At 41.4% G+C, this 61,387-nt stretch overlaps 6 protein-coding genes across 8 annotated transcripts in view; 3 read left to right on the top strand and 3 right to left on the bottom strand.

Annotated features, from left to right (window-relative positions):
- Positions 1-1,689: 1,689 nt before the first annotated feature.
- Positions 1,690-12,200, bottom strand: slc2a3b (solute carrier family 2 member 3b). Of its 3 annotated transcripts, none has more exons than XM_062421807.1 (11): positions 12,117-12,200; positions 11,346-11,492; positions 7,936-8,040; positions 7,233-7,393; positions 6,781-7,021; positions 6,479-6,641; positions 6,080-6,267; positions 4,668-4,772; positions 4,472-4,573; positions 4,125-4,334; positions 1,690-4,034 (listed from the first exon to the last, which is right to left on the bottom strand). In XM_062421807.1, exons 2-11 carry the CDS (start codon positions 11,367-11,369, stop codon positions 3,783-3,785), a joined length of 1,551 nt encoding a protein of 516 aa, XP_062277791.1. In that variant the 5' UTR covers positions 11,370-11,492; positions 12,117-12,200; the 3' UTR covers positions 1,690-3,782. The 3 variants fall into 3 exon arrangements, with proteins under 3 accessions (XP_062277791.1, XP_062277792.1, XP_062277793.1); XM_062421808.1 differs by lacking the exon at positions 12,117-12,200 and adding an exon at positions 11,621-11,658; XM_062421809.1 differs by having other exon boundaries at positions 3,946-4,034; positions 4,125-4,294.
- Positions 12,201-17,446: 5,246 nt separating this feature from the next.
- On the bottom strand, positions 17,447-20,092 carry LOC133982998 (cytochrome c oxidase subunit 6B1). Its single transcript, XM_062421905.1, has 4 exons — positions 20,025-20,092; positions 19,061-19,189; positions 18,108-18,208; positions 17,447-17,757 (listed from the first exon to the last, which is right to left on the bottom strand). The coding sequence occupies exons 2-4, from the start codon at positions 19,164-19,166 to the stop codon at positions 17,704-17,706; spliced, it is 261 nt and encodes an 86-aa protein (XP_062277889.1). The 5' UTR covers positions 19,167-19,189; positions 20,025-20,092; the 3' UTR covers positions 17,447-17,703.
- Positions 20,093-21,082: 990 nt separating this feature from the next.
- Positions 21,083-21,502, bottom strand: LOC133982989 (late histone H2A.2.2-like). The gene has a single exon (XM_062421895.1). It carries the CDS (start codon positions 21,500-21,502, stop codon positions 21,083-21,085), a length of 420 nt encoding a protein of 139 aa, XP_062277879.1.
- A 1,698-nt stretch (positions 21,503-23,200) lies between these two features.
- rasip1 (Ras interacting protein 1) lies at positions 23,201-31,079 on the top strand. The gene is made up of 16 exons (XM_062421758.1): positions 23,201-23,455; positions 24,205-24,326; positions 24,638-25,089; positions 25,237-25,497; positions 25,598-25,836; positions 25,919-26,083; positions 26,654-26,858; positions 27,021-27,319; positions 27,426-27,587; positions 28,000-28,040; positions 28,344-28,498; positions 28,655-28,767; positions 28,884-29,178; positions 30,060-30,223; positions 30,302-30,443; positions 30,561-31,079. The coding sequence occupies exons 2-16, from the start codon at positions 24,205-24,207 to the stop codon at positions 30,737-30,739; spliced, it is 2,994 nt and encodes a 997-aa protein (XP_062277742.1). The 5' UTR covers positions 23,201-23,455; the 3' UTR covers positions 30,740-31,079.
- An 18,621-nt stretch (positions 31,080-49,700) lies between these two features.
- Positions 49,701-56,031, top strand: il11a (interleukin 11a). Its single transcript, XM_062421893.1, has 5 exons — positions 49,701-49,707; positions 50,487-50,644; positions 55,352-55,447; positions 55,579-55,740; positions 55,852-56,031. Exons 1-5 carry the CDS (start codon positions 49,701-49,703, stop codon positions 56,029-56,031), a joined length of 603 nt encoding a protein of 200 aa, XP_062277877.1.
- Positions 56,032-58,518: 2,487 nt separating this feature from the next.
- Positions 58,519-61,387, top strand: part of znf628 (zinc finger protein 628) — an 8,121-nt gene continuing 5,252 nt past the window's right edge. Inside the window, exons 1-4 of the mRNA XM_062421746.1 lie at positions 58,519-58,628; positions 59,182-59,760; positions 60,401-60,473; positions 60,591-61,387. The exon at positions 60,591-61,387 is cut by the window's right edge and continues 142 nt beyond it. Of these exons, the coding sequence (XP_062277730.1) occupies positions 59,372-59,760; positions 60,401-60,473; positions 60,591-61,387 (1,259 nt within the window). The 5' untranslated portion in view covers positions 58,519-58,628; positions 59,182-59,371. The remainder of the gene's footprint in view (positions 58,629-59,181; positions 59,761-60,400; positions 60,474-60,590) is intronic.

Below are 61,387 nucleotides of genomic sequence, written 5' to 3'. Positions count from 1 at the left end.
AAATAGTCAACAAGAGAAAGAATTGGCGGAGGAAAAATTATTAAACAAGTTTGTCTCGTCTCTAAAACTACTGTCTAGACATGCCTGACTACGTCCATTCCAGCTCTCCTCTAGTACACAGATTTGCACAAGGCCGCCTGGAAGACTGTGCCTCAAACTGTGGCATCCCTCACATGTCTGGACACACTGCTAACTTGCATTTTTCAAGCTGTGGCATGTGACGGTGCCCAACTTTTTTCCCTTTTTTCAGATCTCTCTCTCAGTTCTACCTTTTATGGAAAATGAATATTATTTAGTCACATTTTTGGATGCCCTCCATCCTTTATGTGGCTTCTTCATGCCTCCCCCCTCACTTCTCCCCCCCCCATCTCTCACACACTCATCGCCTCACAGTATTGCTCATCCAGACAGCATCTAGACACACACACACACGCAAACACACTGGAGTGCCCTTGCACACCACTCTCTGGTCAGACTGCAGTACTGCTGCTTGTTGATGGGCTTTCATGCCCCAGTTCACTGCAATGAGTAAGACTTGAGTAGACTCATGCAGGGAGATGTTGCCTATTGGCTTGACACAGTTAGATGGCCCCATTCCCAGCCAGCCGGGGGCCCTTTACCCAAGGCTCTGTGCTCCGAGGGGCTGAGGTACAGAAGGTAAGGTGGGGGAGGGGGGGGGGGGGGTCATGGATCATGGTGCTCTAGTCATTAAGACGGGATGTAAAACTTCTTAATCCATTTTTAGCTTGTTCTGCATGAACTTACTCCTCATACTAGTTTGGAGAAAAAAAACGAAAAAAAAAACATCTTCATCAGATGATTAATTGATAGTTAAATCGTTAGAGAATGAGTAGCCATTTTTTATAATTAATCATTTATTATTTAAGATTTCCTTAAGCCCCCTTTAACTAATGCTCAGCTTTTAGTCAGATACTTTTAAAATTATAGCATATATTTTTGTTTTTTTATTCTCTTAAACTGCATTTGTTTTCTACTTTTAATACATTCTGTTCTGCAGCTCTGTAGTTGCATCTTTAAATGACTTCAGGAGTTCTATAGTCCAAGTGATCAATTATTCAATCTTTGAAATAATCTGTAAACTGAGCAATAATGAAAATATATTGCAACCCTAATGTTTTTTATTCTTCTTCTCCCCTATTCTATTCTAGCTTAATTTTATTTGCAAATTCACACTTTTTAATTGTATTTTAATGTCTTATTTATTGCCATGTGTTGCTTTTATATCCTGTGTCGATCCCTTTTACGTTTTATGTAAAGCACATTGAATTTTCTCATTGTTGAAATGTGCTACACAAATAAACATGCCTTGCTGGCCTTGTCTAATAAATCAAATAAAATCAACAACCTCTGGAAATGCAACTCACTAAGGATTTGATTTCTCTCAAATGTGACAACAACTACACCCATAAAACAACAGTGAAGACCTGTAACTTTAATGTTCCCTTTTTCACAGCAGTGTTAAAAGTAAATTTCCGAGGAATTCCCCTTTTGACGTAAATATTCGCTTGCATCTCCACATAGTACATGTGGTCTGGTTTGGCATTTGAAGCTGTGTGACCTAAGAGGAAATCTGACCTCATAACTCCTCCTTATGCATGCCATCCTTAAAAAACATCGAGTCTGAACCATACAGCAACAACAGCAACAGAAGCCACAGAAAAACTGAAGTCTTGTTTTTCAATTTATGTCTTTATTTCAGTGTTTTAGAGAGTTGGTTAGCTCTACAGTGTGCAACTGCGCAGCTAACTGAAGTTTTGCCAAAGTGCAAAGAAGGAAATAGAGTTGCTGGTGCAGAAGTGGGTACCAGACAAAATACCAGACACACTTTCACTAGCACAGAGACTGCGGTTACATTAAATATTCATGGAAACAAATTTGCTTTGACTTATAGCATTATAGCAAGAAAAAAAAAAAACAGAAAGCTCTGTTTTATGCTCATAATTCAAGTCACACATTCCCTTAAAATATGGACAACTTTATTTCCTTTTAAGTTTCTCGGTGTCACTCATATTATTACAGCAGGACATTATAATAGAAAAACAGTAAAGGTAAACTCTTATCTGACTCTCACACACTTCTGTGTCACTTCTCACTTCTGTTTTCCCAAAAATTGCAGCGCAACATCGTGGTATTCACCATAGTAACATTGTTTCCAGAGTGCAACAGAAATCGGAGTGGATGTAACACAGATTCAACTGGATTATGAACAACAACCAAAAGCATACACATTCTAGGAGAGAGCCACACATAATATACACAATCATTAAAAAAAGTAGTCTGACTGCCAGAGTGGAAATGAAACACTGTTGAGCTCAAACGTTGAGAAGGGCTTTCTTACCAGTGATGCAACTGTGCAAACATTGACACACTCATTTGTAAGCATGAATAACAGCTTATCATGATGCACTTAATGAATATTTGACAAGACATATACATGATTTCAGACTATTAAAGACAATTACAGACAAAAAGACATTTTCTGTGCATTAACAAGTGAAATAAATACAATTCATTAGTGTTTTTACTCAACCTCGCCTCACCATATGTGGAATATCTTGCTTTGACTGAGATATGTGTGTGCTGTTATTTAATCATCAGTAGACTTGAATGTGTTGTGATACATCCCTCAAAATGATGAAATACTGTTCAGCCCTGACAAGAACTTTTGATTTGATGACCTTTGATGCAATAGCTGCTGCTAGTAGTTACGTACAGATGTCCAAGAGTTTCAAGTACAGTGATGGATAAGTGCATTTCTAAACTATAGCACTTAGAAGCCCTGTAACACAATTATCCACCTGAGTTATGGAGCATCAAAATGCTTCATTGCATTTCATAGCTAACTGTTGTAATGCATACTGTAAACAATTCTCATTCTTTCTGTACGCTACAGTGAAATAATAATAAAAACACGAGGTTAGGTTGTGGTTTTATGAGCAGAAAGCCTGTAAAGAGACTTTGTTACGGCTTGGCAGTGTTAGACTACATCTCATTGTCATACAAATAATATTGTTCTTAGTGGCAGTACGAGTTAACATAACTGTCCTTGTGTTATTTTTTATCAGCACAAGCGTGGCTGAGTTCAAACACATAAATACAAACATCCTCTACTCTCAGAATGCTTAAATAAACTTATAAGTCTATAGTCAGTGCTTTTTTGTGCACCTGAAGGGGAGAAATACTGCTACTGTACAGCACCCCCTCCATGTTTACTCAGGACAACATGACTCCCTTCCTCTGGCAGTGAGGCACATCAAGCAGGCAGACAGGACAACAAGTCAGTCTTTTTGGGTCAAACTACTGGGCTCCAACAGCAGCTTTCCAAGCTTGACCTCAATACATAAAACCCCAAATCCTACAACCTTTTAACACTGGGGGTAGCTGAGGGCGTGGGGTCTTAACACTGAACATATGTTGATCCTCTTACATGGGAATATGTGTGGAGCTGGCACTGGGAATGTCAACAAAAATTAAGTACTGGTAATTCAGTTAAGTTTGGCCTGTGTTTACAGCAGGCTTACAGGGACCTCTCTCAATTATTTTAGCATTTGTAACTAGGGAATCTATAAAAAAACACAATGTAATTTTAAACAAGGCACACTCATCGCTATCTTATATCTGCATTAATACACTGAGTTGGTTTTTCTAAACACATTCCGTGGCACTAAGCTGCTCTTTTGTCATTTGCGAGTCCTTACAATATCTATGTGCGTGAAAACTGTTTTCTTTGTTGTACCCTAAGTTTTCCTTCTTTTTCATGTTCATGGTTTATCTGCAGGAAGATCCACCATGGGAACCTTTTCTGTCGGGGACATAGGTGCAGGGTCTTTGCTATCTGGAAGGCCCACGACCACCGCCTCAGGCACTGGGGTTTTCCCTGCACTGGCAGCAAATCCCTGGGCGATGTCATCAAAGGTCCTTCCTTTGGTCTCAGGTACCCGCAGGAAGGTGAAGATGAAGAATACGATGAGGAAGTTCATGAAGATGATGAAGACATAAGGACCACAAACCTCCTGAGAGATGAAGAGAGAGAGAGATGTTTGTAACAAACTGTAACAAAGTCGAACTGCTTATAGATCAACGTGCAGTAAATGTATCTGTACCGCTAGTTTCGGAAAAGTTATCCCAACCAGGAAGTTGGCAGTCCAGTTAGACAAACCAGAGATGGCCATGGCAGCAGGTCGAGGACCCTGGGAGAAGAGCTCCGCCACGATGAACCAGGGGATGGGACCTGGACCCATTTCAAAACTGGCAACAAAGCCAAATACGGCCACTATGGCCAGGTAACTTAATAGAGTGTTGCTGCCCTCTCTCTTCAGAGATAAAAACAGTGAAACAGTCAGAAAAGAAAAGACAAAAAAACACAATGATAGAAGTAAAGCGCATTGAGATTTTATTTTTGTAAGCAAAAAGTTAACTCAATTTGACATTTCTTGCAAGGGTCACTCACCACCAAAGAGAGGGAGATAGTCATGAGGAGGGCACTGACAGCCATTCCAGCGAGTCCAATCAGGTGTAAGGTCCTTCTCCCTGCCCTTTCAACCAGGAAGAGCTAGGGTCCAAAAGAAAAAAGTTGATTAAATAAATACTCTAATAAATAGATACGAAACTGTAGGAGTGTAAACAAAATGTAGTCAGACACTTACAGAGACAACAGTAAACACAGTGTTGACAACTCCAGCTCCAATGGTGGCATAGATGGGCTCTTTTACACCAGCCGTTTCAAAAATGCCTGTGGAGTAGTAAAACACCTGAAAGGAGAGAAAGAGTTATTGTTATTATGTCTAATGCAGTCTTTATCCACTTAAGCCTTAAGGGCAGTGCATTAAGCTGAGTATGAACACATCCAGCAGAAATGGAGCTACATTAGCATCTGTCTTGACCTTTCTGGCCACCTGGTGTATCTAATACAACATTTAGTCTCTTTTACTTCTGGTTTGGTCTCCAACAACTCCTGAGTGAACTAACAAGCTCTTTAGCTGCTATATGCTCCACTATGCTTACCTGCTAACTTTGCCTGTCTGCTATTTGGTGCCTGGCAGGTAGCATGTTTATGAAAAGTTTTTGCAAAATATGAGGAGACAAGGTTGATGACAGAAGAGAGAACCAAAACAGTAAAATTGTGGACCATAAAACCAAAACAATGAGCTGAAAGATGCTATATCAGACATATCATGCTTTTTTGTGATTTGATGTTATTGTTATACTGTTATGATGTCAAATGTCTAAACAAAGTCAAAGCTCCATAACTGAGGTAACCGTAAATGTAAAATGCTCCCTGCAAGTGAAAAGCCAGGGCTGCATTTGAAATGATAGGTCTAGTAGTTGTGGTTTCTCCCTGGGCTGTTCATTTTCGTCACTTGCATATTTCAGATCAGATTTTGGCTTGAACATGTTGACCACTGGCCGATCAGAATGGAGTTGGCTTATCTAGAAAGGGGCCTTAAAGAGACAGAAGCCAAAACCTCCTGTTTCAGACAGCGTAAAGAGCCAGTATAAAATACATTAAGACTTTTCTGAACTGTAAAGCCAGAATATAGATATAGATCAGGTATGTATGACAATATGTCCCTTCTAAAATACAAATATTGATTAGTCAAGCTTTAACCTTTTGAATATTTACTCTACTAGCTGCTCTGCTAGTGAGTGATATAGGTCATCAGTGTTAATGTGTCTGTAAGAGTTGAATCAATGTCGCTCGCCCTAGCCACAGGCTGCAGCAGTTCCACTGTGATTGTCAGGCCAGATCCAGTAACCGCTAAAACATTTAGTCAACCCTGTTATATGACCTTTTTAACAAATACCCCTGTGTTTCTCTGTATCTATTGACTCTCAGAGGCCTACATTATTCCACTCAATCTAACATTGCCTTGAGCCACAAAGCATCCTCTGTCATGGGCTTGTCAAAAACATTTGTATCATTTCAGTGAATGCTCCTTTAAATATTCATGTTTAAGATAAGGTATTTAAAGACTGCCCTTACAGTTCATTTAGACTGACATTTGATCATTATATCTCGATCACAGTGCTCCATTAATAGGATATGACGTCTACTCACAGCGTTGATGCCAGACAGCTGCTGAGAGAGCTGGAGGATGATAGCGATAATGATTGGTTGACGGTAGTTTGGGGAGCGGAAAAGTTCAAGTATAGTCACTTTCTTTTCCAGGGCCATCTTCATCGCTTCCTCCTTCATCTCCTGAATATCTTCGCTAACATCTTCACGGCCGCGCAGACAAACCAGTGCTACAAGGAGAAGAAAGGATATGAATAGAGAGGAAGTAAGTATGCAAATATAATGCCACGTTTGACTGATAACATTTTAATAAAACACACCTCATCTATATGACATGCTTCAATCCACAGATCATTAAGAATATATGAGACATTAGACAGTATATTCAGTCTGATAGTCGCCATCTTGTTGGTAGTGTGTAAACTCAGTCTCAAGACTGACCTTTTTGTGCATCCTCCTCCTGATTGAGGTTGATGAGCAGGTAGCGAGGACTCTCAGGGCAGAAGAGCAGCATGATGCTCTGTGCTACAGCGGGCAGGGCAGTCAGGGCCAGCAGTAGAGGCCACAGAGTGTCTGAGCCCAAAAGAAACTCCAGACCAAAGATCTAAAATACACAGGCGATGAATCATTTGAGTCAGATTAAACACACTCAATTAATTTCTGCCACACTAAATTCTACTTCAGTGTGTGTAACCTAGTATGAACATCACCGATAATATAATCACCATATCACATCCTCATACCTGTGCTACCAGAATGCCAATAACTACACCCAGTTGGTGCAGTGTGCCAAAGGCTCCTCGGAGAGCCGTAGGAGAGATCTCGCCCACATACATGGGTGTCAGTCCTGTGCACAGACCACAGAACACGCCGATGACAAACCGGCCGACAATGACCATCTCAAAAGATCGACTCACGGTCGACAGTCCCATCAAAGTGCCGCCCAGTACAGCCACGGTGTTTGCTAGAAGCATGGACTTGCGCCTGGTGATGAGACACACAAGAAATATGAACAAGGTTAGTAAGAGTAAGAGAAAAAAACTGAAAAAATCAAACAACTACAAAAATGTGTGATGAGTGCTCACACTGTAAGTGCAACATTTCAGTAAAGCCTACTAATAACACTGAAAAAGACTTGATTGATTTTACTGTCTGCTATCTTTTATTATATCTGATGTATACGTGATGTTCTCACCTGCCAAACTTGTTGACCATGGCTCCGACAGAGAAAGACCCTATCATGCCTCCCACACTGAAAATGGCCACAGAAACACTCCACACCACGGTAATGGTTTCGTCACTGAAAGGCTCCCCATAACGATCCATAGACACATTGCGGAAGAAGCTCCTCAGTTTCTGTCAAGCCCACAGAAAAAAGTGCTGTGTTTTTTATTTTATTTTAAAAGCATTTGTCTTCCGTAGTTTAATGTCCACATACTTAAATTAAGGTCTAACAGATGTGACAGAGCATGTGTTTGATATGATTTGAGAGTTTTTTGACATGTCCACATGGGGGCAGTACAGCTTTTAGCATTGCCATAATGAAAACATTATCTTTAGCACCATAAGTCAAATTTAGCTCACAAATACAAGCTGCCCTACTTTCAAAACTAAAGATACAGAAAAACAACATAAAAGTGTTCGAATGATTCAAAAAAATGGCAATTAAAAAATGTCTTTTAAATCTATATGTATATTTATATGTGATTTTAAAGAGTTCTGCAATACTAATGTCATTATCTATTACTAATCATGACATTAGTCCCACCCCATTAAGGGTTGTCCCTGCTGTCTTAACACATGAAAACACTAAATGTTCATTATAAGAATCCATCCAGCTGCATGGCTAGCACGTGGCAAACATAAACACACACATCCTTAAACACACATGCACACACCTGCTCTGGTGCGTTGATGACTCCGGTATTGTAGCCAAACTGTAGCGAGCCGATGACTGCCGTGAAAACACAGTAGAGAAGGTACATGGTTACCTTCTGTTTTGGCTGTGGAGAGACAGGAGGACAAACAGACGTGAAAGATTAAAACAATGAGCAAATGGAGTTTATGTACAATCATTCCCTCAGTTTGAATGGTGGACATGGCCTGTTCCTGGCTCCATACAAAGCTCTTGTTTATAGTGACACTGGTAATTATGCACAATGAGCCTTTCTACATCTGCTCTCCCTCTCTGTTTTCAGCTTTCTGCATTAGCAGCTGCAGGCTCACAGTACTGCTGTGAAAGCTAGGTGTTACAACACTGCACGGGCACTTCTGAGGTATTTCTCAGCTAAGTAGCTAAAGACACCCGAAGAGAAAAAGACTGAATCCTATTGTGAATGTTTTTTTCCTGCTGGTTTCAGCATTAAAGTGGGCTTAGCTCATAATAACTAGCTAATACACCCGACATCAATCCCTTCGGGACTTAAATTTACAATATGTAAAAGGTATCCAACCAAGCAGAACTGCACAGAGTAATTGGTTTGAATTCAATTGTAGCTCCAAGTCTACTGTGGAGGCCCTCTGTCAAAGGTGGGAACCCCCAATCAAAGTTTCACATTGATTTAACAAATAACCAGAGGACTAGATCTCTTTTACAGTTACTGTAATGCAAAGGTTATTATTTGAACAGTTAACATAACAGTTAAGGGCTAATGTCCAAATAGACTTATTAATGAAAGGAAATCCATTTTAATTATCCAGTTTAATCCATTTATTTTGTAAATCTGCTCCTGTTTCAACACTACCCTAACTGTGCAGCATCTGTAAAACATTTAGTGTGTCCATCAGCAAATTAATACATTGTTTTAAATAATCTGTAATCACAGTAAAGTCAAAGACACACTTCCAACAAGTACAAAAACAGGCACATTGAGCTTTGTCACACTGTTTTACCATACACGATACCACTATCTGCACAGATAAAATAACAAATTCCTCAAACGTAATGAAACAGCATGTTCATTAGGAACAAACAGCCTCAATATGAGCTGGATTTTGAAATCAAACAGTAGTTCAAAGAGTTTCCCTCTCCTGAAACAAAGTGCCTAACTTCAAATATGTATGGCCATTAAGTTATAATACTCCACCACACGGCTCAGAATGAAATTCCACAGAGTAGAAAGTGATGAATTGCTTGAAACAAATTATGCTGAACTGATAGCAGAGAGTGAGATACTGATAGTTTTAATCAAGCAACAGAGGGACATCATGGTCTTGTCTAACTAGAGTACTAAAACAAGATGAACACCAGTGTTAAACTACGTTGTTAGTCTGTGTGGCACACAGGAAATGTGGCATGCATGATAAAGTGACAGTGCAGGGGAAATACAAACTGATAGTACTAAAACAAATGCATGATAAAAATGTACAGAGGGAAAAAAAGTAAAGAAGTCACCTCACATTTGAGAATAATAGTTACATTTAAATGTTAAAACGGTCCCCTATAATCACAACTGCATAAAAGGGGGAACAAATTAAATGCAGTTAAAGGCATGTCTTCAACTTTGACTTTTGCTTTTAGTTCATCTCAGGTAACCTGACATGAGGACAGCAAACATTCCAGGTTTTTCTGGGGAGGAGCGGTCCAATCATACTAGAGATTAAAAAACCTGCATGTGGGCGTGTATTTTAATGTGTGTGAGAGATCAGCCTGTGCAGAATTATAAATTGCATTTGCAGGGACATGCTGATGTTGAGCAACATTAACATTGTTTCTATATGTAGGGAGTGGCTGACGGCATAAGGCACATTACGTATGTTATGACTATTATGTGACTGAATCAGACAGTGTACGGGCATGTTGAGGGGAATGTAGTTGGGCAAACATGTATTTAATATAGTGCATCTGTGTGTTTCCATGCATGGGTGGTTGTTATGTAGGTTATTTGTCAAATTAGCAGCAAAGCACAAATAGTAAATAAATGTAGCTCTATTCTATGTTGCAGCTGTATTCTATAAAATAATGAATGCACGGGTCAAATTTGTGTTTGCATTTTTGTTTGTACAATTGATGAATAAACGTTTAATATTCTGCTAATTGTCACATCATTAATAAACGTACATCTAATTACCCTGTTTTCTTACCTGCTGATCTGAAGGTCAAGAATGAACTTCGCACTATAGTAACTAGACTGTAGTTCCTTGATTTTGTAAATGTATGTGTGTAATTTGTACTCTAATATTAAACTGTTATGTTGATAATTGAATAAATGTTTCCAAACTAAATGCAGTTATTGCATTTCAACAATATCTTTTCATCATCCTCTCTCTCAAAATTCAGAGTGACCCTTGAGTTACACCCATCTTCTTCAACACTCAACTTCCACATTCATGTCATTTTGAAATCTTTCTCGAGGAAAAATATTACAAAATTCGGTACTTCTCTTTCCCACCTGCGTCAAACAACGTCTTCTTTCTCCTTTAATCATTCTGCCTAAAATACATTTGAGGTTTTTTTTTTATCATGAACTTGATCTTTGGTTTTCTTTGCTCTTTGTGTGCAAACATTTTGTATAAGACCTTTTGCAGTGCATGCTGATATTCACTGTCACTTGGTGGTTTATTACACCAATGCAGTTCATGTAAAAATGTTAAGTAATGGGGATGAAGAAACTGCATGCAACATGTTTCAAAAGACAAAGTGCACAGGAGGTTTGTGAAGGCTTCAGTACAGGTTTCAGGCAATTTCTCTTTAACTTAAGATAATTGTAATTATAAGAAAAACACTATCTCTGTTTTGTTGCACATGATCTCTATTCGTCTTCTTTTTACCTGTTGTCACACCTTGCTTCCACTTTCCCACATCTCTTTTCGTCATATTAGTACTCGCTCAACTCACCTCTCTACTCTCCCATGCAAAACAAACTCGAGATAATAAAACACAATCAAGTTCAAACTTGCCACCCAACAGTTCAGTCTCCAGTCTTTCTCTCTTAGTCATGTCCTGAAACGCTTAACTCTCATCCCCCATATTCCTGCTCTTGCCAGAGAGGAAAAGTACAGGATTGGCAACCTGTGACTCGCAAATACCACACTCTTATTCATTAGGAGGTCCTGGCTTCAAAACAGGCACAGAATTAGACAAACAATGGCAAAAGCTTGGCTGACTCTCTTCCTCTGGAACTACTGGGAACTGCTTAAATTAATGTGCATGTAAAAGAAAAATACAGTAATTGTGAAGTAGTATCAGATCTTTAAAAGGAAGCTTTTAAAGGATGATACTGATTTTAAATTTAGAAAAACACCACATGCAAAAAAACAAAACGAACGACAGCTCAAACAGCAATAGAAATGATGAAAACATATTTACCCTTTCATCCTCCATCCGCTCCATGTTTGCTGCTTGTTGGAAGGTTTTCAGAAGGAAACTTCTTAAGATCACAAACTGCTGCTTATTGTAGAAGGAGCAGGCTCTTATTCCTTATGAGCACTCTGTACAAACAGTCAGCAGACAAACCTGAAAGTGAACAAATAAGACAACCATAAGTGATAACCTCATGACAAATGTTTTCTAGAATAAAGCATCTAGATATTAAAATGGATCCTGTGGGTAACCTACACCATTAAAGTCTATAAATTACAGACCTGATGGTCTCTGATGGTGAGGAGCACTCTGCAGACAGCTGAAGGACTTGTCTGAGCTAGCTGAATTAAACAGTTCAAAATGACAGTAAACCCCTCCCTCTGTTTTCGTATTCACCCTCCTCTTCTGCTCTCACTAATGATGAAATTAGACAAGAGAAAAGTGATGTAACTCGGTCTCTTCAAATTAAATTATTGTCGCCTTAGTTATTTTTATCAATACAAAGCATTAAACAACATCTGAGAGTGGACAGCAGAAACTGTCCTAATCCACACTGTGCGTACGGAGCTGAGATGATCCTCCAGATGGACGAGATTTTAGTTATTAAACAATGTTTTATTACGCGCACGTGGCTACTTTTATCCTAATAATATGATATAATAAATATACAGGTATTTAATTTAGCAGCTCAAATTAACAAATGAGTAAACGTTTTTGTAAATGACAAAAAACACGATCAATTATTATTATCATTTTAAATAAATAATAAATGTTTACCGTTATTATCTGTAAGTTGTGTAAGGTGTCAGCCTTTATGTAGCTATCCAGTGAAGTCAATCTTGTCTGGCTCTGTTTGCTATGTCAAATGTTCAACCCTCCCTCTTCTCTGTGTGGTTTTCTTTTATAGAAACTGGTACAGGTTCAGCGGCACGTTTCACTGAGACTTCTCTATCATACAGATGTGAGCGCGCCCCCTGTGCGTAAGACGCGCAGACGAAATTTCCCGTCCGGTCGACTCACTTCGGCTAAACTCGTGTCTGTCGTAATTCAGCAGAAAAAGGGAACGTGCTCGACTGAGCGTGCAGTGCGGAGCGGAGAGGAGAGGAGGAGAACAAACGGTGCTGGTGAAAGGAGTCTCTGTGCTGCTGCTGGCCCGTCGGCTGCCCACCGGGGGCGCGAGAACAAAAGGCAATGTGCACGGAGTCCAGATACAAAGCCTGGTCATGCAGAAATCATGAGACCGGCTCAGTGGGTGGCAAACAAACGGGGAGCCCTCCTAATTCTTCATCAACTATTTCTAATCTTCATAACCCACCTAAACCCCACGGAGGTATTTGACATGTTCTCCAGAAAAATGCGAGGGCCGTGGCCATGTTTAAATCCACTTGTTGAGCAGAACTGGTTAGCCTTTTACTGTGTTTTTAAATATTAAGGGATATGTTTGTGTTTCCCTGTTGAGCTATGGTGGAATTACAGTAACAAAAAGGGGGACTTTGTCACTGTAAAACAACGAACTACCAACAGAACTGAAATCAGCCCCAAATGTGAACATTTTTAAATCCAGGTTAAAAACGTTTTCTTCTTTCATTCATTTTCACTGTATGTCCTTTTAATGAGTTTAATGCAAATTATTATTTTATGCTGCATTCTCATATTTTGTGCTCTAGTTTAGTCTAGCTTTTTATTATTTTTTTAGTTCTTTTTTTTAATTGTATGTTTTAATGTTTCCAATTTTTACTATAATTGGGTTTTATTTATTTATTTTAATTGTATGTTTTGTGCTTCCAATTCTTACTGTCCAATGTTTGTTTTTATGTAAAGCACATTGAGTTGCCCCTGGGTATGAAATGCAAAAAGACTGTAACACTGAAATATATCTACTTAATTCGACTCATTTGGATGACTGAAGCTTCATATTAACTTTAGATACACTTTTAAATACATCCACAGAAGGAGGACTGTGGATGTGGCCCTCATCACTTACAAGTACACTAAGGGATCTTCTAATAACTAGTATGAACAGAAGGAACCTATTTCAATGTTAATTTGGGCCCCTGACTTGTTTTAATACAGTCATGAAAAATAGTGAACCTGTCCTTTAAGTCGAAATTTAGTAACATCTGTAAGAGGAGACCAGGGACTTGTATTTCGGGTTTGATTTCAGTCACAATGCGACATTCAAGACTAAACAAAAAAAATGTTTTCCTGTTTTGGTCTTAAATCGTATTAAACGAGCAGAGGTGTCTCACACATGCACATTGCTAACAGTTGTCTCACACATGCACAATGCTAACAGAAAACAACTTAAAGGTGTGAAAAACTGCTGTCGTAAATGGTGGCTACAGTCCTGTTTTAAAACAGCATGTGACCTCATAAAGGGGCAGATTATTTTTAACAATACTCACAGGTGACACATGTATGAACTCCTTTTTACCTGATTTCTGAGTAAGAAGCTATGAATACAGATTGCATCAGAGTTTAGAAAATCCACTTGTGCATCATGTCTGGAAAAATGCCACTGTGGTGTAAATAAGGGGGTGTTGCCAAGAGATGCCAAACCATGACCAACCCTGAAGACATGACTTTAATATGATCTTATGAGAAAATACATTTTAAAATCCTCAGAACCACTGAGCTTACTTTTGTGCACATGGGATGACATCACAGTCATCACTAATCCATTTGATTCATGATTCAGTTGAAAAACACAGGCGTGTCTAAAAAATGACCGGAAATCTGACGTACTGTAACAGTGACACCAAATATGGAGACATTGACATATTGTAGAAATGCCAAGTTCCTTTTTTTGTAGTTGACTAATTTCTTGCAAGATACAGATCGGTGAGTTCTGTGGAATCAAAATGATGTCTCTGTAAGACAGAAAAAATAGATAAAGGGGAACTAACAGAGAGGGACGTGCAAATCTTCAGGCATGCAACCATGCTCCTTGTTCACTCTGTCCCAGTACCCTATCTGTATTCGGCGAGCAGTTACCAAGGAAACCCATCCTGCAGCATCTCCCCAAGTGACATGGCCTGAGTGAGCACATCAAATTATAAGGAATCTGCAAAAGAGCAAACACACGCACGCGCGCACACACATGCGTGCGCGCACACATGCATGCACACCCAAGTTGTCCTAGATCACTTTTGGGGCCACTATATAGGTTTACATAAATTTCCTGGAAACCTTAACCCCAACCATAACCACCACCTAAACCTAACCTTAACCACTGTCCCAAAAATCTGTGTTTTACCAATTGGGGACACGGCTTTTGTCAGCGATTGAAGAAACCGTCCCTGATGAACTAGTCTTAAGTCACACACACAGAGTGAGAGGGAAGGAAGTGAGGAGGGTTCGAGGTATCCTGTTTCTTTCTTTCTCTCTCTCTTTCTCTTGCACACACATAGTCATGTTTCCATCACTTCAGAGGACATTACATTGACTCATATTCATTTCCTGGAGACTTAACCTAACCTGAACCCTACACCTTAACCTTGAACCAAATTTCTACCTTAAGATTTAATGATTTACATTACTGGGGACCTGCTTTTTGTCTCCAAAAGCAAGGCGCATTCCCACAATGTGACTGCGTACACGGATTTATGTCCCCACAACATGCATAATTCAAGTATACACACACACACACACACACACACACACACACACACACACACACACACACACACACACACAGCCCATCACAAACCACATCCTGTAGTATGAGCCCAAACCGTCCATGTGATTCAATGATTTTCATAAAAGGAAAAATGCCACCCTACGTGTAAATTCAGTGTACTTTTGCTCCTGGCTTGTAGCAACCTAAAGAACATTTATTATTTAGTAGACAAGAAGAAACTGTTTCTTTCTTTGATTTACTTATTCTGAATACAATAGTGCAACATGGAATATATGTATACAGTATATATATATTTTTAAATCTTATACTTATGGTTCTTTCGATTGTTTTATGTCAGACACTTTATGTTTTTGATTTAAGAATCTTTCTATAACTAATATGTGGCACAAAGCATCAATATTTATGAAGATGTAATGTAATGAACCTCAAAAAGCTCTGATTTTCCCCTGAAATCTTCTGTTAGATAGTTCAAAAGTTGGAGAAAGAAAAAATCTAAAATATCGGTTATATATTCTTTATACCCTATAGGAATGGGTCTAATCAAGGGTTTGGGTCCCTTGATTAGACCCTTGATTAGACCCATTCCTATAGGTCTATATTACATACAACAAAATACTCAAACACAGTCACATTATGTTTAAAATGGCTGCGTCATTGCATCAAATTGTAATATTCTATGTATTTGCATACTTTTATACACATTTCCCCTCAGTTGATCATGACATTTTAGGTATGTTTGGTATGTTGTGGTCTTGTGTGTTTAAATGTTATTTAAACATTTGTAATTACAAAGCTGCTGGCTCAGGGTCATTGGGTTTATGAGAAGATTTAGACTGTAGAGGGCTGTTACAGAGAGCTCACAGAGCAGTTTATGATCTAATATTTATACAACAGTGCCACCCTGTGGTTATGTCTTACCATTGACTCATACATACACACTGACCCTGGCTCATCCCTCAATGACATTCACAGTTCTCAGTCTTTTGAAATAAGTGTTTAGTTTTGTGCAATCTTTCACTTGATGTTCTAGTGAGTTATTATGGCTATCACAGCTAATACAGCTACAACCATTTATGTTGGTCTACAAACCAGCACAGAGAATCGGAACACTACTGTCAGGCATGTAGGGACATATTAGAGCATTGTTGAGTTCAAGTGTGGAGGATGTGGTGAGCTGATGATAATTATCAAAGGACGATTACAACTGTGCTCCAGGGAAGGATGTGTCAGTGTTGTAACTGGATGCTGTTACAAAACACAATTGAAAAAGGGGAAAGTCATGTTCCTGTTACCAATGAACCTCAAGATTAACAAGAAATGTGACGTCTACAGTGACATAAAATAAATATTAAAATCCTGGTAGATTGAAAGAGTGAGTAAAAAATACCCTTTAAAGACTTTTATTAGTTGCTAACACACCGTTTTATAATTAGTATTGGTTTTATCTTGTGCATTTTTATTCCATTTATTTGGTATTACTTTGAATCGTCTAATTTTTTGCCTCATTATAGTCCTGAAATGTTTTAATCCTGGTTCAACCATGTCAAGCACTTTGTAACTTTGTTTTTAAAAGTTCACAAATTAAGTTTATTATATAATATACAGTAAGGCATATTGAGATGGACAGCACCCACCTTAGTGAACTAAGCTTGTTGTAAGTTAGTGATGGGGTCTTTGTGAATCAGAAAGCCTACATTTCATCAGTTATTAAGAGGTCACTGATATCCCCCATCTTTGAGGATAGATGTACTATAAAAGATAAATTTGATTGGATTGTGTCATATAAAAAACTGATACTCAAAGGGTTAAAACAGCAACAGAGACTGGGCTGATCTTTACATGCACAAATTGTTTGGCAGGAGAAACACTGCTCTCAGCCCAATAGCACCACAGTGTGGTTAAAATGGACAATAACAGGAAAATCAGTGTCTGAGTTCATCAACACTGCCACTGAGTGGAGAAACATTGTTATTGAGCCCTTCAGTCTTCACATAAGACAAACCTCCGAAACCTCTACACAGAAACGTTTACAGATATCCTTATCGATGGTGTATACTATATTCTCTAAAGCTGGTGGAGGACACTTCTGCCTAATCATGATAGGTGAAGGCGAAATTGAATGATTCAGAGGGACTAGAAGTTTCTGCAAGTTAAATACAAATTTGGCAGAATTCAAATATACAACTAGTGTCACTACAAAAGTAGAAGCTATATACATACACACACCTACAATTCAGAAATATAGTCAAAAATATAGTCAGTGAGTATCTGACTTTAATGTATTTTAAAGAGGAGGATGACAGTGTTTGACCTTATAACAATATAGGGTACTATATAAATAGTGTTCTATAAATATGTTTTATTTTCTATTGGCCAGACTAAATTTCAGGCAGTGTCTGTTGTCAGATTAACTTGCACAAGTCAATACAATACAATGTAGTGAAACTTCATCATGAACAACACCAAGTTAATTACATCCGCACTGTATTTATTGAATTAACAATCCCATAGAGTAGTTCAAAATAAACAAGAAACAAACTTTAGACCTCAACATGGAGGGTTAAAAGTTGTGCGTGTTTTTAGTAGGTAAATTAATGACAGAAACAGTGATGATGATAATAATAATAATATTAATCGCTGTTTGGAGTTGTCCTTAGGCACACCGCAGAGGTAAAAGGTGCAAGTAACAGAATGTCCTGCACGTGAGTGTCCTGGTTGGCAATTTCAGATCTTTCCTGCGAAGGTCCCCTCCTCTATCTGCTCGTCCCATTTGGCAACCTGAAGGAAATATTAGAGAAAACATGACGTTAAACTGTTGCTTTACATCCCCAATGGTTTAATGTCATTCATTACAGAATGTCATAAAAGCACAAGTTTGATCAGGAACACAAAAAAGCAGGGGAAAAAGCATAATTTGCATTATTTTATAGACTCCTATCTTAAAAAGTTAAATGTACGTCTCACTATTACTACTAGGAGGCAAAACAGAGCACAAGATAAAGAAATGCTAGAAACAGGAAATAAATCAGTCTGAAAATGTATTAGAAGAAAAGAAAAAAAGAAAACATTTGTAGTCTAATTTCCCAACAAAACATACAGTAAGAGCAATCTGCAGTCCTACAACTTACCCAGCTCATGGGACAAAGGCTCTTGTAAACCCTCTGGTACCACTCACAGGGAGCCACATCCTGGTCTTTGGCTGACAGAGCCTTGTTGCACCTGTGGAAGTCTGGAGCAGGAAAACAAGAAAAGCGTTCAATGTAACTTACCTGAGAACATTCACACCAATAGTGCCATACAAAAGGAACAAAGAGGTCAAAGGACAGACAGTACAGATATGACACTAGTTTGACAGACTTGGCAGAACAAGTGGACACCGGAGCTTATCTCTGCTGTCCACTTTGTATGCTTGATAAGATATTAAAGCTTCAATGTAAAGTGATGTGTTTGATCTCACCCACATATTAAAAGTGTTGTTTTTATAACGCTAGCTGCTGCAGAATACTGATTAGATATTTTACAAGGTTTTAAAGAAGGCATCACAGACAAAGTTTCACCCTATTAGAAAGGAAATTTGAAAGATTAATCAGAGCACAAAAACTTACTCTATATATGATCACCTTGTTTTTTTAAATTGACAAGACAATTGGGCAGTGTTACCATGAAAGCTTACAAAATGAGTGTTCTGGGGTTAATTTTTGGCCAACAAAATTAGAGTAGTGAATCAAGCATTCATATAATTAGTTTTTTATTTAGAGTACATTATTTAATCCTACCTATTTTATGTGAATATCATATTTACTCCACGTTTTTCACATGACAATGTTTTAAATAACTGAGGGACTAATGTTTTAAAAGTTTTTCTTAATTGCGAGCTAGTTTGTGGTGCACATAACTGCATTTACCTGTGAGTGCTTTGATATACATTTCATTTTGTTGGTGAAAATATTACAGATTATAAATGTTGCAGACGCATAGTTATATAAATAAAGACCAATTCAGGCAACCTGCCCATTTATACATTTTGTGCCTGAACAGTTTTTTAAAGTGTTATCAAGTTGTGATCACAACATGTCCTGACCCAGGTAGTTCTGGAAACAGTTGCGGGTCTGGTTGGTGTTGGGGAACCGGGCGTCAAAGGGAGCCGTCCTGTAGTTCTTGATCTTCTCCTCAATATTCTCAGCCATCTTTGTGAGTTTGAGTCAGATGCCTAAACAATGCAGAAAAGAGGCACAGGGTGTATTTTAACTTGCAGTTTAACACACAGCTTATAGATATTTTAATTTTAGATTGATCTGTAGGTTATCTTCTTGAGTAATTGTAAGTAAACTATACCATGTCAGAAAAATAGTAGAAAATGACAGGTGTAGGTGACGCCTTCGGGTGTTTTGTTTAGTCCAAAATCTAAATTATTCACTTTGATATTATGTTTGATAAACATTATAAATCACATTGAGAAGCTGAATTGAATTGACTTTGTCATTGCATTGAGGTCAATACAACGACATTTGAAACAGCTCCATCCTCGGTCATTACTCACACACACATCTCATACTTAAATAAAAAGGAGTAGATAAAAAATAAATATATATACACAGCCAATGTTCAGCTGTGTTGCTTTAAATATAACTGAAACGCTTCTGTGTGATCTAAATCGTTGCCGATTCATTTCTTATCAACTTTCACAATGTGACCTCTTCACAATGCTCAGCATTAGCTGGCTAAGATACAGTTTAATTCTGTCAGTCAAAATTAAAGTTGTAATTGTCAGTTTGTACTCACACCTACAGAAAGACTGAACAGTCAGCAATGTTACTTTTAATAGCTGTAACATCTCCGACCAAGTAGCTTTGAATAGCAGTTAGCGCAGTGTTAAGCTAGCTGTTAGCTCATTGCTAACACGTTCACATATCTGTATTAGATGGTTAGCTAATGCGTGTGAGAACGCCTGCTTGTGTCTGTAGAGTTTTGATGGATTTAAACACAAGGAGGCATTCAAAAGATCCATTTAAAATCTGAGAAATAAGAACAAATTGTGAGCTTACCGACAGCTAACCTTGGGACGATCTCTGATGTGTCCTCTCCGGAAAGACGCAGACCTTCTTCCTGTGCACGCAGAGGATCTTGGGATATGTAGTAGTATTTTACAGGCAGCGTCACAGCGTCACTGTACTTAACATCTCAGGTTTCAAACATCTGTTTCAACAAGTTATTTTGAGCATCGTTCCAAATTATCAACACTGTCTTCTCCTCTGATTATGTGTTGTAAACATGATTGTTTTTGCAGCAGTGAAACAATCAGAACATTAAGTTACTCATTTTGGATGCAAAGACCACTTCTCACTGACAACAGGCCTAAATTGGTAATAAATCTACTTAAAGCTTCTCAACTCTCACACCCAAAATGTTTTAAATGATAGGAGCTTGTTGAATTGAATTTAGTAGTTTTGCAGTTTAATGTGCATAGCAACGTTTCAATGCATAGGCATAATCCCTGTCTGCCATTCATCTGAATGCTCAATGTGCTTGTATTTCTCACAGATAAGCTAAAAACACTACTTGTTTGCCATTATGAACAGGACTAATTTTAAAGTATTTTCTTATTTTGTCAAGTAGCAGCTCAAGTCACTTGAGCATCAAGTAGATGCTGACTGAAGTCCCTTAAGGACTTTTATGACTCAACTACTTTAAAATTCCTTTGGTCAAATTTTTTATAAAAGACAGGCTTTTATTTGCCCATTTTACACAATCATGAAAATTTCCCAGAGATTACATATTTGCATGAGCAGTGGGCTTCCCATGGCTATTATAGTCCTTGAAAACTTACAGTGACCTGACTAGTTTTTGATACTAAAGAGTAAGAGTTCAACACATGCAATTTCCAGTTGCCAACCAGACAATTTGGGACTTGAACTGTTGGTTTCCCAGAGATGACTTATTGCTTTTCAGTATTTGCACATCAGTACATTGAATCTCAGTAACCAACTACACTTATGACCAGTGTTGATTAGCCACTGACAGTCAGCGCTCTTAAAGTGAGTGTAATTAAGGGAGAGTATAGTTTTAAAAACAATTTTTATTATAGAAACTTCAAAACTTTATATTAAAACTCTTGAGATTGGACATCCTTTTCTGACAAACTATCATCCTTGGGTGCCTTGGTCCTCTTGGGGAGAAGGCTTGCCTGGATATTTGGGATGACACCACCCTCTGAGATAGTGACCCCTGCCAGCAGTTTGTTGAGCTCCTCGTCATTTTTCACTGCCAACAAGATGTGGCGAGGAGCAATACGTTGTTTTTTGTTGTCACGGCTGGCATTCCCAGCCAGCTCCAGTATCTCAGCACAGAGGTACTCCAGGATAGATGCAAGGTACACTGCAGCACCAGTGCCAACTCGCTGAGCATAGTGACCTTTCTTGAGGAGCCTGTGGATGCGGCCAACTGGGAAAGTGAGCCCTGCCCTGGAAGACCGGGAAACTGCGGATTTTGGCTTTGGTGCAGCTTTCTTCCCACGACCAGACATCTTCAGTCTAAGACAAGAGATATTTTAGTCTAGACTGCACAGTAAGACAATGCGACTTACAAAGACACAGTGAATTTCAATAATTTCCAATGCCTCAAACTAGAAAAGAACAACTCATTAAAAAAAGCTGCTATGATTGATACAAAAGCCTGTCTTGGGTCATGAGGATAAGTTTGAAGAGGAGCATCTACATGTTTTAACATTAACACCTACTTCATTTTATAACACAAAATTTAGTGCACACTCACCAGTTCTGTTTTGTTTTTTTTTCTTTTCAAAGATGAGACAGGACCTGCACAGTAAAACACACAATGCTGCTTTTATGAGTCAGGCAGTAATTTGTTGATTGATAACACCTGGCTCCTCTGCTCCACCATTAGCTGTTTGATATCTGGGAGAAAACAACTTCCCGCTCACATTCACTGTCATAAATGACGCTGCAAGTTGAGACTGTTGTTTCTTCTGTCAGATTGATTTGTTGCAACAGTGGACTTTTTGTACTCCTCTGGCACAAGAACCCAATTTCCTGGAAAGAATTCTGATTAAGAAAACATCAAACACCTGTGTGAGCTGGATGGTGTGGTGACAGCAGAAAGTTCTGAGCAATAAATATAAAATCACACAACCTTATTCAGACAATAACTGAAATTGTACAACCTGTAGTACCTTGATGTTAACAATAACAGCAGTATCAGGAAGTTGAACATGTTTATTGTATATTTTGTTTAAATCAGATCTAAAAAGGGAATCTGATGAGAGCTTTACCCTTTACTTCCATTACAGTAGATTAGATTTTGAAGATAAATAATGTGATGTGGTTTGATTTTCCAAATTTGAATGAAAGGGGAGTTTTAACTTTTCAAAACTATAATTGACAACTGACAACTGATGACTGACTAAATCTAGGTATAGGTATTCACTCTGATAGTGTACATGTTGTCCACATTTAAATGAGTAGTAAGTAATCTGTTTTCTTTTCCTTCAGTAAATGCAGACACTTTGAAACAGCAGAGGACCCGTTGAATTGGCAAAAGCCCATCATGACATAGTCAGTCTAATAATATGGACTGCGGACTATCTAGCCCCTGAAGTGGGACACAGTGACAGCCTGCTTTCTCTCTCCATCACCACCTTCCTGTCGAAGACAAGGTCAAAGATCGCAGGTGTCTCTGTCGCTCACTCTAACTTCCTTTTCTCACTGTGAGAGTTTCCTTCATCTTCTTTCCAGCAAAACCTCAAACCGGGACCCTTTCTGGTTGTTTTGAGATGCGCTATGATATACTTTATTTACTGATCAAAAATCACAACATAGTGCAGAAACTTGAGAAATTGTTGTGGCTCTGAAACCATGTTTAATGAAGTTAAACTTATTTAGCATGTATTCCATTTACTGATTAATTCAGACGGATCAATAAATAGATGTCGGATATGGATTGGCTTTGGTGTACTGGACACTTTACACTGCAGTATTCCTAACAAGGTCTTAAGGACCCATATACGTGTAAATTTACACTTCTCACCTTGCTTTCTACCAGTTTCTCCCTCTCTCTCCCACTCTCTCTCTCTATCTCTTTCTCTCTCTCTCTCTCTCAGTCAGGATATAGGTGTTGTCCACTGCAAAGGAAGGAAATTCTGTCACTTAGAACAATGGGCCTCGTTCTCTATCTATAGACCCAGAGAGGCTGAGAGCCACAGACAGGGAGCAGATTTTGTCCAACTATAGCGAAAAAGAAAAGAAAGTGTATTTTAGTTAACAGAAGACCAAACTAATGGAAGTTAAAAAGTAAAGATGCTTATGTAGAGCTGTGACCAGTTGAGGCCTTTGAGAAAATGGAATTTCATCGTTGGGAAAACGATACATCCAAGGTTATTAGATTAATTTGAGCTGCATTTTTGCATCTAGGTGGCGAAGGGTGAAATAATACACTATAAAAGGATTGGAAGTGGCTGTGGGTAAGTATGTTAAAATTTTAATACCTAAGAGCCTTTGAATGTCTAGTCTTGTACGATTTAGATTTTTCAAGTTTGCTAAAATATTCCGCTGCATAATGTAGGACAGGATGGTCTTTAAAACTGCTGTGCTTTCTGACAGGAATCACAGCAGCTGATTTAAGGTGTGCATATATGTCAAAATCTGATTGTATTGTAATGTGATTTGTGGTCTTGTCAGAGATTTTGCTTTAAAGGGTGGAAGTTTTCCAGTGGAATATACTGATTGACTTTATGGCCTTAAATTCCACCTGTAATGTGGGAAAAGTCAAGTGTAATTCTCAATTTGGATGGTAACTTTTTTGGAAATAACACAGAGAAACAGGCAGGCAATGACCTTCTGAAGTGGGTTTTTCCCTGTCACTGCGACAGCTGCTACAAAAGATGCTTCCTGTTTGAGAATGGGGAATACACGCAGTGTTTTTCACGGGCTGATTGGGAATGGGTGGGGGGTTTGGGTTAATTTCTTTCTATTTGCTTTCACCTTGTTGACATCTTACTGTAGGTATCCTGTTGATATTCCTTGATGGTGACATCATTCCATTGTTATATTGTTTCAATTGTGGCACCGCTGACATACATCTCTCACTACAGTGTCGACATAGATTAAAAGCAGTTAAGAGGAAACCTAACATTTACTGTATCTTGACATACTGCAGACTTTTATATTGAAAAGCTGAATGTATCTTCAATAATCTCTCTCCCTCTGTCAGATGGAGGGGTCTGGCAGTCCTCGCTTCAGAAAGCTCCATTTCCCAGTGGGTCTGTGGATCAACTCCCCCAGGAAACACTTTGCCAAGCTAGGGGGTCGCTGGCCTAGTGCTATCTCTGTGAAGTCAGTCTAAAGTTAAACTGTTTTTATCTTGTTTTTTGCTTTTATGTCATGCATATTTTACCTATCATACCAGATAGTGTTTAGTTAGAATTCAGTGTCTGATAAACATTGTCAAAACCTTTCATGTATTGATGCCATCTTATCTTACTTCCACTGTCATTAGTATCCTTTCAATCCTCTAACCATTCCCTGTTTTATTTTAGTACTTGTTGTTTGTCTGTGTTTAGTCAGTCATAATTCACAGCTGACTGGTCCCTTCCTTTCTCCTTCCTCTCCCCTCCATCTGTCTTCCCCTCCTCTGTTGTTCCCAGGTCGACCACCAGCTCTGACGCAGCCTCCCTCCACGAGGCCCCCTCTGCTCCTTCCTCTTCTCTTTCTAACTCCACCCCCTCGCTGGCTTCCCCCACCCCATCCCCGTCTCCATCCCCGGCCTTCCTCAGGCCGCGGCCTGCTGGGCCCCAGTCACGCACCAAACGCCTCTCCCATCTCTTCCTGCGGGGGCGTTCCAACAGTGACCGGGACCGGGCGGTGGGGGAGAAGGAGAGAGAGGTATGGGCCCATTCGGCTGCCGCCTCCTCCCACCACTACCTGCCCCCTGCCTCCTCCTCTGCCCCAGGCCTGGTCAAGATCTATGGGGATGCCCTCTCCAGTGGGGCCAACTATCGCTCCCTACTGGCCAACATTCACTCCACAGCCAGACAGCTCATCGCCCAGGTCATCACTCGATACACAGAGAGAGAGAGGGAGGAGACAGATGACGCAGGTACAAGAGAAGGAAACTTTCTCTCATTTGGACTTGCTCGAAAATGTTTTTAACCAATTGGGAATGACTTAATATAGACACAAACAGCAGTGTTATTGAAAAATAATTACCCCCCCTCCTCTTCTCCCTTTCTCCATTACCTTCTAGTTCTCCAGAAACACAGCCCTGAGGACTTCCTGTTGTGTGATGTCATTGGAAAGCCCATCCAGCAGCCAGATGGAGCTATCAAATGGGAGACAGAGTGTCGGAGAAGCGTTGCCCCATGGGAATGTCCCTTGTTGTTAGTCGACATGTGGCGGCCTAAAGACGGATTTGAGCGGCGCTTTGAAATCCAAAGGAAGGAAGACTATGAGAGAGAGGAGATGGAGCGGGAGAAGGAGCGGGAGAGGGAGGGGGAGAACTATCAAGGTACGTCTCTGATACATCAGACAGGAGTGATTGTGTGCAAATGAAATCATCTTTCAACATCACACTGACTAAGTGATCCTCTGAATATTTGGGGCAACAGGTGTGCGCTGGCGGCGGAGCAGGATGTCATCAGGAGGGGGACCAGAGGAGAGTGAGCGCGGTCACCGTGGAAGGAACACAGAGCTCAGGAGGAGCATCAGTGACATGAACCTCAGTCTGCGGCGTCGCCAAGGCAACCATGTCAGCAATGACCCACGTGGGTCTGGCAACCGACCCAACAACAATGGAAGAGTGCAGGACAGGAAGAACATTGTGAGCATGATCAACCCGCAAGGAGAGGTAAGATGGCTACCATGGGAGGGAAAAACTGAATTAATGGTGCATTTGGTTTTCTAACCATCATGTTTTAACTCTCTTTCAGATTAGAGCATCTAAAGCTGAAGCAAAGGTTGGGTGGACGAACCAGCCAGCACAGGACGAGACAGATTACTCCAGCTGTGACCTGGAAGTGATGTCACAAAGTTTGATCCTTCCACCCACAGACCGGCCATACTTCCTGTTGCTGCAGGGTTACGATCAGAGCAAGGCAAGACATGCTAGCAGATGGTATCACACACACAAATACTCACAAACACCACCCACACATGTACTGCACACTATGTAAACACACACAACACACCCTAACCCACACAGACACATGCACAAGGAATAATATACAGCAAGCTTCCTAAACACTCTGTTGTGCACATAAGCGAAGTTATAGGTATGTTGTAGAGAATTTGTGCAGAGTTGCAAGCTTGTACACACCCTTGACATGACATCATACCTGCATGTCTGTAATCGCCGCATACCATCTGTTTTTCCATCCCTCTGCAAGCCTCTCCCATTCAGCATCCTGCACAAAACATCCTCAGAGCAGCACAATGCCTCAACAATTTATCCATCGAAAGCACAAAACCCCTCTGTATACATCACTCCATCTCACACAATGACCTCACACAGGTCTCCATTGTAGCAAGCTGTGACACACTTCATATGTTATCAACCGCCGTCAGTTAAACTTAACATCTGATGGAAGATTGATATAAACCGTAGCACTTAAAAGATAAAAGACCTCCCTGACTCTCTTCTGCTCTTCACTGTGTGTTTTGTGTAGGATTTTGTTTTGTACATCATGGCGGGACATACGCATGTGTTTGGGAGAAAGCCCACAATGAAGGAGAGAGAGAAGGATAGAGAGAGAGAGAGGAAGGGGAAAAGGCCTCTGAAGGTGGACACATTCCTGTCTGCGCCTGACCTTTTGGCCAGACACTTACTTATCAGGAGAGACTCAGCTGTTCCCGAGACGTCCAAAGGACAAGGTATAAACAGAGCTGACTTAAATCATGTCTTTAAGATCCACTCTGATCTCTGTTTGATGCCCTACAAAATTAAACACTGGAGCATCTACAATGACTTAAAGCCAAGATTATTATTGCAGTTTTTGATGTACACTCCCTTTATCTAATTTCACTTTATTCCAGCTCTGATGCGGCCTTTCAGAGGAGGTGCTGTCACACACAACGGAGTGGCCCTTTACAGGGAGACAGTTCTAAAACCTGGGGATGTGATTGGTCTGGGAAATCACTTCCTTTTCCTGTACCGTGACCCCCGTGTGACTCCAGCTCCGCCACTGGCATTGACCCTGCCATGGCAGGCTGATGCCTCCACTACTTGCTGCCCCTCTGGGTTGGTGGACAAACAGGAGACACTGAGGCAGTATCTTGGATCTACCGAGGCAATTTTGAAGTTCCATCCCCGTCATGCCGATGCTTTGTTACAGGTGAGACAGGAAGACAGAGAATTTCTGTGAACTCTTTCTAACTGTCCAGTTATCTGGAATGATATAAAATAAATGAATTTATGTATATCCCTCCCTTTTCTCTTAGGATATCATCTCCAAGAATTCCTCTCCGGACTCTGGTGGAGGGCCTTTAGCTCCTGCTTATCTCCTGTCAATCATGATAGACCATGCCTCCAAACACCTTGATCCTGTTCTCACACCACAGATATTACTCAAGGCAGCCAACCTAATAAAAGAAATTGTCTGGGTGGGTAAAAGCACAATATACAATTCCATGTTCATTCAGTGAAATGACAAAATATCTCAGATGTCTAGTCCTGGTTCATCTTTGAAGCCATAACAAATGAAGCATGAGCCTTTTTTGGGATAGCACTGCATGGCTGTGACCACAGTTAGACGAGCCTGGCAGGAAAACATCAGGTGGGCAGATTGAGATTGCCACATTCAGTCAGACAGAGAAACCAGCAGACAGACATATGCCCTTCATTGTGGCCTGCTAGGTTGTGGACAAGAGCAAGGATGAGCTGATGTCACTTCCCTCCTGCTGGAAAATGTGCTGTAATTGTCCTGGCTGCAGAGCTAGACTCCGCTCCCCCTCCTCCACCCCCACACTAAGCCGCGATGTCTCTCCTCTCTTCTTTCTCCAACTTTCTTTACAGGATAACATTAAGGAATTTGGGGATAAGCATCCCACGCAAAAGTAAGAACATTTTGTTCTACGTCATGTTTCCTCTGTTTAGAGATCTCCTGCTGAGTGATTCATGATACATTTGTGCGTGTGCTGTTATGTCTTTGGTAAATTTTTGTGGTATGATGAAAGCATTTTAACACAGTGATGCTAAAAAATGTCTGAAATATAGTTGAGTAATAATAACTCAGCCTATTTTTACTCACAGTATGGTGTGCTGATCTTTTAAACACTAACAAAAAACTGACTGAGAGAATAGTCAGAATAATTTCACAGCCAACCCTAAATTTGGCATTTCATAAATGTTGTGTCCAGTTCCACGGAGCAAGAAGGTGAGATTAGCTTGCCCAATGTCCAGAAACTGTCGTCTGACCTTCGACCCCTGATGTTCTGGATGTCAAATGCCACAGAGCTGCTGAACTTCTTCCAAGTCAAAGTTGAATCCATGGAGAAAGAGTGGGAGTTTGAAGGTGAGAATGACTTGAAAGCGATTAAAGAGAAAATGTAATGTTTACTTCCTAATTTGATGAATAACCTTCTATTAGTATTTCAGCAACAGTAGACAGACTAGAAATGAAAGCTGATACAAATTATTTAATGTATCTGAATGATCGTTTCTTTTAAAGCCCCCGGGGACCCAGTGTTGACGGCTGACATGGACACTTGTTCAGAGGCCCTGGCGCAACTAGACGATGTCATTATGCACACCTTCCAGCAGTGTGTGTATCACCTCACCAAGGTGAAAAGAAAAAACATCCCTTCTTAACCTGATATCTCCATTTATCCGCCATTGTTCTTGTGGTGCATTTTTCACTAAAACAAATTAACAAGTTTCTTTTATTTCTGTCTACAAAGACCCTGTACTCGCTCCTTCCAGCTCTACTGGACAGCAACCCTTTCTCCAGGGAGGAGAAGGAGAAAGAAAAGGACGGAGCGCGGGGTGGAGAGGCAGAAGAGAAAAGAGAAGGAGAAGCAGAGGTGGATGACGTGTCGGCTTTGCCACCCAAAGTTGCAGGGCTTGTGGAGGTGTATCGCTGTTCCCTGATGCTGTCGCGGGAAGCTTGTTTGTCTCCTCCGCTCACCTCCCAAACCTTTGGCTACCTCTTCTTCTTCACCAACACCTCTTTGCTTAACACTTTGCTGGAGAGAGGTCAGACGACAGGGGTTAAAGTTTAAGTTTCATTTAAGTTTCAGTGTCAGTTTATTTTTTTAAAGGATAGATTCATAGTTTGTCTGAAAACAGTAGTCAGGCGCTAATCTGAACACTGAAAGAAATGTAACTTGCTGTAATCATTCTTCCTGTTCATACTCACCATTAAGAGATCTCTTCATAATGTGCTTACAATGTAAGTGATGGGAGAAAAAATCCACAGTCTTCATTTTGAGCACAAATGTATTTCAAAGTTTATTTGAAGCTTATATGAGGTTTTTCCGCAGTCTGAGTTAGTTATATCAAGTGGATATCTGCTACATTTACAGTCTTTTTAGCATCAAATTCCTTCGTTGTGTTTCCTCGGACAGTGTTTCCCCATTGAGCTGTGGTGGTAAGTATAGAAACAAAAAGAGGAACTTTGGCACTAAAAAGACTGTAACACTGAAAGATATCTATTTGATTGACTCATTTGGATGGCTGAAGCTTCATATTAACTTCAGATAAACCTTTAAATATATTTTTGCACAGAAGTTGTACTGTTGGTTTTGCCCCCCATCACTTACACTGAAAGCACATTAGGAAGTGATCTCTTAATAGTCATTATGGACAGGATGAATAATTACAGCTGATGATTACAAAACCCATTTAAATTCTACTCTGGGCACCTGACTATTGTTTTAGGACAGATTTGAAAAATTGTGAACCTGTCCTTTAAAGGTTAAGCCACAGCTTATGAAAAAGTTTGTTATAAGATGTCGAAAGTGCTTCCTTGGATAACCAGACAGAAAGATTTCCTGTCTTAATCACACTAAAAACATAATACCTCTTTTTTTTCTCTTTCCGTTCTCTCCTTTGCCCACCTCATTGCTTCATTTAAGATGGGCTGTTTTCTTGGTCCAGAGCAGTCCAGATCCGTACAAACTTGGACCTGGTTCTGGACTGGCTACAGGGGGCAGGATTAGGGGACATTGCCTCTGAGTTTATGAAGAAGCTGTCAATCACAGTTAACTTTCTGTGTATTCCCAAGACCCGACTCATTCAGGTAATATAACTACATGTGGAGTGCTGGCTCAGCCTTCCCCTGGTGTTGTAACAGCATTTTTACTCTCTCATCTTCCAGTCATCTTGGAGCAGTTTACAGGAGGACCATACCTTGTTAAGCCCTGCCCAGCTGCACCATCTACTCACTCATTACAAGCTGGGACCAACCAGAGCCCCACCAGCATCCTGGGGCCCTCCGCCTGGCACAGAGCTGAGTGGAGGTAATCAATAAATAGATAAAACTAATAAGGGTAATAACTCAAATATGCAAGTGAGGCAATGAAACTGTTAACTTATCTGTCAAGTCAGTTATTTCTATTCCTTTTTCTGATCTTTAGACATATTTGAGAGTTTCCTGGATCACCCTCCTCTTATCCTGCCAAATGAGACTCCACGCCTTGACCTCTCCCAGCCAATCCCGAGCCCTGAGCTCCAAAAGGAAGTGACACGTCTCCGCACCTTCTTGTGGGGACTTGACCAGGACGAGCTCCCCGCCAATCAGAGGACTCGCCTTTGAGCAAGCCCAAATTTGTCTCTTTATGCATATCATATAGAAGTAAAACGGATATCACCAAAAGAAGCACAGAAAATGCAAACTGGACATGTTTTGCTGCCTGGTTGTGTGTTTGTTCATGATATTTCCATATCAATTCATGTATTCATTTAGATATTTTCAAGTAAGAGAAATACATTGGCTTTGGTATGTCTTTATAGAATTTATTTTAAAGTGGGGAATAAAAACCCCATGTCAGGCTGGGCCACGTAGTGTTATGCTTTACGTGACTGTTTTACTTGGCTTCCATGTATGTTTTTGAACTACTTGTTTTTAATAAAATGCTGAATTCTCGTCTAAAAGACCTACAGTTTCCATATGATCTTTGACAAGCTTGTTTCCCACATTAGGGCCCCTGGGACTTGGCACTCGTCTCAGCCTATAACACCAAATATTCCACAAGGTGGCGATGCAGGACTCATTCCCCTATGACGTTAAATGATGAGTCTGCAGGTAGAATTGCTTGACTAAGGAGGCTATCATACAACTACATTATCGTCTGCTCCAAAAGCACACTCTCATTTCCTGTAATAATGGTAGCATGTTACGCAGGGTCATGACTCAAGCAAGCAAATGAGACTGTGACAACCACACACAAAGGTTACCTTTACCAAGGTAAGCTGTCGTAAAAGGTCAAAGCTGGGGAGATTTTAATTTCCCTTTGGTTGATGTGACACACACCAGTGGTCAGTGAGGTTTCCCATTTCATTAATGTGGCCATATAGAAATGTCCAGGAGGCAGCTCGTTAAGCATAAATTAGTGGTTGTCCCTGAACAGACAGCAGACAGGTGATATCATTTGAAATGAGTAACAGCTGAACTTGAACTTGCTACTGTCACAATTTTGTAATATCCAGTCAATTTCACCGCTTAGTCAGCCAGACGGCTTTAGAGAACAGTTCCCCACTTTCTTTGTTTTGAGAGTAAAGCTCTCTGACGTCTCGACAAACTCAAGTTATCATGTTTCTCCTCTGGCACCCGGCCAAATGGCTTCCTTTCTTCCGGTCAGCTTCTCAGTTGAATTCTTTTACGGTAAAAAGCTCAAAAAAACATCAGTCCCATGAGAGACCCCCTGCTTACATCATCACTGTTGCCTCCGGTTCTGTCTCCCCAATACTCTCAGAGCTGCCATCAAAACACATGCCATTGAGAAAGACCGCTTATAGATTATGAATCATGAGGAGAGGCACCCTGTGGTTACGTTTATCAATTAAGTGATTGTAATCACTCTCATTTGAAATTCTATGCGGTGTATGAGTGAGAGTGAGACTGTGTTTGTGTGCTAATTTCAACTTTCCAGTAATGTCATACAGATGTAGTCTGTAGACTTATAATTTAACACAGATGGGGCTCAGACTGGTATAGGTCCACACTGATTGTGTGATATTGTGTACAGTAGTCGTCCATGATACAATATGGTGACCAATGTCTGACTACTATTAAGGAACTTGTCAGGTTTAGTAAGCATGTGACACAAAGTTTTCTGTGATCTCAATCACTGACACACATCAAATGTCATACACTTTCCCCCAGATTTGCGCAATCACACACACACACACACACACACACACAAACACACACACACTCCTCTTTCTCTGTCTCACACACACGCACACACTTGCTAAACTTTTTCACCCAGGTGCAGAGTCCCACACCTGCTGTAACGGCTCTCTGTAATTAGCTCAACACAATTATCATTGGTGGTTGGGGGGGCTGAAAACAATGGGGCAGTTATTCTTTCCCTATCATCTCCCTCTTTCCTTCTCTCTCCCTGCTGTTGAGTAATGAAAGATTCTTCCCTTCTTCAAAGAGACGGAGTTTCCTACAAAACAGCTGAGTCAGAGGAGAGAAGAGAGAAGGATGAAAAGAAACGGAGAACAGTAGGGAAGCAAGCACGGTAATGCAATGCTGCTGGTATGAGGCCCAGTGGACCACAGGGATTGTATTCATTGTTGTACACACAGAAGTCATTTTCAGGAACCAGAAAAAGCCCGTGGCTCTCACACTTAACCCTAACAGCCGCAATTTGGCACAGCCTCAGTATCTATTTGTGATCTGGTAACACTTTACCTGAGCCCTACGTCATTGAAAAGCCCGCAGTATAAGGAGGTTTTTCAAGTCATACGTCAGGGGAAAGGGCAGAAAACGATGACTGTAAGGCCACTGATGGAGGCTGTGAGACATGCACTATCAGGAAATCGGAGGGGGAAAGTGTGAGGGTTTGAGTCCAAAGTAGTCATCATTTACCAAATATTGCGGAATCTGGTTTCTTGTACCAGTGGGGACCAAATTAATTCTTTATCCTGGTCCCACAAGAGAAGGGGAGCAATATTACTTTTTATGAGTTTGGCTCTCAAGAAGTAAAGCAAATTTGATCATTTTGGGACACAGAGTAAAAATATGTAAGGACCTGGCTGTATGAGACACAGTCATCAGAGAGTCAGGGAGCCAGCTGCAGACAGAAACAATGTTAGAGTGGAATATTGTAGACGGCTGTGGGCTAAGTCCTGCATTAAGGCCAGGAAGAAAACAGAGGAGCAGGCAAATCTTTGTTGGTTCACAGACAGACAAGGAGACAGACTGGGGGTGTAGGAATCTGTGTGAGGTTTAAGACGAGTGGAGAGAAGGTCAGAGGTGCCGGGAGGGAAATCAGTCTGATGCAGACAGACAGCTAGGTTGGAGATGAGGAGACTGTTGGGCCCAACCATGGGTCAGACAAAAGCAGGCCTACTTGGAATCTCTGAAGCCTGAGTTTCGAGGCTGCCTTTGTTCTGTAACGCCTGAAACAAAGGAAAGAGCGTCACAGGGTGTTCTAACTCCAAGTTTAACTCATGTTTTACTTCCCCAAGCCCAAAATTCCCAAACTCATTCATTCATTGCATAAGACATCAGTGACTGCTACTATAATTAGTTTTTCCCCGCTGAGTTTGGAGGCTCCCCTCGCTGGACAAGACAAGACTTCATCTCTGTGTTCAACTGAACACAAATCGCACTCTCAATTTGCCTGCAGAAGGAAGAAAGGATTTCTTAACAGAGGAGTAGATAACTTCTACGCCCCGCTGCCCTCCGGTCGAGTCGACTCCACGCCGCTGTGTTTCATTGCTGCTTGCCGAGAAGCTAGCCGCCACCGTAACACCCTCCAAGAACCAAGACAGCATGTCCAGCACCAGACGAGCAGTGCTGAACTCCACTGACAAACTTTCACACACACACACACACCTTATCACTCCTCCCAGAGGAAAAGAAAATCAGAGAAGAGATCTCTATAGCATCTCATTCATTTTTCCTAGACAACTAGAGATCTATGTGAAACCAAAGTGAGACTATGGCTTATTTCTCCTGTCTCTCATTTGTTTCTAAGATGCACAAAATCTCAAATTGGACTCTTTGTAAGTTTCAAAGGAGACCTAATCAAGCTCTCAATTAAGTCTCAGATTTTCTCAACTGTTTTGTCTCTTTTTGATCTCAGGCAGAGAAATCAGAGAGGTTTCTTTATGAACTCAATCTACTCTCATCCCAGCCTCCACAATTCATGCATCTAAGGTTGATCTCAGACAGAGCAAATAAAGAGCTCTCTGCATGTGATCACTGAATTCTCATCCAGACTTAAAGTAATGTTATTAGGAAAATGTCTAACATGCATACCACTCACTAGGGGGGCATTATTCAGGTCTACAGTGTTCTCTACTATTCTAATGCGTGTAGCCTATTATTCATTTATTATTATTATTATTATTATTGTTGTTACTTAATATAATAATTAATATTGTATCACTGCAACTTTACTTACTTTACTTTGTTTCATAGACCACATAATAAAACAAACCCTTTAAAACTGTTTTGTCATGTATTAGGTCGATTACATTTACATGAAAAGAACAATGATTTATTGGTGGCTGGAGGGCAATAAAGATACTATTTCAAGTTTCGCAGTGTAATATCAAAATAAAACCCTTTCTTATATATTATTTTAATCTCACTATGACTTTTACTTTTAAATAGTCGGATTTTTGACACTCATCACAACACACAAGCTGCACACGTGGCGCAAAAAGACGTGACCTGAACCCTGGATGATGTGCGCACGCGTCAGCAATAGAAAGTCCATCACACGATCTGCATCGTGATTGGTTGATTTTGAAGACTTAATGGGTATTAGTAAGTATTTATTTTGGTTCTGATTAGAATGTGGTCCGAATATTGTAACGTTAGCTAGTTGGCACGTTAGGCTCAGTTTTAGCCAATGTTATAGCTACAAATTAGCCTCTTAAAATGTGCAGAGGATGCCAGCTAACTTGGCCAACAGCTAACCCGGTTTTAAAGCTGTAGTGAAAGTTCTGGTTTTATTTTAAACTACGCAACCTAAAGTACCATTGGTACCAAGCAGGTCATCCTAGGATGTGGGCAAGGGGGTAAAATAATGCTCTAAAATTAAGTTAAATTTTGCGTGGGAAAAACTGAGATGGCCATTTTCAAAGGAGTCCCTGAACATCACGTCAGTATATCTGTATGAAAATAGATGCTATTGGTGTGTCCACAGGTCTCTCCTTTGCAGACATGCTCACTTTATATTAAAGTCATGCAATTTGGGACAGAAATCGTGTAGTCTTTTGCATGCAGTACAATTGTTATTTTCACTGTTCCTTAAATGAAGTATTTGACTATTTCGGCATACTGTGTGCCCTAAAGAGTTTGTGTTGCATAAACTGGGTATGAACAGAAAGCTGTGACTATTGTGGATCCAAAGAACATCATGTTAATAAGCTATGATGATCTTAGCTCTCAGTCATTTATAGTAAGAAGTAATTTTAGTAAGACCATTAACAACCCTGAAATAGATACCTATAGGGCATTTAGGGATTGTATGTGTTTCTTAGTGAAGTGACAGTAGTCTCGCTCAAAAAGTAGGGTTTCTGTGCAACAAATGATATTAATGTAGGATTTGCTGCAACAACTTAAGAAGTATAATGCAAAGTTGAATTTTTGAAGAACCACATTTTTAAAAATGCTGTTTTTGTACTTTCATGCATTTCACAAGAGGAAATGTCCAGCAGGAACATTTAAAAAAGAGATGGCCAAAAGACTGCGCTACCCACTGAAGAAGATGATATGACCCTGGCTCACCCAAGGATGACCACAATTTTAATGCACAGTTTTTTATATTTTTTATATTTGAAACCCTGTTTCCCCTAGTTTGACTGTTTTGGGGTGGTGGTGGATGGGCAGTGCTTTTCACTGTCAACTTCTCTTTTCCCCATGTTTCATTTTGTGGTTTAGAAAATTACTTCTCCTCTACCTTTTGAATGATAATTCCTCTCTAGCAACAGGGTTGCAGTCTTTGACCTATCTTGGCGGCCAGTGCTCTGACTTAGACCAGCAAGCCAGAGCCATCAGCAGGTAGCATTCTAGCTTGCCATTGTAGAGAGATTCAGGTTGGGTGGGTTTAAAACACAGGTCTGGCTTTCCTGGGTTTCATTGTCCCTTAACCACATACTTCTCTCCTCATACAATTCACCTGAGCAACATGTAACTCTACTCAATATAAACACATGCAAATAATGTGGACAGCAACCAAGTTATTTTAATTGCAGAACATTAAACTGAAATTATAAATAATATGATTCATCTTCTGTGTTACAGGGGGTGAACAACTTGGCTGGTGTTCCAGGTCCAACAGACAGATCTGGGTCTAATCTGGATCTAAGTAATTACATTGCTTATTTTGTTGTTACATGTTTTTTTTTCCGTGTGTGTATTCCACAGGACTTTGTCATGTTTTGTTTTAAAAAGCATTAATTATTCCCCCATACACACAAATATTCAGATCAAGTTCAGGTGGCAGATCTGGCATGCTCCTATGAATCCATGTTTCATTCATTTTTTTCATATTCAATAGTGAGTCCATAATCTGAAAATTACAAAACAATGTTTTTTTGTTATTCATTTCTGAATCCAACATACTAGCATAAAAAGAATACAAATAATGACTCGGTTGTACCTTAGAACCCTGTAACTTATGAAATATAACACGAAGGTTAAATAAGCACAATGCAAAGACTGGACATGGACTGTCTTCCCCATAACAGTTCAGTAATTAGTTTATATTTAATAGTTATGGTATGTTGCAGCTTACATCATGCACTATGGTACACGGTTGAGAAGACTAACGTCAGAAAAGCTTTCATAAACAAATGCTGCATGACGGCTACAAAAACACTATAAATTATTGAATGTGGCACATTACAGGGAGTGACATTTGTTGAGGTGCTCACACACAAATGCTGACTATAGTAATTGAATGCTCTGCATTGTTGTGCAGCTGTGTGGAACACTGTTAGATACTTCTTCAAGAAGTTTCACTGAGAAGAGACACATATATCCGCCAGCTTCATACTGCCAACTGTCTCCGAAATAACTGGTCTCATTCATAAATCCAAGTCATCTACCTGCGAGTTAGACCCACTTCCTACCCACCTGGTAAAAATCTGCTTACCTGCCCTGTCCGCGTTAATAACTGCCATCATTCAATCCTCACTGACTTCTGGTTTTGTTCCATCATCACTAAAGACTGCTGCAATAACACCAACACTCAAGAAACCTGGCGCCGATCCGAATGATTTGAACAACTTCCGTCCCATCTCAAACCTGCAATTTCTCTCCAAAATACTAGAAAGAACTGTTGCAGCTCAGGTCCACATCCATCTGTCTGACAACAATCTCTATGAACAATTTCAGTCTGGCTTCTGTCCCCTCCACAGCACAGAGACAGCCCTAGTGAAAATCACAAATGACCTCCTGATGGCATCTGACTCTGGACTTCTCTCCATTCTGGTTCTCCTCGACCTGAGCACAGCTTTCCACATCGTTTCTCATGACATCCTCCTGGACAAGTTAGCCTCCATTGGAATCATTGACATCCCTCTGGCTTGGTTCAGATCATATCTCTCTGGCCGCACACAGTTTGTTCAACTCAAGAACCTGAGATCCGGCTCCTCTCCAGTCTCTAGTGGTGTTCCCCAGGGCTCTGTCCTTGGCCCCCTCCTGTTCATTATTTATCTTCTGCCTCTTGGTCACATTCTCAGGAAATTTGACATACAATTCAACTGTTACGCTGATGATACCCAACTCTATCTTTCCACTAAGCCTTCTTCCACTCTGCCACCCATAGCCCTATCCGACTGCTTACTGGAAATTAAATCATGGCTCTCACTCAACTTTCTTAAACTCAACGGCGAAAAAACTGAGGTCCTCCTCATCGGTATCAGATCAATCTTAGCAACACTCAACACTTTCTCCATGTTCATCAACAATTCCACTGTTCCTCCATCCCCTCAGGTAAAGAGCCTGGGTGTCATCCTGGACAGCACATTATCTTTCGAAGCCCACATCAATAACGTAACTTGGTCTGCATAGTTCCATCTACGTAACATCAATCGTCTCCGTCCCTCACTTTCACCAACCTGCACCGCTATCCTGGTAAACACCCTGATCACATCCCGTCTGGACTACTGTAACTCCCTCCTCTTTGGTCTTCCGCGGAAATCTCTTCACAAACTCCAACAGGTACAGAATACAGCCGCTGTTATCATAACCAAAACTCCCTCTAATGAACACATCACTCCTGCCCTGCAGCAACTTCATTGGCTCCCTGTCAAATGCCGCACTGACTTTAAAATTCTACTCCTCACTTTCAAGATCCTTCACAACCTGGCACCATCATATCTCTCGGAACTGATTCACATCTACACACCTTCCCGCACTCTCCGATCCTCCTCTGCCATCCAGCTCTCTGCCCCATCTGCCAACTTAACTACCATGGGGTCAAGAGCCTTTAGCCGATCTGCCTCCAGCCTTTGGAACTCTCTCCCACCAGACATATGAATGTGAATGTAGTCACATTCATATTTATTCTTTATCTCTGCACTAAATGTTACCTGATTTATATTGTTTGATGTACTGTTGTTGTGTTTTGTGCCTTGTAAGGTGTCCTTGAGTGATTTGAAAGGCGCCTTTAAATAAAATGCATTATTATTATTATTATTATTATTATTATTATTATTATTATTTATAAACTGTCTTTACTCTGCTAACTGAAATAGTCAGTTGTTACTGGTCAGTTAAGGCATTCTGCATTTTTTTCAGAAGAGATCACCATCTTCAGTGATGTTGTTTAGTCTTATCACGATTCTGTTCAAACTGTGCTTGATGAACTCAACTCAACTTTATTTATATAGCACTTTAAAACAACCACAGCTGAAACGAAGTGCTGTACATAAATAGATAAAACAACACAGGAACAGGAAATAAATACTAAAATAATTGTTTATTGTTTTTAAAACAAATTAAAAACAATAAAACAATTACTAAAAACAAACCATAAAGCACTAAAACAGGAGCAGAGTCTCATGCACGGTTGAAAGCCAAGGAATAAAAATGGGTTTTAAGATGAGTTTTAAAAATGGACAGTGAGGAGGCTTGTCTAATATTTAAAGGAAGCTTGTTCCATAATTTAGGAGCAGCAACAGAAAATGCTCTATCCCCTCTGAGCTTCCGTTTTGACCTTGGTACCTCCAGGAGCAGCAGATCAGCTGACCTGAGGCACCGAGCAGCAGCGTGGGGGTGAAGGAGCTGCTGAAGTGAAGTGCTGCTGTGTTGTATAATAAAATTGGCAATTTTAATAAAAATTTTTCAAATTTTTTAAAAGTGTTGTCGATATATATGGCTCCATAATAGCTCTAGTATTGCTCATTTTTGTTTCCAAAGGAGAAATAAAGGAAGTCTCAAGCAAGACTCCTGTTGCTATTTGTCATATTTCACCTATTGCTCCTAGTGAATTTTAGGAGAAACATATCAGAATGCGAACCTGTTTTGTCTCCCTGAGCTGTAGAAGAGCAAGCTTTGAGCAGTACATTTTTCATCTGGGTATTGCTCTCCCTCCACGGTTGCAGGACTCTGCCGAGAGTCAGCTTTCGTCCTCTTTTCTTTCCTCTCTCTACACTAATCCGCACACACCAACATGTCCCTCTTTCTCACATCTGGCAGTCAGGTAGCGTGGGACACGTGTGTTGAGGTGACTTGAATTGAGTGCAGAGACGCTGGCCACCATCGGTACCATCTGGCTATTGTTGAACGTAACGGAGCAGTCACATCCACCATTTTGGGTCTTAGGCCAGGGTGACTTCCTCCCAAAGTCACATCCTCCATCTTTAAATCTCGTGTGATGTCCTCTCACCAGATCACGTCCTCCATCTCTTCACCCACACACACACACACACACAAACTCACATATTCATTGAAACAGTTATTGACCTTGTTGATCATTGTGAAGATTAATAAACAATTTTTTGTAGCTTTAAAGAGATCTCCTTCTGTCATTATTGTGCACATTTATTGTGATAGGTAGCTGATTGATGGAGTCAGTGCTCGAATTCAAACTTGCACTGTTCACTTGTGGGTGCTGACATCCAAGATGTTAGCAGCTTTAAGTAAGAAAGTATATGAGACTACCTTTTTGTTTGATTATTGGTCCCGGTTTCCAGGTGGTGCCCTGTATTATTAATTAATTAAATCATTTTTCATTTAATAATTTACATTTATCTTCGATAAGTTATTGCTAATAACCAAACGCGCTCCTACCAGATACCCAACAGGATTCATAGATGAAATGGACGGCGGAGCCTCAGTGAGTGACTCAAAGGCCAAGAGAAAGGCCTTGGTCTTCCTCAAGAGACAGATCTGCTTTCTTCTGGTTACATCACCCAAACGTGAAATGCACACATAAACAAACAAACTTTTCCTTTTTTTTGGTGCACACGCATGCCCCTACACACAAATGCACGCAGGCACATGCAGGGATATAAAAGAACCCCTGTGAGGTCAGATCCAACGGGCTGAGGCTGTCCACTGTTAGTCGGACTAGCCAGCTAAGCCTCACAGTCTCACTGGCAGCTACAACCACCACCACCAACCACTGTACCCTGCCTTGCCCTGCCCTGCCCTGCCCCGGCCTCCTCTCCACTGGCGGCTGTCTGTCCTGGCCTGCTGCGGGCTCTCTAGGGCAGTAGCGTATTTATGTGTGTGCTTTTCAATTTGGGACATGGCCAGTGCCACCAATTTGGGACTGGTGGTCTTTTCCTCTTTTCCAAAATGTCCTCATTTACCTTTTCCCTCCTTTCCTCTTCTTTCCTCCTGTTTTCCTGCCTCGCTCTCTCTCTCATTCTCGTTCAGTATGTTTCTCTCGGGCCGGGGGGCCTGTGGGTAGGGGCCTTATTCCATCAGCCTGGGGCTTCTGTCAGAGGCTTGTTCCATTTTGCGTCATGGTGTTGACTGAGCGGACCCCACACTTAACTCCCATAGAGCTATGGGGTTGGGCGGCAGGGCGGCCAGTGCAGGCTAACGTGGCCCCGTGTTCAGCGTGGTAATCTGATGGCCATGTTTATTTTATGTAGCTCTCCTTTGATGGAGCAGAAAAAGTCTTTGGGCTTTTTGTTTCAGCACTTTCACTGCCAGGTCAGAGGTGCTCGCCGTGGTTACGCTCAGGAAGAATAATATTTGCCCTTATATTCGCTCCAAACAGGCTTTTTTCCATATTAGTGTCAGGGATACTCTCTGGGTTTCTGCCTTCCACTGATTCGGCACATTGGAGGTGAAGGGTGGTGGGGGACCGCACCTAAATAGCATCGCTCCCTGGAGGATAATCGGGGTGTTCCACAGGTCGTCCCCGGAGCCTGTTCCTATACCCCTGAGTGAACCCCCGTCACACTCAGCTGCGGATCTGAGAGAAAGCCCCGCAGCCATATATATACATATATATATATATAAGTCCCAGTAGTGAAGGAAAACACACACATAAACACATGAAAACACTCTCCCTCCTGCTTGGTTGCTCCAAGCTCCACCTCAGCTGTCAGAGGTCCAAACTTCCCAGGGGTTCTTTTTAATGCATTTACCAAAAAAACAGAGTTACCTCTCCTTGTCTGCCTCACCTCAAAACTCACACACCTACCTATCTGCCTTGTGTCAGCTGTTTCATATGGGTCGAAAAGCCAGGGAACCGCACTAAGTTATTATGTGAGGTTTTGACCCGAAAGTGCTAAAGTGAGGCAGAACTGTCCACATTCACTGGATCAAGTTGTGACCCAAATTTTGCTCTGTACAACCACACCATAAAGCAAAAATAATGTACTGTCCCTCATCATATTGTTCTGCACTTATCGTCTCTCGATTGAGCTTTACAATGTTGATCTGACCTGGGAAAGTGTTCTTTGAGTGGCTACTTACAGGACTTACTTTGTCATGCAAGAATGCTTTTTGCTTTGAAGATTAATTAGTACGTAGCTTTTGAGAAAAGCAGCCCAGATTGTGGTCGGAATATTGTTTATCCAAGTCGATTTTGTTATTGTAATTGGCAGAGGTCTGTGCTGTGATCATGATATTACAGGAATGAATCAATGTCATACAAGATAAGACACCCTGGGGAGTTTTATATGGATAATGTTTCATTTCCTTCGTTATTTATGATCTGAATACAGAAAAAAATGGGTTCAGGTCAGATATGAACAATAAGAACTCACGCAAGCGCACATGCACACAGATACACAGGATAGGATGCATAATAAGAAACTGGATCCCCATCAAACATTCTCTTATCTTTCTATAAGAAATGAATAGAAAAAATGCACAGAGGACTGTTTACACATCCTGCCCTCCTCCATATATCCTATTATCTACCTTTCCGTTCTAACACATTAGATGGGTTTCTGGCCTCCCCCATGACTGTGAGGTATGTGCTTACTCACAGACGAGAGAGCCTAAACTCTGATGTAATCCAGGGGAAACAGGGAAGCATTGAGGGGAGGACTACCCTGGTGGTAGGTAATCCAATCCCTCCTAGTGCAATTTGGCAGCTCAAAATAATTACCGACTGGCTGCCCCCAAAATCAGCATCAGCAGCCAGACAAAAGGAGGTGTAGACTTGGCTTGTTAGTAGACACTGATGTAATGTCAGATTTAGTAGGTCACTATAAAGAGGAGGGTAATCTGGATCAAGGTTTGGCCATGTTGCATTCAAAGTGAGCTTGAAAGCTGCTGCAGATGGTACAGTGTGGGAGACAGTAGAAAAGCTGGGTCAGTGAGTCATAAAGAGGCGCTGTCAGTCAAACTGAGGGACTCACCGGCCACAAATCTGCCTGTGAGGTGTGTCTCATATATCTCCACCTCTTCCCACTCACGTTCACCCAATCAGGACCTGATTAAAGGGGTTCGCCTTTCCTGTGACTTATCTCTATCTCTGTTTTCTTCCTGTCCCACAGATGTCCCTTGCTCTTGGCCCATCACCCTCTAGATAATCTGTTTTACGTCTTTATAGTCGCTATCTTTGTTTTGTCATTCTCTTCCATCTCATTGTTTCTTCTAATCCTACTTCATCCCTTCCATCTCTATCGCTGGTCATTAGCGTGTTTCTCCATTACAGTTTCATTTATCTCAATCCAGTCATCCTCGCCCACCCATCCCTCTCTATTCCTTTCTTTTCCCTTTTCATGTGTCACCAGTCCATCTCCGTCATCATTCTCTGCTTCCTCGGATAGCCACTGTCACTGTGTTTATTGTCTTAGTGTCAAACCTAGACCTATGTCTGTCCAGGCATTCTGTTCCATCCCCTTCCATCCCACTCTTGTCGTCATCCCTTTCATTTTCTCCCCAGTGATTGTCCATGTGCCTGTTGTTTCTGGGCATTCAGTCCACTCTGCTGCTTCTTATCGTTCACTGAGCCATTCCTTGCATTCCTGGCATGCTTCCTGGCACTACCGTGGGGTCCAGCCAGATGCGAGGGCGTCTGTAATACAAGGCAGGCGCTGAAGCAAACTAACACCATCCATACATCCAGCAATGACCTTCTGATGAGGATGGACAGTGTGATTGATGAACAGAAAGTAGACAAGGAGACAAGGGAGACATTGGGGGAGATGTAAAGACACAGTGGCGGCGGGTCCGTAATGGTAATGTCTGTGAACTCTGTGCGCCAAAAATAGAAAATGCTGGATAGCTTTCATTTCTAAGTCCTTGACTCACAGACTGCTATTGATGAAAGAAGAAATGTAAGGAATTTAAATGTCTCCCGACAGAGCAGTTTGTGGTTAATTGGAAGCAGCAGGGGGTCAAAGTGCACATAAACACTGGAGACAAGAATAGAGAGATTGGAATAACTTTCGTGTCGTTCCTCTTAGTCACGGCCCTCCAAAGATAAAGGTGGGTCACTAAACTGCACACTAAACAAAGCTTTAGTGAATGAAAAAAGGTCAAGAAAATGAAACTGAAGAGGCGCAGGGGTTATGACAGGTTGTGCTGATGTACAATTAAAAGATGGCCATCAGACTTAGACTCGTCAGCTGGAGATAATGATAATGGTGGTTTAAAAGAATGCATGCAAACACATTACTTCCGTATCTTATTCTCACTATTCCAGAGATAAGATAGTAGGTTCAAGAAGTATGAGGGACAGATAGTGCCCAGTTTATATAAACATTTACAGTAAGCGCTTTCTTTCCGAGAAAGAATACAAAAAACTGCAATACAACAACAACTGCAGAGAATTTCTATCTAAAAAAAAAGGAAGACAGTGTATCTTCTGTGCTGTGTTTGCACCGCTTTAAGTCAAAGTCACTTCAAACCAAAGTTGACATTTCAGTGAACTTGAGGTCCGCCTCCCCTCCCTGTGCGGTCAAAGCACAGCCAACTGAATGTGGAGAGAAGTCTTTTTGATTTCCAAACATTTTCAAATGCACTCAGCTTCCAAACTGTTGTGCTCAGCTCGCCCAGTCCGTCCATCCGCTACTTCAAAACATAAACACTGACAACATGCGGATATGAAATTTCCTCTCCTGTGTTTGCTCTTAGTTATGATGAAATTTACACACTCTGTATGGCTGACGCACAGGAAGTGGTCAGTGGAACGATGGTAGAATCAATACAGCTGCCCATGCGTGCTGTTATAAGTTGTGTTATCTACTATCATTGTTGTGGGAGGTTGATTTATGATTGTCAGCGTGTAATGAGTGTTAATTTAATGAATGGCCAGTGATGAAGGGGGCTAAAGTGCGTCAGCATTCACAGAAACAGCCAGGCCATGTCAAGTTAAAAGGGGGTAGTGGGTTATAAATTGTTTTAAATGCTGGGGTAAACTATTCAACAGACGTAAGCACATGTGTGTTTCTGTATACGTGTATATGTGTGTGTCCATCCATCTGCAAAAGGGCATCGTCCATCCCCCCCCCCCCCCCCCCCCCCCCCCCATGTGACTGGGGTCACGTAATGTTGACAGAGTCAGTCAGTAGGGCCAACTACGACGTCACACAAGTCCTCTTCCCTTTGTCTTCCCGCTCCCCTCACTTCTTCCCCGTCATCTCTCCAGGCCCCCTTACACACACACACCCCTCCCCATTTCCCCTGAGTGTTTGTCAGCAGCTCTCAGCTTCCGTAGAAAAACACGACAACAGGCTCAGTGTGTGGCTGACGCAGACGTACGGCGCGCCGGCAAGTAGTGGTCAGCTCTGATACAGTGTACATCACTCACAGACACACGCACACACAGATGTAGTAACTCACCACAGAAATGGTGCAAGACTGAGAATGCCGCTGAGAGGAGCGGGAGGGAGAGCCGGAGGAGAAAGCGGGAGCTCTGAGACAGTCCTGGGCTCTCCACCGTATTAACACCAGTCTGAGATGTAGGGAGCAAGCAGGGTAGATGGAAAGAGTGTTTGCACAGTAAAAAGTTCCTTTTGCGTGGGTTGCTTGCTTCCCCTTCTCTTTCTCACACTCTGTCTGTGACCTATTGCTTCAACTAGTTCATTCAGAGATTTCTGCCGCAGACGCAGTGAAAGTGGACGTGAGCAGGTGACCAATATAGAGTCAGAAAGGGAGAGGGTTTTGGCTGACTTTCTCACTGTTACACATGCACGTGCACACACACACATACACACTGTGTTTTGTCACATACCATAGAGTTTGGTTTCCAAACAAAATGAGCCTCGTAAATGTGTGTTTAATAGAGAGCTGATTTAAACATTTTGCTCCCCCAGTTTTTGCCGGGAGAAACGTTTGCCTCATGCTCTCCCTTTCATCCCTGCATCCTGCCCTTTGCGCGGCTCTGTGAGCTGAGCCAGTAGAGGAAAACTGCAATAATGATACTGGTTAATGTCCTCCTTTAATGGTCTAATAAAAAGGCAAAGCAACAGATGCACAACAGCCATATCTGTCTGGAGTGGACCATGCACATGGAAAAGAGAGAGAGAGCAATTGACACGCATAATTTGTAAATCACGTCTGTGGGGAGTTTTCCCAGCTAAAGAGGAGTGGGGGGCATGAGAGGAGGTTTTTTTGTTATATATCTGCTGGAAAGAACAGCACATAATGCTGATTACTGACAGTAAGAAAGAGAGAGTCAGAGAGTCACTTTATTGCCCATTGAGTGCAACCCCCTCCTGTGTGTCACTATTCTCCATCCCCCCGCCCCCCCGAACTATTAACACACTCACTTGCTCTCTGACGTAGGTATTAGGGGGCAAGTGGAGGGGAGTAGGGGGGTTTCGGGTAAGTTTGCCATGACAATTCCCCTGATAGGATAGCCGCGCCAGAGTCACGCTTGTGGGAACGCGCCAGAGAGAATGAATGGGAGAGACAGAATGATGGAGAAGAGAGAAAGAAGAGAGGAGGTGGAGGAGGTCATGTGGAAACTTGAAAGTGGTCCTGTTATAGGAGAGTAAATATTAACAGTAATAGGTCGGACCTTTGGTTTTCCCTTTGAACGTAATCTCCGGTTTTGTTTACCCAAGCCCTGCTGGAATTCCCTAGAGGAAATGAGGGTGCTACATAAAAATGATGAATTTATTACTACTCCTTCTCCCATAATCCTTTTTACCATCGGAGCAGCGTTGCGTCATGGCCAACATTTTCACTGTTTACATATGACACTCTGAGGTAAGCAGAACATGAGACTTAACCCTAAAATCCACAAAACTACTTTATCATCCACCTGGACATGGAAATTAACGTGGCAATAAACATTTATGGGAAACCCAACCATATACAAATGAACTGATTTGGTATTTGTTCTCATAATCACACTACAACCTAATCACTTAAGTCAACAATGAACAAAAATCCCCAACATAAAAAAAAATCTAGTCTTGCTCAAGCTCTTCCTTGTCATTATGATAAAGTAAACCACTGATAATCCTTTTGCATTGGTTTAAAGCTGCATTTTTAAAGTCATTTTGGCAAATAGTCTCAGGAACTGAGTGGATTAACAACCTGGCAAAAGGTCAGCGAAGAGTGTGAGGCATTCAAGTGATTTGACGCCTCCGTAATAATGTGTGAATACATGCCATGGCGCACAGGAAACCTAGTGTAAAGCATGACTGAATTAAGTGAAGCTTGTGTGAGTAAAGTTTGTCTGGCAGTGAGGCCTGGCAGGGCCCTGTCACAGGTTCCCCTGATGTCTTTGAGGTCGTAGTCTGAGTGTCTCACTCTGTTTCTCCTCCTATGGTGGTTTACACAGATTGGTGATGTAATGGGTAGCATATGAAGGCCACACACAAACACACACACACACACACACACACACGCACACACACACACGCACACACAAACACTGATGCTCATGCACGTTATACAGACACTGCACTTATACCACCACATACCCATAATTACACACATATACTGTACGCACACCCATTTACACAAACCCTGGATTCCCCCTTTTCCAACAGGCATGCGCCAGTGTGTGCTCGCTCTCACACACACAAAAACAAAAGTCTAAACAAAGATACACAACTCTTTTATTTTTTAATTTTTGTGCACTGACATCTATGCATGTGCGCACACACTCCCACACACACACGCACACACACACATGTAAAGGGCACCCTGCTGGTGTCATAGTGTGTGAGTGATCAGCGCCGGCGGATGGCCTAACAGAAGCCTGTGTGCCTCAGAACCACCCAGGAGACCCCCATCATGAGAGGCAGCCCAGAGAGGGAATGAGGGAGAGTGACTAACTTCACTCTTTCTTTTCTTCTCTCCCCAGCTGTGTCTTCAAACGGCCCTTTGATGTGGGAAATTAAAAAGAGCGAGTGTGTCAATATCTCCCTACGTACAACCGCATTCATCTATTTCCTCCCCTTCTTCTCTTGCCCTCCTCCTTTCACTTCTTTTCTTCTCTACTGTTGACCTGAGAAAACAGTACATGACCCTTTTTCACCGCCACCCACTCGCTGCCACCAGGCCCTCATCATTTGGAGGGTGTTTGTTTGTCTGTGTAGGCCCACCACTGGACTGGCAACTCTGTGTGTATGAGTGTGTGATTGTGCGCATACAAGGCCCACCACTAATTATTTTCTAACCACACCATGAGTGTATGTCTGTGAATGAGGGTCTCCTAATCTCACACCCAGACTTAAAATCGCTTTCTTCCTTTTCCCTCCCTCTCTCTCCCTTTGTGTGTATGTGTGCGTGTCTGTGACTCCCTTGCGATATACAGTATTCGTACAGTATGATGCATAAACTGTCCGCTGACTGGAAACTCATTTTTTGCCCTTTGCAACAGTGGGCCACGCTTTACTGCACCCTACTGAGTGTTTCCAGGCTGCCCCACTCTATGTGCGCGTGTGTGTGTCTCAAAGAGAGAGCGGCAACTTACAGATAGTGTGAGACATCATGTTTGTGTGTGCAGGCTGCATGTTTTTTGGTTTGTCAGATGTTTTTCTTTGACAGTGTGTGTGTGTGTGTGTGTGTGTGTGTGTGTGTGTGTGTGTGTGTGTGTGTGTGTGTGTGTGTGTGTGTGTGTGTGTGTGTGTGTGTGTGTGTGTGTGTGCATCCATGTGCATGTTTCCCCATTGACCCCATCAACCACCCTGCAACCCCTCCGGCATGTGTCCGTCCTACAGTGTGTGTGTGTGTGTGTGTCCGCTCACTGTTTCTATGCAACACTTTCAGAGGCCCCTTCTGGTCTGGACAACACCTCTCTCCTACCCCTATCCGTCTCTCACTCTTTCCTTCACCCTGGAGAGGGAGAGAAGGAGTGAAAAAAAAGGAAGGAGGTGGGTGGGGGGGCAGTGGAAATAACAGGCTGCTGTCTCAGGAGGGGCTCAGAAAAAAAAGAGCAAGGGGTGAGAAAAGGAGGGAGAAAAAGGTGTTTGCCGTGTGTATTAAGTATAATATAGGGAATGCCCTTGTGTGTAGCCTACAAGAGCCCATAAATTGAATAACATAAGCGAGAACACACTTTCGGTGACATTTCACCCTTTGAGTACAGCACAACACACACCACTCTGCACAAGAAAGAAAGAAAAAAAGAAAGGACACAGGCTCTAAAAGAGACATGGTTACATGAGATGTGCTGATATACATGAAAACAATGGGCTTTTTAAAACGTCTGCAGTGATAGAGGGAGAGAGAGGGGGGAAGAGATTTGGAGATGGGGAGATAAAAAGAGGTAGATGGGGACTGATTGGCGCAGGTAGCGGGATGCGACGGAGGAAGTGCTGGAGATAGGGACAGGACAGGACGAGAGAAAGTGATAGAGGAAAGAAAAAAAGAAAAAACAACGGAACATTTTTCCAAGTTGCAAAGGGAGACAGGCAGAAGGGAGGGGAGGAGGAAAGGGAGAGAGGAGGGAGAGACGAGTTGGACGAGCGTGTGTGTTTTTATGAATGAAGTGAGTCACTGCCGATGTGTCATAGGCTTTATAAAGGAAGTTTTAAACAAGCCTAAACAGTTCAGTGCGCGCAAAAATTGGACTTACCATACTCGCATCCCTCTCTCTGCACTTCTGTTGCCTCTCTCTCTATCCAAGTTCAATTTATTTATTAATTTCCTATTTATTTATTTATCCACGTTTGTTGGCTGGTTCCCTTGGATCCGAACCAATATGAAATGTAAGTGATTGTACGGGTGTGTTTTCATTCAAAAAGTTTTTTTTAATTAACATTTCTTTTTCATGTTTGTCTTATTTTTAAACGCCAATATTTTTAAATTGTGGACAAAGTTTCTGTGACTGTTGCTGCTTTTTATCGTTCCTATACAGACTCAATTTTATTATTTTCTCACTTTAAATTCTAAACAATTGCCTTACTTTATGACATGGAAAATGTTATTCTATGTTGATCCTTCAGCTGTTAAAAGTTAGACTATAGGGCAGGCAGCTTAGATGCTCCTGCAGTGTTATTTTGGCTGTGATTCTTGTGGTTCACCTGTAATTATCAAGCATTCATCATTTCAACAGCACTGCGGTTCCCTTTTAATACTTTTAGTCTACCTTGTATTTGAACTTGAAAGGAAAAGAATGAATGAGCTTACTGTTAGAGAGTTGACTTGGCTTGGTCTATATAATTTATACCACCAACTCACGTCCCTATCCAGTTGCAGGTGTGACAATCAGCAGCATTCATTGCGTTGCTTAGGGTAAAGGAGTGATGGTGATATTCACTGTCAAAGCCATGGCTTGTAATGATTTAATGATTTGCATTCAGCCTGTGAAAACATGACTCTGACACTGAAGCTCTACAGGATTTCTCTGCCAAGTCTGGAGCTATTGTTTATATTATGGTGCAATATCTTCCCCAGGAGTTGACAGCCGTGGCCTGAGGTCATTATCATTATGGCGAGATGACAGCGCCTCTCCACTAATTGCTTCCGTTTTGTTCTGCCCCTACAGTGCTGCTCGACTCCTCCTCATCTCTCCTCTTCTCGCTGTTATTGGCTCAGCTGCCTGTATTCACGTCTGCCTCTCCAGTCCCTCAGCGGCGGCCCACTGACATGGATAAACTGTCCAATCAGACCAAAAATCTAATGAAGCTCACTCAAGAACTGCTGGTAAGTGAACATGTCGTCATTCTGATTAGGAGTCTCAGCTACGGATTGGTGGAGAGGCTAATGAGAGTATGGCTGCCCTTTGCTAATTGAATTGTTAGTGTGAAGGTGGAAGAGGATGCAGGTCATTAACGCACCAGAGCCTGCCTTGATTGATCGTTGCCTAATTGTATTTTGGTGTTGATGTTACCTCTCGGTTTAGGTAACGTCACTCTTCAAACTTTCTGCATCATGCACAGCTATGTAAAAGTTGTTGGGCTGAACTAAACCAGGTTTTCTCAAGACTCTAGTCTGACTTAAAGGGAAACTTCAGTATGTTCCAACCTGGACCCTATTTTCCCATCATTTTGTGCCTAAATGACTAATAGGGACACCAGTTTTTTTTTTTTAAAAGGGTCCAGTATTAAGCATGAGCACTTAAGCTGCCAGCCACAAAACAGGCTGCAATGTTATCCTTTGGGGCAATTGCCCTCCATCAATGTTTTGTGGACCCACAAAAAGTGCCGTTGACATTTACAGGCTCAGATTGTTATTATATTATAAATGTCTGACAACATTATGCTAAGACACTAAGATGAGAAATAAAATGTTTCTCTTAACCTTTGGCTTGATCAAAGTCATGTGCCCTGGTAACAGACGTAAATATGTAATTTCAATGCCTTTAATGTTTCATACAAAATATATAAATACGGAACTATACAGTAAGGGTGGAGCCAAATCTGAATAAGGTATTTGGAAAAGCACAAACAGTGGGTTTTTACAAGAACTTATTTTGTAAATTATCTAATGTACTGTTCACTCTATGTGTATTACTTCCCAAGTGTTAACATAGATAAACAGCGAGCCAAACTCCGTTTCAAGAGCCAGGAAGTGAGCATGCTTGCTCCTTTAATTACTTCAAACATAACAGATAAGTCAGGATGACAGTATTCAATTTGAGTGAAACTAGAAAAGAAAGATTCAAAAATGACTTAATGGACTGCTATGTAAGCAACAGGTAAATATTAACTACTTAATGTTAACATTGTAACCCACTAGGTATACAACAGGTAAGTATGAAGACCAACATTAATGTAATAGACTAGGAAGCTAGGTAATTAGCAGGTAAGTATATGATGGTACTTATAGGTTATAACATTAAGCTACAACTTTCAAAAAAACACAAAACACACAAAAGATAACTTTGAACTAGCCATGAGATGATATACATATGCCACCATGTCTTCTCTCATCTGTGCAACAATACAAACGTTTCGTCAGCTTAGGTGTCTTTTTTAGCATGTAAAACATATTCAGGGCAGAACGTTTAAAATTATATGTAGCACAGGTCAGGTTAAATCAGTCTCTGTTCTGCTGTATGTTGCTGTGTCATGAATATATAAACAGCTGCAGGTGAGTGTCTCATGTGGAGCTGAACTTTGGCTAATTGGTCAGTGTAGTTGCCTGTGTTTTGGGAAACAAGGGTTTGAGACCTGTGCTGTGTCTCAAATCACATACCTCTATTAGTATACTTCTGTGTAGTGCACTGTGTACACTCTGTACTTACTTGTACAGTGTGCAAATTTCGAGAGGTTTGTGTTGTCTCAAATCAAACATAGTGGCCATAGCCTATTTAAAACGTCTTTTCAACAGGAAGTCTAGCTCAAGGAGAAGCCTCGTTCCAAAATCTCTTGAGAGTTGAGCTATTGTCTCAATCAGTTATTCAGCCATGACAAGATTGGAGAGAGGAGTGCCTGGAGGAGTTTATGTGTTGAAGTACAGAAAGCATAGCTTAGTGTCATTTATGATTGCTGAATATTTAGATGATTTTAACAACAATTTAACTCTTGCGAGACTTTTCCTTGTGTAAGATTTGGATCAAGCAAAAGGTAAATTCATTTGATTAACTTATTAACGTTTTATTTATCTGTATGGTCCTTTCAATAACAGGATTGAGAACAGGAAAAAAGTGTTGCACACTCTGGCTTCATATGTATTTCTCTTTTATTCAGATGATGATGTTTCGGCCCTCAGGCCATATTTAAAATTCACAATGATAATGTTGACAGACACTTTTAATAACAATCTGTCAGTGGCAAAAACAAGCACTTTTAGAGGGCATACTTTGACGGTGTGCTATTGCCCCATCGGATTACATTGCAACCTGTTTCGTGGCTGCCAGCTCTTACACAATTCTGAACCAATTTCAAAACTATTGTCCCCATTATTTACTTACACACAAAATGATGGGAAAATAGGGTCCAGGTCGAAAAATCCCAAAGTTCCCCTTTAAGCTGCTTTCATTGATGACAGACTGGCTGGAGTCCATGCATAGATCAGGGCAGCAAAAGCCTCAGGGGAGATTTGACCGAGTGATCTCACTTTTAATCCACAGTGGACTGAGAAGGGAGGGGAGGTCTGACTCAGCAACCTTCTGGTCCGCCTGGTCACTTGACTGATGGCACTACCAGAAAGATTGGTGACCATGGAGGCCAGTGATTGGTCATACAAGAATGAGCACCCATTCACAGTGATGGGGTTAGTAGGATAGAGAAACAAAACATACAGGCGAAGGTATTTAAAAAAAATCTCCCATCACGACCATTTTAGAGCTAAATATCAACACTGAACCTGCATCCAAGTGATCCCAAACTACCAAGCATACTATCTGTGAAATTCCAACAAAGTACATATATCTATATGCCTGTTTACACAGAAACATGTTTATGTTCTGTGGCCAGACGGTGGAGTTCACTTGCACATATTGTATGAACAAGTCTGGCTAGAAATCTGATTTTGTTGACAGTCATGGGGGTAGGAACTTGATAACTTACTTTTTGCTCCAGCTGGCAATTGTGTAGCAACACAGTGTTTTAACAGGTGAAAAGAAAGCGGGATCATATCTCTGGATCTTTGGTTACACATGACTGATCTAGATTCTATTTTTGCATTATGCAAATCTCGAAACTCTTTTGTTCAGGGGATAAAATCAAAAATAGCCACATACTCTCTCTAGTCTTGGTCAGTAGATAGTGTTCAGAAAGTGTGAGTGAGTTTGTTGCTTCCAGACTATGTTACAGGTTATCACTGTAGTGGTCTAACCTGGGGTCCAGATGTGAAGAAACCGGCAGTATCAAAGAGTGTTGGGGACAGTATTAGACAGTGTTCAGTAACATGGAAGACTTATTTTTAATTTTTTTCCCTCATTGTGTGGAATTCCACTAAAGAGAGGACAAAGTTAGGAAAGATAAATAGAACGTGAATCCATGGAAAGTCCCTGCAAAAAAAGGAACGAAACTGATGCTTTAAAGAGAGAGAAGTGTGTGATTGTATACACATAGGTCTATATAAGTTTTCAGACGCAAACCGTGTATGTGTGTGAGTCAGTCTGCGTGCATTTTTGCATGCATACTGTATTGCAAATGTATATGTGTGCATGCATTTGTGTGTATGCATTTTTGTGGCCGTGTGTGTGTGCACTGAGGGTTCTGTAAATAGTCATGGTTGTGTAGGTGCGGTGTTTAGTGTTTTGCTTTTGGTCGCCACAGCAAAGTGACTTGATAAAAATCTAAAAGATTTATCACATTCCAGTATTTGCATTCAGGAAGAAAAAGGCTGGATGCTAAGTTCTGTCGGGTGAGGTCATGATCCACGATGGAGAGAGCAAGAAAAGGAGGATAAGAGGGAGAATTAAAGGCTGAGAAAGATGGAGCAAAAACCACAAGAGATGAAGAGATCAGAGGGCCAGCTAGATGACAAGCCAGTGGTGTATGTGTGTGCATGCATGCACATGTGCACGTGATGCTGCATGTGCTTGTGCACCTGGTATGAGTGAGAGGGAGAGAGGGGGAGTGAGAGGAGAGGAGGAAAGCGAGGGATGGAAGAGGACAAAAGCAACAGAGACATAACATTGGACAACAAACATAAGTGAGCTCTTATGAAAGGCTGATGGAGCGACATGAGAGACAATGCAGCACATTCATCACTAAAAACATCAACACAGACAACTGGAAGCAAACAGCACAGCACTTCAAGGAAAACACTGAGTAACAGGTTGAGGAAGTATTTAGCACATACAACCTGTTTACACAATACATTTCTGAGTACTAATCATGCTAATGTTGTTATTTTCCTCTGCTGGTTGGAAATGACGCATGTCACATCAGTCATCTCCATTCAATCCCATTCATTACAGAATCAGGCCTACACCTTTAATACTAAATTGCACAGCTGATGAGAACAGCTGCCTTAGTGAGGCAGAATTCCATAAACCTGCAGTCAGGTTGTTTATCCCCCTCTGCTGGCCAGGATGAGCACTACATCTCCTGTCTGGACGTAGTTTACAACACATCTCTAGCTGGGCAGTGGCACTGCGTCATTCCATCTTTTTATAGCTGTGACCCTGGAGTTTCCCTACAGCCTTGTGTTGTCTGTCCCACTTGGAGCTTTCTTAGTCACTGCATATGTTGTTATCCTCTCTCCCTGCAGAAAACATCCTGTGGGTTCAGGTCATTTGCTCTTATTGTTGACATTTGGGGAGGCTGAATGTGGGTGAACTCACTCTGACCCGATCGACCACACTCTCCTCAGTGAGAGCTACTGTCTCTAAGCACAGAAAACAGTCACCCAATCGAGGTGCTAGACTAATACTTTCCTCATGTTGCCGTGACTTGCCTCAGGATGAGTAAAATTGTGCTGATGTGTGTCTGTGTGTCTTGTTTTCTCTTTCAGAGGGAGCATGCGTTTGACTCAGATGTGGAGCCCCATAGGTTCAGATCTCTGCCAGAAATGAGCAACAGATCAGCCAACGACCTCAACAATCTTGAGGTAATGCTCTAATAATGCATTTGTGTTTGAGTGCGTGCTTGTGAGGGGACAGGGGCTGGTCTGTTTCTCTCTGCAGTTACATCTTGCCACACCCATGCTAAGTCTCTAAAGTATGTCTGTGTTGTTTCCAGCTGAAGCCCACACTCTCCCAGCTGTATGCGGACCTGAAGCTGTATGAGCACCACTTTGAGTGGCTAAACAGGGTTTCAAAGAAGCACCACCACCCTGCACTGCCCAAGTTGGTAGAGATGATCAGAGAGATGAAATCTCTCATCAACATGCTGCACCGTCAGGTAAAGAGCTGAGTTTCCACTCTTGACACTTGTTTTCAATGATTACCTTATATTGGTGTGTGGGAGTTTTAGTGGTTGTTCTAATCTGTCTGCTCATCTCCTCACCTACAGATGCAGAGAGTTGAAGCACCAAGGTTGGCTCCAGCGACCCCCTCCCTCCCCCCTCACCTCCCATATCAGTTTGATGTCCTGCAATCCAGCCACGAGCTTCTCCAGCACTTCAGGCTCTTCTGCGATTGGGCATACAGAGCATTCCTCAGCCTTAAACCCAAAATCTCTGCAGTCCAATGATAATCCATAAACTGAAAGTCTGCAGAGCCAGTGAGCATGCATGGAGTCACCCGTCAGCCAGAGGTGACAGGGACCATGTCACAAGTGTGCACTGTAGTCAAAAGCATTCTGAACGAGGCTCAGACATCAACAAATGACATGCTGAAGAATGTTTCTTTCCATCAGAGCCAAAGAGGATGCGCTATACTGCAGCTATATACATCTATCAGTTTAATATTCAAGAGATTTAAGACTGGCAAACCACCAGTTTACACTAGAGCCTGACCGATTTGGGGTACTTGGGGTGATTCAGATATGGTGTCCTTACATAGTTTGTCCAACAAAGCGCGCTCCGACTCCATTGTTTACAATACTGTCAGCACTGTCTGCAGCATGTGGGGCGGAGTATTAGAGCCAAGCTAACTGTGGTGCGGCTCAAATCAGCAAGAAGAGCCGGCTCTTTCAGCTCCCGAACAGCTCTTCATTAATTAGTATTTCTGGCTTCTATAATTCAGCCAAATTTAGCTTTTTTTTCACCTTGTTACAAAAAAAAAAGCAACTGTCAGACCAACACATGACTACTTTGTCAGTACTGCCAGTAATGAGCAGATTAAAAGGTTTCTGTAGCTCAGCAGACAACAGTGCAGTGGTGGATTGAGTCTGTTCAACGCTATGTTGTGACCTAGCTGACGAGACACAATGCTGGGAAGTAAATAAACAACGTCTCACCAAATGTGTGTAGCAGAATATGGTGTAACACCTCTGCCACTCTTCATCTCTTTACTCGGCATCAGCGACCCACGAGCTGTTTGTGACCGCTAATGTTTTACATGAACGGTGATATATTTACAAAGATGATATTTATTGATAAACAAGAAAAAAGGCATTTCTGATTGGAGTTCAATCAATTAAAATAATGTCTGATACTGCACAGCACTGATCTTTATTTTTCTATGTTAGTCATATCGGTGAACAGTTCACACAGAAAAGATTTATTTCCATTCCAGTTCAAAAATGTACTATATCGGACACCATATCGGTTATTGGTGAATTTTTCCAATCTAAAATCAGTATCGGTATCAGTTTCAAATATCCCATATCTGTCGGGCTCTAATTCAAACGCTACAATGATCATTTCTTAATCTCTCTCCTAGAAGCCTTGTTTGAGACCATGTTATTTATGTATTTATTTATTTATTGATTGTTAGTAATTTATTCAATTTTATTTATTTTAAATCAAAAGTCACTCTCAATCTGTGTTAACAGGAATTTATTTGTCTTGTGTCTCACTGATCCTCAAGGAAAACACAGTAGCACTTCCTAAACCTATAGCTCTGATTATGATTTTTCTTTAAACTAATTTCCTTTTTATGGCATTTGTGTATTTCTTTAGCCAATCATTCTCCCAGTAGATGTAGCACACATTAGGGATAGCCTAGGTTTTCATTACTCTCACTTGCCATAGTGCCATAGTGGCCTTAATTTAAACATTTGTGAATATGTCTAGTAAATACTTTTTTTTTTCTTTTTCTTTTTTTTTGTACTGTACCAGAGGCAGAGTTTCTATTTCCATTGCCTGTTTCTCACATTCTGCATGAGGAGGCATATCTAATGTTGTGGTAAAGTTGTTTGAATGTGCCCTGTTGCTGAGCACTGATGGAGCTGATTAGATTCTTTGCACAAACTTGTTAGGATTAGCCTCTTGGATGAGTGAGATGGCTGATTTTGAAACTGCTTTGGGGTAGAAAAGTTTTTTTGTTTTGTTTTTTCTGTTTGTTTTTTAATTAAACACCCAAAGCCTTAAAATACTATGTATTGTGACACTATGTAAGTAATGTAAATGAGGTTTGTTTCGTTCTTGTCTACAGTATAATGTAGAATACTGATTTTAACACTAAAATTTTTGTTTTTTTTCCTGTTCTAGTATTTGTTACAGTATTGACTATTTATTAAAGTGACAAATGGAACTATTTATTTTGTGCTGAAGGGGGGCAAATCTATCTTTTTGTACTTTTATATCATTTGTATGCGTATTTACTATATAATGCCATCATGTTTAAATTATTGTCGTAACATCAAGATGCCTCTTCCGCACACTGACATTGTGTGAAATATGTGCCTTGGTGAAATAAATGCTAAAGAATGTGCACAATGGATTTTAGTATATCATTTTTGTCAACCTGCAATGTAAACTTTGACAGACAAGCTGAGGGCAGACGTACACAGACACTACATTACCCAGAAGCCTGCGCACCACGGTTAGATTAGAAACGACACATATTAAAAGTCAACATAGCTTCATAAATGCTTTTTGAAGATCTGGAGTGTAAGTAAATTATAGATATGCGCATTTAGTCAAATGTAGACTTTGGAAATATTTTTAAGTGAGGTTTACAAAACGTCAATCTGTCTGTTGGCGCTCCCGGCCAATCATAGTAGCTCGTCTACTGTAGCAAGCAGCCAATCACCGTCGCCGTTCTTAGAAGGCGGCATCGGGTGGAGGACTGCTGTTAGTCTGCGCTGTGTTTATTGTTAAGGTTGTGTGGATTAGCACTGCGGTACCCAGCTCCTTTTCATAATATCAACAATATAGCTTTAAAATGAGTTAAAGGTGGCCGGTGAGTACTGCTTCAGCCTGTATTCATGCAAATCCTTATCGAGCAATTTAACAGAAGCTATTCCGCATTGACGGCTGCTAGATTAGCTTTAAAAGCAGGCCAGTAACTGTTTTTATTGACACTGTAAAAACCGGTGTTTTGTGTAGGTGTGTTGTGTGTTGTGTGTTGGCTTCCTGGGCTGACCGGTTACATTAGGATACACTTATAACGTACATTAACGTGTAACTTAGCAGTAGCCTCTGTGTGTGTGTGTGTGTGTGTGTGTGTGTGTGTGTGTGTGTGTGTGTGTGTGTGTGTGTGTGTGTGTGTGTGTGTGTGTGTGTGTGTGTGTGTGTGTGTGTGTGTCTGTGTGCGTGTGTGTGTTGTCAGTGGGCACCGCACTGCGGGGACGGCCAGAAACGGAATGACGGCCAGGGGAAAGACAGCAGGGAGGGGAGGACGAGCTTCATAGACAGGAAGGAAGGAGGGAGGGAGGCGGAATTTAAAGGGGACATTCTTCACAAGAGTTACCAAGTTATAACACTGTATTTATTTCCATTCGACTTCATGTCAGACTTGGCCTGAGCTATCCACTTGGGATGACAGCTGGTGTTTCCAGTAGTTGTCAGGGAAGGAATTCATCCAAGACATTGAAGCAACAATGAATGAAGGAAAGGTGAAAAAAATAACCATGATACTGCCCCAAAAGTGATCCACACTTGTATCCAAGGAATACCCTCATCTGCCACCAGTTTCCTCTGGTAATGGCTAATTCAGTGGCCACTTTAGTGGTCCAAGCAGAACTTTTACCACCTCAGTCCACCGCCTCCCTCTCTCCGTTCCCATCCCTTCTTGGCTCAGGAGAGGATGGTGAGGACGATAGGGAGACGGGGGAGCTGGTGGATGGAGACAAGGGTGTAGTGGAGGGCGGAGAGGAGGTGGTTCTGGACATGGTGACGTCTTCAGTGTCAGGCCCGGCCCAGCAGCCCGAGCAATCGGACCATCCGTTTCAGTGTTTGGACTGTGGCAAGAGCTTCAGGTGGTCGTCCCGGCTCACCCACCACCAGAGGAGCCACAATAATGAGAGACCCTACCGCTGCAACCTCTGCCCCAAGGCCTTCAAAGGCTCCTCTGCTTTGCTCTACCATCAACGGTATACATATATAATAGTTTTAAAATAACTCGCAACAAAATCTAACACCTGGAATTTAGCTGCTTAGATGTCACACATGTGCAATCATTCAAATGGCAATCAGTTAGCCAAAGGTGTCAAGGTTTGGTCACATTAGTCTGCATTCTCACTCAGTTCCCATAACAAATGAGTTGTCACAATTCCAAAATGGTTAACAGCAACTGTATTACACAGTGTATATGTTAGAAATGTATTGAATGTATGTTGCTGGAATAATTACTTCTCGTCAGAACGTCTGGTCGGAGTGGGTTAAAATGTGAACTCTGACCTGTGAGATTGGAGGAGACACACAGACTTTAATTGTAGGCGTGTCATGTCACACCTTTAATACAATACTGTCCAAGAAAAAATTCTGAAGGAAAGACTGGACCCACATCTGCCTGATTTTACTATTTGTTTAAAAAAAAATTTAAAGCAGTAAAAATATTTACATAATTTATACCCTTCATAAAAATCAAACCTATATTTGGTACCACTGCATTAAATTTACCAAAAGAGAGTGTACCACAATGTATTGCTGTAGTGATTATGTTTCACACATGTAATGATTGTGCATAATTAATTATGCTGTTCCACCTCAATAGTTACTTTTCTGTCACAGGTCTCACTCAGGGGAGAAGCCTTACGAATGTAAGGACTGTGGCAAAGCCTTCAAACGCTCATCTCTACTCCAGGTGGGATTTCAAACCATGTTTTTTTTTTTTTGGTTTGTTTTGCGGTTTTTTGAGTAAAGAAAAATGTCAACATTTGAGAGGAATTTCATATTTTTGTGTCTTTCTCTCCATCCCTAGGTTCATCAGAGTGTCCACACTGGAGTGCGTACCTTTTTGTGCCCCTATTGTCCCCTGACCTTTAAATGGAGTTCTCATTACCAGTATCACCTGCGCCAGCACACTGGAGAGTGCCCATACCCCTGTGACACTTGCCCCAAGGCCTTTAAGAACTCAAGCAGTCTGAGACGACACAAGAATGTCCATCTCGGTCTCAAGCCTTACACCTGCTCGGTGTGTAACAAATCCTTCACTCAGTCTACCAACCTGAGGCAGCACATGAGGATACATACAGGCGAGAGGCCCTACGTCTGCAGTGAGTGTGGTCGTAGCTTCACACACTCATCAAACCTGGCTCTGCACAAGAACTCTCACTCCAACCTCAATGCAGGAGGGAAAGAAGGAAAGAGGGGAGAGGATCCACAGAACAGAAATGATATAGTGGAGGTGGTGGTAGGGGCAGAGGAAGTGACATCGTCCATGTTGACAGACATGGTGGGTTTTGTGAGCCAGGCAGGAACTGATGGAGTAGGGGTGGGGATGGAGGAAGTGTTCCTGTCAACCACCTCATCTGGCCAGAATCCAAACCTTCTCCCCCAGCTCACCCTCACCTCCTCTGGGGAGAATGTTTGTGCGTCCAGGGCCATTGGGACAGAGGTTCACCTGAGCATGGACACCGGGGCCAGTGTGCTGCTGTACAGCTGTGGCAGCTGCAGCCACACCTTTGGCACACGAACAGAGCTAGAGGAGCATCAAGCCATCCACATGGCTCCAGAAGAACACAGGGCCGGTGGGGAAGCAGGGCATGGGGCAGGGAT

Source organism: Scomber scombrus, chromosome 7 (assembly GCF_963691925.1).
Source record: "Scomber scombrus chromosome 7, fScoSco1.1, whole genome shotgun sequence".
In the NCBI taxonomy this organism is placed as follows: Eukaryota; Metazoa; Chordata; class Actinopteri; order Scombriformes; family Scombridae; genus Scomber; species Scomber scombrus.
The sequence above is the reverse complement of the archived record's forward strand: the minus strand, read 5'-3'. Positions and strand labels throughout refer to the sequence as shown.

Excerpts from the sequence above, each read along its gene's own strand:
- slc2a3b (XM_062421807.1), bottom strand. The coding sequence starts at position 11,369 with ATGGAGCGGATGGAGGATGAAAGG. Across the intron at positions 6,268-6,478 it reads GGAGGAGGATGCACAAAAAG|CACTGGTTTGTCTGCGCGGC; the intron begins GTCAGTCTTGAG and ends TTCTCCTTGTAG. Across the intron at positions 4,574-4,667 it reads CTGTGTTTACTGTTGTCTCT|CTCTTCCTGGTTGAAAGGGC; the intron begins GTAAGTGTCTGA and ends TTTGGACCCTAG.
- LOC133982998 (XM_062421905.1), bottom strand. The coding sequence starts at position 19,166 with ATGGCTGAGAATATTGAGGAGAAGATCAAGAACTACAGGACGGCTCCC. Across the intron at positions 18,209-19,060 it reads CTGTTTCCAGAACTACCTGG|ACTTCCACAGGTGCAACAAG; the intron begins GTCAGGACATGT and ends TTCCTGCTCCAG. Across the intron at positions 17,758-18,107 it reads GCCTTTGTCCCATGAGCTGG|GTTGCCAAATGGGACGAGCA; the intron begins GTAAGTTGTAGG and ends TATTTCCTTCAG.
- LOC133982989 (XM_062421895.1), bottom strand. The coding sequence starts at position 21,502 with ATGTCTGGTCGTGGGAAGAAAGCTGCACCAAAGCCAAAATCCGCAGTT.
- rasip1 (XM_062421758.1), top strand. The coding sequence starts at position 24,205 with ATGGAGGGGTCTGGCAGTCCTCGCTTCAGAAAGCTCCATTTCCCAGTG. Across the intron at positions 25,090-25,236 it reads GGAGGAGACAGATGACGCAG|TTCTCCAGAAACACAGCCCT; the intron begins GTACAAGAGAAG and ends ATTACCTTCTAG. Across the intron at positions 30,444-30,560 it reads TGGCACAGAGCTGAGTGGAG|ACATATTTGAGAGTTTCCTG; the intron begins GTAATCAATAAA and ends TCTGATCTTTAG.
- il11a (XM_062421893.1), top strand. Across the intron at positions 55,448-55,578 it reads ACGACCTCAACAATCTTGAG|CTGAAGCCCACACTCTCCCA; the intron begins GTAATGCTCTAA and ends TGTTGTTTCCAG. Across the intron at positions 55,741-55,851 it reads TCAACATGCTGCACCGTCAG|ATGCAGAGAGTTGAAGCACC; the intron begins GTAAAGAGCTGA and ends CCTCACCTACAG.